The sequence below is a fragment of the Rhinoderma darwinii genome, chromosome 11 (genome assembly GCF_050947455.1).
Source record: "Rhinoderma darwinii isolate aRhiDar2 chromosome 11, aRhiDar2.hap1, whole genome shotgun sequence".
NCBI lineage: Eukaryota > Metazoa > Chordata > Amphibia > Anura > Rhinodermatidae > Rhinoderma > Rhinoderma darwinii.
In genome coordinates this window covers 34,597,916-34,663,234 of record NC_134697.1, presented here as the reverse complement: position 1 = coordinate 34,663,234, position 65,319 = coordinate 34,597,916, and the positions used below count along the sequence as shown (strand labels likewise).

The 65,319-nt window shown below is 42.0% G+C and overlaps 1 protein-coding gene across 2 annotated transcripts; it reads right to left on the bottom strand.

Moving 5' to 3' along the window:
• Positions 1-5,619: 5,619 nt before the first annotated feature.
• Positions 5,620-62,108, bottom strand: PDZD7 (PDZ domain containing 7). Of its 2 annotated transcripts, XM_075842412.1 has the most exons (17): positions 62,029-62,108; positions 59,026-59,440; positions 55,833-55,973; positions 46,302-46,476; positions 44,470-44,646; positions 42,070-42,217; positions 39,710-39,770; positions 38,217-38,714; positions 35,089-35,274; positions 26,697-26,738; positions 24,549-24,712; positions 22,535-22,626; positions 21,853-21,944; positions 12,008-12,079; positions 9,337-9,954; positions 7,822-7,922; positions 5,620-6,030 (listed from the first exon to the last, which is right to left on the bottom strand). In XM_075842412.1, exons 2-17 carry the CDS (start codon positions 59,216-59,218, stop codon positions 5,878-5,880), a joined length of 2,913 nt encoding a protein of 970 aa, XP_075698527.1. In that variant the 5' UTR covers positions 59,219-59,440; positions 62,029-62,108; the 3' UTR covers positions 5,620-5,877. The 2 variants fall into 2 exon arrangements, with proteins under 2 accessions (XP_075698527.1, XP_075698528.1); XM_075842413.1 differs by lacking the exon at positions 26,697-26,738.
• Positions 62,109-65,319: the final 3,211 nt, after the last annotated feature.

Below are 65,319 nucleotides of genomic sequence, written 5' to 3'. Positions count from 1 at the left end.
GGTTTAGGAAACGATTGCCAAAATCTATTCTTGTTGCAAAAATTTAGCAAAACAGACATGCAAGTGAGAACTGCCATGTTCTTTTCTTTTTTAAGGGGACACAGTATCTATTTGGTGTTCTTTGAACACTTTTGTCATGCACCGCCCCCTGCATGCCCCGCCCTAGGTATAACACAGAGTACACTATGTTCCTAATTATTATGCACATGGCATTTTTGTTTGTTTTTCCTAACCAGTCAGTATTTGTAAGTTTGTGGGGTTGTTTTGTTTTTTATCCTAAACAGGTCTATTACAATGTGGATGTTATTACAAGCGGAAGTACTGATAATGGCAATGGGTTTATTTAAATTTTGAAAAGAACACAAAAAATATGTTGTTCCTAATTATTATAATGCAGTTGTGGAAAACATTCAATGGGACATGATGACATTCATATCAAGCAGAAATCTGTTATTTGCTGCATGCACAGATCATTTTCAATTAAAGTGTAATTAAACGTTTGACAAACTTCTGAGATGTCTTAGTGACATGTTAGAAGTTTTGATTGGTGGGGGTCCGAGCACTGAGACTTCATGTATGTTTGGCCATTTCCGGAAATCAATGTATCTGAGTTCGGGTTCAATAGAAAGTCTATGAGCCCGTACTCTGATACATCGGCTTACCGGAAAAAGCCGAAACAGAAACTAAGCGGCTGAGTGCTCACACGAGAGCTTCTGCCGCTTCGTTTTAGTGATTGGCGGTGGTCTTGGTGCTCGGACCCCCACCAATCAAAACTTCTAACACGTCACTATGACATGTCAGAAGTTTGTCAAATGTTTAGTTACCCTTTAAATAAACACAAGTTAAATCCAAAATATTATATTTACAGATCAAGTTACATGTGATATATGAGCCCTTCTTTGAGATGACTTTAAGAACTCTTTTATCCATTGGACTTGTAAGTCCATGTAAAGTTTCTGCTTGTATTTCCTTTGTGGATGCCAGTATTGCCTCCCAGAGCTGCTGTTTTTGATGTATACTGACGGCCACTCTCATAGATCTTCCTGTTAAGGATGACCCACAGGTTCTCAATAGGATTGAGGTCAGGAGATGATGGGAGCCAAACCATGATTTTTTTTTCTCCTTTTATGCCCATAGCAACCAAGGAGTCAATGGTGTATTTTGCAACATGGGATGGTGCATTGTCTAGTGTGAATATTATTTTATTTCGGAAAGCACGATTCTTCTTTATTAATTCATGGCAGAAAAGGCTCAGTTAGGAACTCCACGTATCGTTCAGAGTTAATTTTGACTCCCTCAGGGATCCTAAAGGGACCTACCATTTTACTTCCCAATATTCCGGACCAAATCTTCACTCTGCCACCTCCTTGCTGACGTCGCAGTCTTGTTGGAACAGGGTGGCCGTTCACCAGCCATCCAGAACTCCATCCATCAGGACTATCCAGTGAAGCACGGCATTCATCGGTGAATAAAACTGTTTGAAAATTAGTCTTCATGTATTTCTGAGCCCACTGCAAGCGCTTCTCTTTGTTAGTTGTGTTTGGTGGTGGCCTAACTACAGGTTTACACACAACTGTCAGCATGTGGAGGATCCTACATCAAGAGGTACGTGACACTCCGGTGACACCAGCAGCTTCAAATACCTGTTTGCTGCTCAACAGTGGCATTTTTACTTCTGCCCTTTTAATGCAATTAATTTGTCTCACAGAAACTTATTGAGCCTTTATCAGATCGTATTCTGTTCACAGTTCAATGATCGCTCTTCAGTTTTCATGAAATATCAATAGTTTTCATGCCTTTTGCAAGACATTAAACTATTTCATGCTTGAGAAAGGTCTTACTTCCTCCCCAAATTGACTTGTAAACAAGGAGACGTGCTGCCGACATGATAGTGATTGTAGTAACGAGTCCTCGTCCCCATACATAGCTCATTGAGAAAGGAGCGCCAATCAACGTGCAGTCTTGTTGATCGACGCTCATTTACACGGCTCTCGTCGGGCCGTCTAAGAGGACCTTAACTTTCCCTTTAATCAAGGTTTACTGGCAATCTAATTAACAAACCTGTTTGAGATTGATGCCAGACAGCTAAAAAAAACATGTTTTTTGAAAAAAATAAAACCTAAATGATCATTTAACTGAAATCCTAATCGAATTTAACTTGCATAATAATTTGGAACATGGTGTATAAGTATTGCCAGAATTTGTTTTACTCTATCTTTGAAGTTTAAATAGATTTAGACAGTGCCCCCCATAGAGCCTCCTGTAGATAGTGCCCCCATAGATCCCCCTGTAGATAGTAGCCCCTGTAGATAGGTCCGTGCTGCCTGGCCCATAAATGATATGGGCAGGGTGGCGTGGGCACCGTAGCAGCTGCGGGCAGGGGGCCCTAAGAGGATGGGGTCCCTGGGTAAATGTCCAGTTTGCGGCCCTACCAATAACAGTAGTTGAACAAAATTCTATAGACATTCCTTTTTTTATAGTTCAGAGTTCAAAATACAAAATGTGCCCGGGACCAGACCGCATTAAAACATAATGAAAAGAAAGGGAAGCAAAATAAAAAGACAGAGGGTTACCTTCAATCAGTGGCGTAACTACCGCTGTAGCAGCCGTAGCGGCTGCTACGGGGCCCTGCGGCATGAGGGGGCCCGTGTCGCCCGCCGGCACGGGCTCCCACAATGGCCGGAGGCTCCGCTAGCTGCCGCTATGGCTACTACAGCGCAACGCCACTGAACATTACGGCAGAGCAGGGAGGTATCTCCCCGCTCTGCCATTAAAGGGGTTGTTCCTACAAAAGACATGTATCCCCTATCCACAGGATAGGGGATACATGTGTGATCGCTGGCAGCGATAGGGAGAACGGGGGACCGAAAATCCCCTGAAGTTCATCATCACAAACCTCGGACTTCCGGGATCTGTGTCGGCAGCTCCGTAGAAATGAATGGAGCGCCGGTCGCGCTTGTGCGCATGCGTTAACAGCACTCCTTTCATTTTTATTGAGCTGCGCAGACTCCGGAAGTCAGAGGTTAGTCATGGAGAACTTTGGGGGACTTTCGGTCCTCCGTTCTCCCTATCGCTGCCAGCGATCACACATGTATCCCCTATCCTGTGGATAGGGGATACATGTCTTTTGTAGGACACACTATAGGTCGGATTTTTTTGGGGGGTTGGGGCTGTATGGTGTTATCTACAGGGGAGTGCTGTATGGCGTTATCTACAGGGGGGCCTGTAAAAAAGGCACGATCTACAAGGGGGGTTGTGTAACACCCAGGGGAGGGGGGGCCCCAGTCAAAAGTTTGCTATGGGGCCCTGTCTTTCCTAGTTACGCCCCTGCCTCCAATCAAGGTGTCGTCTGTTTTGGAAGATTATTAGAAGTAGCAGGAAGGTAAACATCTAGAGGCAATAACCATTAATGATCACCTGTCCAGTATCGTCTCGGACACATTACCCAAAATCGAAAAAGTTTTGGCTCCATGGAAGACACAATTGGGTTTGTAACAATGGATGCATGTGGTGAGCGAAGAAATGAGAGACCATAAAATAAAGAACACCTTTTGATGCGTGTGTGTGTCTGTCTTTTTCCCCACTTGAGACTTTAGTTTTGATACACATACAATCTTGTTAGCACTTCTTCCAGTACTCTACATTGACTCAGCTTGTTTAGGCTGTGTTCACATCATCGTTGCCCTTCCATTGAGGGGTTCCGTCGGGTTAACCACTCAACGCAAAGGCATACTGAAACCTCCGCTTCTGTTTCCCTCACTTTTGATCTCAAAGCAAATCTACCTGCAGAGCACCACTATTTATCCACAATATTGGGCAAGGGTAGTGTATTATATGTGGGCTGCCTGGGTTTGTGTGCCGGGGCTGATTTTTAGTCTCAGTCCGGCCCTGTTATCATGTAACGGCTGTTTTCTATGGTGATTCCATTATCTAGCAGCCGTGAACCTCAAATAAGACCCTCAAAGTCTACCAGGAGTGATAACATTGATCTATAAAACAGCAATTGGATTTTTTTATGGCCGCTTCTTTCAGATAAGTCATCTGGAGTGTCCTGTAGATATAATATTTTATTCATACAGGTAGTAATATATTTTTTTACAGATCAGCTCTAACTATATTTAATATGCACATTACTGCGGTGCCTGCACCATTAAGTATATGGCTTCATGAAGGTGACCAGATATTATTGATTCTTTATAATGTACCCTTGGTCTAGAAATAGTGTTTAAAAGTTAGATGGTTTGTAAACCGCAGTCCTGTCCGGTTATTCTTTACCATCACTCTGGATCTATTGAGTACATGTATTTTCCAGAAGAGAATTCATGTGACTGGAGCTGCACACCCAACATCCTCTGAGCGGTTTCTATCCATGACTTGATGAATCTATTTATGGAAACTCTGGTATTCGCTCATGGAGACGTAAGTGCGTCTTGTGGAAAGTTCCCTTATTGAATTTGCAATGTGGTAGTTAATGCAAGGGAAATGTGAACATTCAGGCCGGCATTTAGCTCTGTTAGCGGACTATGTAAACCAGTCTTCGTAAATTATGAAAATTTTAGGAGACACATAAATATTCAAGGCTGTTAATAGATCTGTCACATAGTTGTATAAACTTCCTTACACTGCTTACTCTTCTAAGAGACAAGAAGTCTGGGATCTAAGCTGAGAGGCGATAATTGTAGAAATTCTCAGAAATACAAGGTCTGTGAGAGTCCTCGCTGAATCTATGCAAGTTATGTAAAGAGAATAGTGGTAACTACAGGTAAGCAGACCATGGGGTACATTAATTGCCCCCTTTTCCTTAAACCTGCACTGTGTCCCCAACTATTGGCCAGTCAACCGGTTCTTTAAAGGACCTATCTGTAGCCACCATCTGGGCCTGTACTTGACTCTCTTTCTACTGGCAATGGCTATAGGGACCCCATTCCAAAGTGAGTTATGGGACCTAATGATTATTACAAGAACAGTAAGTGGTCATCTCTGTTACATGGCTAACAATAGCGGTCTCAATTACGTTAAGTGGTCTTTTGAGGCTTTTTTGGGGAGGGAAGGGGTAGAAGGTTTATATATGGACTGTCAGCTGGGGCAATCTGGCCACTAAAGCTAACAATATTGCTACTCTACCGAGAGCCTTTAATTGCGCTCTTTGTGGTCACCAGCACCGGAGATTTCTTCCTGTATGATCTCTCTTTGGTGCCAATGTTAGGCAACCAAAAGTGAGTCTGTACACCGCTCGGTCTCAAAGCTCGCACCCCCACCGATCAAAAATTCCGACGTCACTTTGACGCGGCAAAAGTTTTTTTAAAAGTTTTTAGTTGCCCTTTAATGTTGAATATTAATAAAGGTGTAGTACATTTTCAGAGCTTATAGTGGGGAGTATGGCCCATTCTGACTTCGTTGTACGCCCTTGGGTAAAGAATGGATGGGAACTTTGACTCTCCATGCTAGGGTTGGGTTTTGTTTTTTTAATGCAAGACTGAATTTATATTTTACTGTTCATATTATTTAAATCATTTGTCATTTGGAAGATTTTTTTTTATGTGAACTTTTCAAACAGACAGAACCAATTTTGTTTTCACTTTATTAGTGGTGTAAAAACTTTTATTATTACATTCTACAAAAGTATTTACATTATTATTAAAAATAAAAAGTCAGCATGGTCTGTCTTCAGCTCTGTACGTATATATACAATGAATTATATGTAGCTTTCGGTACTGATTAAGATAGGACAGTCCAGAAGGTGCACGGGTTTAGAGGAAGACGTAGGGAAACACATTAGGCACTTGCAATGATAACAGATGGTGCTGGCTCTAGCAGTGGCCAAAATGTTTTTTTTGTTCCTTGAAGCTCAGCGACGACATAAGGGAAAACTTAATGTTATTGTTGTTCAGTTTGTTTTGGAATTTTAACAACCAGCTCCATAGGCTCCTTTTGTTTGTTGCTGTATGACTGACGAATCACATCCACTGCCCGCTGGTGTGTCACATTCTGCAGTGTCTCTCCGTCAACCGACACCAGTTCATAGCCAGCCTAGAAATTTAGTAAACTCGTGTTTCAGTGACCAATTATTTGTTATATTTCATTATTTTCATTTAGGCCTTATTCACACGAATGCGTTAAATGTCCGTGTGACGGCCATTGAAACAACGGCCGTCACACGGACCTATATAATTCAATGTGGCCGTTCACACGGACCTATATAATTCAATGTGGCCGTTCACACGGCCATTGTTTCAACGGTCCGTGTGAAAATAGGACATGTCCTATTTTTTCACGCTTCACGCATCCCTCCATAGACTCTAGTCTATGGGGGATGCGTGATATCGCGTCCGGCAGCGCAGAGCACGGATGCACCTCGGACGTGAAAAATGGCCGTCTTTTACGTCCGAGATGCGCAACGCCCTTGTGAATCTAGCCTTATTTTCAATCGTTTTTATTCTTATTCAAAAATACATAAAATCAAAAATAAATAATTCTTCTATTACTGTAATTTTGTTATCCTAGTTTCATCTGCATATGTATATATTGGTCTGCTTTGGGCCAGAGACCCCACTCAGATACTGGAATATTGTTATTTTTTGGGAGAAAAACAAAGATAGGAGTTTTCTGATATCTAGCTGTGTGTATTCTCCTTTCTACAGAAGATCTGATACAGATGTAGCAAGCTCCACTTGACAAACGGTGCACTACTCTATTTGCGTAGGGTGCCACAGCGTGCTACTCTATTTAGCGTACCATTCTAATACATTTACTATTAGAACAGCACGTTATGTGAATCGCGTACTGCGCCAGGGCACCCTATGTAAAATGTTGCGCATTGTTCATCAAGTTGGCACATGCTACATCTATATATCAATTTACTATCCATCCTTTGAATGTATTTTAGATATTTTTACGCTGCTATTTGCTTTACTGCAGTTCACTTTACAGTCACCGAGGTGGGGGATCCATTACGGACTTTGTACAGGGGCATTACTAGATCCACGAAGTACAGTCATTTATTTTGATGTGGGCTTGTGAAATCAGTTTTATCACAGTGGCACCCATTCGCTTAAAGACATTGGGGGGGCGGGGATTTTAAGAAAAGCTTTATGCCGGTATTATGGGGTTAAAAAAAACAAAATTGCAAATTTGCGACTTTTTGCGGCTTTCTTGCGCTCAAGCCACTTTGGAAAGCGGATGGGGCTTGGTTAAAGGGGTGGGGCCACTAACAGACCATCTAATTGACTATAATTATAGTAAATCTTAGTGGAAATCTAAGCCAGCTCGTAGATGCCGTGGATTTTGCTTTGTGGCCCGTGAAGGGCCCCGCATGCGACAAATAAATTAAGAGGTGTGGCTAAAATTGCTGACCGCAACAACTATTGGCGATACAGTGTATGTATTATATCCCCCTCAAGTCAAGCAATTCAAAAACTGTAAAGCAAAGTAATCAAACAGTTACTCAATATTTTCTGTAGGTAGTAATGGCTTACTATATTACCTGGATGAATGCTGGAGAAGTGACTACTGATATTCTGAGCATAAAATGTGCTCTACTTTTATATTTTAACCACTGGGAAGTAAGGAAGTGAAAACCTCTAAATGTTGCGGTCAAATTGTGATTTTTGCCACGATTTTCACAAATGGTTGTCACTTCTTCAGGTCAGAGTAAAAAGCTCACCCAGTTTATGAATTTTAATTTGGTACTAAGGTGTAATCGTAGTCCCAGATCTTAAGACCACACCAAAATAATTTAGGTTTCCTTTGTGAAGCTTACAATTAAAAAAATAAAAGTAGTGAAATGGTAATTGCCGAGTATCAAGATCATATTATTATTACCTGCAGTTCACCACTGACAAAAGCTGCTCCTCCTGGAAAGATCTTCTCTATTTTAACCATTGGTTGAATTTTCGATTCGATGCCCCCAGAAATGCTTATTCCTATAATAAATGTAAATGTATTATAATTATTTATTTAGGACTTGACAGAGGTATATTAAAATTACAATTAACCCTATTTCATACATCACACATCTGATGACTCTTTATTAACCTTTCCAAGTCTGCGATTGAAGATAAACCCAATTTCTTTAAAGCAAACATTTCCCTTAAAAATCATCAGTGTTAAAGGAAACCTGTTCTCATATGTACATTCCCTAAATCGCCGCCATAGCATTATATAAAATTGTAATAGGTTTCTAAAGATGTCACTCTCTGAAATGACCCTTGCAGCATAGAGGAAAAAATAAAGTTATGAAGTAGTGCACGCTACCTGTGAAGAGTCATGGTAGCGGACCTGGTCCTCAAGACTCATACAGTCCTGGCTTGATTGCTGCCCCACAGGCCGGGGTACATCAGCTCTGGCGCATGCGCAGATTAAGTGGAGGTCAGTGCACCCCACTTGCCTGCCTATGTACTGGATGCAGCTGGAGCTGGCTTGTAATGGTCTATCCTGACGTGTGGGTCATCAATTTAAGCCAGGACTGCATGACTCCTGAGAACCGAGACCGCCCCAAAACTCTTCATAGGTAGCGCGCACTGCCGCTACTTTATGACTTTATTTTTTCTTTGATGCTACATGGGATATTTCAGAGAGTGAAATCTATAGAATCCTATTACCACCATGTATAATACTATGGCGGCAGTTTAGGGGCTCTATATTTGATGACAGGTTCCATTCAAGGAACATCCTGCCTTATCTGCAGAAGGAGCGGAGTAGATTGATGTATAGTTTTATAGGAAAAGATTCAGTATAACTTGTCATTTTTTTATTTAAAACCTTGATCCCATTGGCTTTATGGGTCCAGTGGGTGGAGTGACTCAATGATTGACTGCCTTGTCTGTGTGAGGATGCATACAGAGATAGCGGCCAATCACTGAGTAGAACCGCCCCCCGGACTCCTAAGCCAAGCATGAGTAGAGAAAACTACGCTCCTTCTGTTCTATAACATGGATGTTCAACAAGACCGCTCTGCTTTAGGCTTCACCCTTCAATTACATCCTAATGGCAGTTGTGCTGTCAGTCAGTCGGGGGTTTCCAAACGCAAGCATGGTAGCATGTATGAAGTTGGACAGTTAGATTATCATACTCAAATTCTATTGTTCTCCTGAGACATAAATGGTGCGGTTTTTCCAGAGGGGTCTGTCGACCCCCCATTTCCGTCTGTTTGATATTGATAGGTACGTTACCTACAAGACTTGTTAATTTGGGAATTGTAAGTCAATTGTTAGTCAAAGGATTTTTCTGCAAGAAATGTAATATGTATGCCCAAATTTTGTATCTTATTTAAAGGGCAACAGGAAATAATACTCGAGACTATTGTTATGAAATCAGGGCAATAAACATGTAGCTTACCCAACGACTGCTTCATTTTGGAGACCGACACGGTCACAAGCTCATATTCCTCCTTCTTCTCATCACTGAAGCCATTTTGTGACACCAGATCAGTATTTGAAGGATTGGTCACCATCTCCAATTTCATAGGCTTCAGCTTGATGTCAAGATTTGAAGCACTCAGAGAAACACCACCAAAAATCTGAGATAAGATTGGCCTGGATTTCTTGGGTTTGTTAAGCACAGAATAAGCATTGTCTTTTTTTTCTCTAGATCTACTGCGAGTAGTTCTTGATGCCTTTGAGTTCTCACTTGAGTCTTTTTGGTCTTTTCTACTCCTCGTAGGCAAAGACTTATTATCATTGGGCAGAGATGAGGACACTTGGGATAAAGTAGAAGACTTTGTGGGTTCAGTAAGAAGCCAATTTGGTCTTGCAGGCCTAGAGGAAGACTTACTTAAAGTTATGTTTTGGGAATCATATAAATCGACTGGCACATCTTCAAGTGGGATAAAGTTTTTAGAATGTGTCCGTTTTATATTTGTAGTATGTGATATCTGTAGCCTCTCCAATTCCCCTATCAGCATTTTATCATTGCTTATGTCTTCTACTGGCTTAAGTTGGAAGGCTCCTCTGTGATCTGATTTAAAAAAGAAAAAAAAAAAAAAAGAGTAAATATTTTTCTAAAAAGAGCACTAAACCTACAGGTAGGGCTCATTCAGACATGCGTAATCCTCGTCCGTGTGCCGTGCATTGAAATAACTCACAGCACACGGACCCATTCATTTCAATGGGGCTATTCAGATATGCGTGAGTTTTATGCAGTGAGTGTCAATTGCGTGAAACTCACTGCATGTCCTATATTGGTGCGTTTTGCACACCTAGTCGCCCATTGAAGTCTATGGGTGCGTAAAAACCACGGACAGCACACGGTCGACATCCGTGTGTCACGCATCAGTTACATGGAAAAGTAGAGAAATAAATAATAAAAAAGTGCTTGCACGGACGTGAAAAACACATGCCACATGCAAAGCACACTGATGCCAATACGCAACGCACACGGACATGAAATGTTGGAAAAACGCTGCATTTCTTACATGCGCAAATCGTACACGCTCGTCTGAATGTAGCCTGAAGTTGGGTTCCCACAGTGCAGATATGCTGCAGATTTTGGTTGCGTTTTTTTTTTTTTTAGCCAAAACCAGGAACGGCCTGGTTTTGGCTAAAATAAAGGCCTTATAGGTCTCCTCTGCTGGATCCAATAATGGTTTTGGCTAAAAAAAAAAACCGCAAGCAAAGTCTGCAGCAAATCTGCACTGTGGAAAACCAACCTTAAGCTATCAGTTTATAAAGGTGAATCCTCTAGAAAGAGCTGTTAATATATAATGTTTCTGGAGGTAATCAGAACTGGAGATATTAAAGTATTGACCAAATCAGCGGACAAAGTTTATGATTCTGGGAAAACCCCTTTGATTGGATTGTTGACAAGAAGTCCAAAAGAAAATTATCACCTATCCACAGCATATGTCCCAATTTTTTGATCGCTGGGGGTCCCACCGCTGGGACCCCTACCGATCATGAGAGTAAGGAGGAGCTTTAATGGAGCGGCGAATGGCTGTACTTGGCTGTTTCCATCATTCCCATAGACTTTTAATGGAGCAGTAGCGTGTATAGTTGACCGCCGCTCCATTCAATGTCCTCCTCACTGCGGTTGACAAGCGAGGGAAAACTGGGGGTTCGGGACCCCCGTTCTCATGATCGGTGGGCGTCACACCAGTGGGGCCCCCAGCGATCAGATTTTTATCACTTATCCTGTGGATAGGTGATAATTTAGGATTCTGGGAAAACCCCTTTAAATGAACACTAATGTCTGCATTTTCCAGCCTGAACAGGCCAGTACTAGCGGGCAGTAGATTGTACATTTGCTGTGTGGTTGAATGCAGAGACTAGACTTTAGGACTTTTAGTACCTCTTTATACTGTATTCATATACAGTAGATTTAACATATCATTTACATATTATGTAAATAATTTAAAGGAACACTAAAATGTTTTGATAAAGGTAAATAGGAGATCAACTTGCCCGCAGCGTTTGTCAGAATTTGCATGTTCCTGAAACAGTCCTATAGAAATGTTGTAGAAAACATGGGTTCATTTCATGTTAATTTCCATTTTACAACTTCGGGGTGGGGCTTAGAATTGTATTGTAACATGAATCCTATTGCAGACAGAGCAGTGGGGAAGGCTCCTTCTGCAGCAGGTTGTCTTAGAGCCAGTCAAGGTTTGTGAGAACGAGGAGGGTAAAAATGGCTGATCTCATGGGATACATTAATTATATATATATTTCTCAGCTTTGAGAGAAGAAGATTAAAGGAGTTGTTCAGGATTAGAAAAAGATTACTGCTTTTTCTCCAGAAACAGTGCCACACCTGTCCACAGGTTGTGAGTGGTATTGCAGCTCCACGGTATTCACTTCAATGGAGCTGAGCTGCATTACCAAACATAACACATGGATAGGTGTTGAACTGTTTCTTGAAGAAAGCAGCCATGTCTTTTTTTTTTTTCTTCTAATCCTAGACCATCCCTGCAATGAAATGCTGAAATGTTTTTTTTTTCTGTTTATGTATTTTCTATGTTTAGTGTTCCTTTAAGAATTGCAGTCACATTCAGTGAAACATTTAACTCATTACTAACCAGGAACTGGTGTGACAAGATGTTTCTTGGGAAGTGTGCTGGACATGGCCGGCCAGAGTGCAGGAGAAGTCACTAGAATACACAACATAAAATAAATGAAAACATTGGAATTAGAGAAAAGTCTTATTTAAAGGGGTTTTCCCATACCTCCCAACATTCAAGTATCACAAAGAGGAACAATTATTTTTTATTTTAATCCACGCGTCTAATCTCACCCAATCCCCGCCCATACACACCCGATTAAGCCCACACAGCATCATACTCCCTTAGGGTATGTTCACACGGCGTCCGTAACGGCTGAAATTACGGGGCTGTTTTCAGGAGAAAACAGCCCCGTCATTTCAGCCGCAACGGCATGTGCAGGCGCTTGAACGCCGCGTCCATTACGGACGTAACTGGAGCTGGTTTTCCATGGAGTCCATGGAAAACGGCTCCATTTACGTCTGAAGAAATGACATGACACTGTATCAGGTCATGTCACGGGTCGAAAGTTGCCATTTTTTTACTGGTTGTTTGACCAATAAAAGAACATATTGATTGAAATTTGTGAGACGTGTGCTGCTGTTCAACCACGCTTTTTCTGATATCCACAGGATCTGTCATAAATGTCATATAGATGCGGGTCGCACCTATCTCTAGAGCGGGGCCCCTAAACCCTCTGTGTGTGTCGGCTGATTTCCGACCATGAAGGTGAAAACAGCGTAGCTCTCTGGAGCTATGCTGATTTCGTAAGCCCCATAGAACTGAATGGTAGTTATGGAAACAGCGTAGCTCGCATGCTTCGCTGCTTCCATAACTGCTATTCACTACTATGGGAGTTACGGAAACAGCGTAGCTCAGCGAGCTATGCTGTTTTCGTAACTCCCGATCATAAAGTCAGGAAGTGGCCGGGAGTCAGAATAGCAGACAAAGCTAGAACAGGGTTTAGGTGGCCCCGTTCCAGAGATAGATGCGGGTCCCAGAGGTGGGACCCGCATCTATCTGACATTTATGACATATCCTGTGGATATGTCATAAACGTCCCTTGTGGGAAAACTCCAAATCTTCTGGAAAAACATTGTGACATTGTGGTGCATCAGCATTTTAGAGTAATAACTCTATCTATATCCAATTATCATGACACCGACAGTAAATACTCAAAACGCAAAGTACCATCTCACTAAGAAGGTACGCTGCCCAGTGACAGCTGTGTGAAAGCCACAGTGGGAAGTCCTGAGTGTTCCAGTACCACCTCTGCCTCAATGAGAAGCATTAGTTCTGGAATGTCTTGTGGGTGTTCTTCATTCCTATCCATTCACACTGTAAGTGTGTCTGATCAGGTATTTATTAAGGACAAAAATACTGTACTAATTGGTATTGCCAGGTGCAGTGTATGGGAGTACACCCAGGAATAACCATAGTCTGGCCTAGAGAAGGAGTTTTCTTTTAGATATTTATTACTTTGGAATTGACTATTAGCTACTTTTTATTACTAGACTCTTGTCTGACCTCAGTATTATTTTCCCTGCATAATTACTACCCAAATCAACTGCATGGTGCATTTTTTTTTTCTAGTCAACTGTCTCTCTGCTTATAGTGGCCACACACCTTCGATAGCTGAAAGGCGAATGCTTGTTCGGCCGACATCTATTCTTCCCAACCCCACCATACACATGCATGCTGGTGGCTTGTCTCCCCGGAGAACAAAGGATCAGGCATGTTGAGTCTGGACACCCACATACATATTAGACGGTCGGCTGGTCTCTCCAAAATTGGCGGGTACGTTTGTTGTTCACCTAATGTGTACGAGCATCTTAAATGAAGCCTTTCACTAGGTTTGCACTCACGTAACCACCATCATGTTCTCATGCAGCTAGGGTTTATTCTTTAGATTGCATTTAGAGACTGTTTGAAAACCGAATTGTAAGGGGTCCATGAGAGTTAGGGTAAGTCCAAACGGAGCAGTACGGACACGGTCGTTACGCATTAGCCTGTTAATGGCCGCAGGTTATCGTGGGTAAAACGGCCCTTTACCTGCAAAATCGAGCGGTTATTAAACATTTGAAAACTTTTTGTTTTATTTTTTTAATAAAAATGTGTATCAGTGTGTGTATACCTGTAATCGATCACATCTATGTTATGAATTTAGATGTGATTGGTAACAGCTCAATTCTGCGTGTCAGATACACGCAGGACCCGCTGATACTGAACCCGTCAGTGCCACTGACCTGACGCATTCAGGCCTCAGCACACGATACAGCTGCTCTGTATACAGGATACTATGCAGCTGTATCTCAAAAAGTAAAGATAATTTTGAATACAAAGTAATTAGAAAGTTGCAACTGACACACACACATATATATATATATATATATATATATATACACATACATACATATATATATACACACACCTACATATGTGTATATATATATATATATATACACACATACATACATACATATGTATATATATATATATATATATATATATATATATATATATATATATATACATACACACACACACACACACACACACACACACATATTATGCGTATCTTTTTCAAAGGTGTACATAGCCTATAACACATGGCTAGTTGACAGGCGTGCCAAACATGTTGTTGGTGCAGTTGTTGGCCGCGTCACGACCGTGTAAGTGCTGCTCCGTTCGGACTTACCCCTAAAGGGAACCTATCAGTAGGTTTGGAGATACTAAACCACCACCATTTAGTTATACAGCTGGGGTACAGTAAAGCAAAATGTAATGTCCTGTGCGCCATGTGCACACGCTCGATGCCTCTGGACTCCCTACCCAGGCTCCTATCGGTAAGTTGTAATTTACTTTACTAACTATTCCCGAAACATCGACTTGTAACGTAGGCATTTTCTATAAAACTGGCCCATGTCACCACCATTGTTATGCTGAAGGCACCCAGGTGTCTACTACTCCCAACCTGGAAAATTTCCCTTCCACCTTACCTTTTACTGATTATTGCGTTTATGCAGCAATAAAGATTATTGCAGTCGGCAGCACATCCCCCTGTGTAAACACGGAGATGTGCTGCCGACATGATGGAAATGCATGCGGACGAGCGATCGTAGTAACAACCACTCTTCTCTAATACATAATCAATCATTGCTCCTTGTGAAAGGAGCGGTTAATTTTCACGGCCCATATGTAAAAGGACCTTAAGAACATATGAAAATCATGATAACTAAAAGTCTGGAATATAAGTTAAAAGGGAATTAAGATTGTAACCCGAGATCAGTACAAGGTTCTGTCTAATGATCCCCTGTTCATACCTGAAACTATAACAAGGGAGCATTCTCTACATCTACAGTAAAGACGGTTTCTACAGCAACATAGAAGGGGATTCTTTACTGTAAGAGCAGTGAGACTATGGAATTCTCTGCCAGAGCGGCCTGGATGCTTTTCTTAAATGTAAAAATACGGCAATTTATGGTTACTAGATTACTGGAGATAGGTCATTGATCCTGGAATTTTTTTCTGCTGCAATGAGTAAAATTATTTTCTGCCTCATGGAGGTTGTTTTGCCCTTCACTGGATTAACATTGCATAATAATAATTGGTTGATAATGGGTTGAACTAACTTAACTTATGTCTATGAGTGATGTCAGTGAGTTGCATATAAATTATATTTATGTCAAAATATACTGCCAGGATGGCCTTGACCTGGTATAAGAATCAGTCCTATAGAGACCACTGGCATGAGTTCTCCAGGGGTGAGAAAAAAAAAAAGACCAATAGTCGGCCTGCCCATCAAGAGTATTTTTTCTCCAAAAATGACGGCAGAATGAAGGGCCATCATGGGTATGGACAGTCTGGGGGTGACCCTTGAGGGTAATGATTTTTAATTATGGAATGTAGGTTGCATGAAACATGGTCATTGGTGTCAATGCTAAGAACCTTTACAAAAGGAAGACAAACCGCTGCTATTTCTTACTATGAACTTAGAAAGTGGCTGAGCCAAAGCAACACGTGACTGAGGGTGGGATTCCAACCAAGGTCGACTACGAACCTTGCAGTTTTGTAATTAGAAACATTGACCTCCCCACCACCTCCGCTCTCGACAGCTGGAGACTATATTGAGTGTGTGCGAAAGGAAGATCTTTCCAGGCAAGGAAAAGCGCTGGACAGGGGAAAGTTCAGAGCTTCTTATTGCTCTAAGTGGGATCCACAGCTATGAGTGAAAATATCAAAAAAAGTCCAGAAAAGGCTCAAAATTTAAAATCGGTCACCAATATGTTTTCTGTGCGTTTGAACAAATCATTTTCAAATGTTATAATATGTGGGATAAAGTGCCCCCTACTGTAAATTGAGAATATTAGCAGTCACCGAGAAGTATAGTGACCACATTAATGCAGGAGGCCACAGACTGAGGCCATATATACAGGTCACAGAACTCTGAGATGACTCCTAATATTCTTAATTATTGATAGTAGTGTTTACATTATTCCGTATAACACACCTCAGCTGCTGCAGAACCTCTTTTAGTAGAGAATGGGGAGCTTCCTGTCCATCGTTTATTGATATATCCGAAACACTCTCATTCTTTTTCTAAAGAATGTCTATAGCAGATGCATTTTTATGTTTTGCAGCAGCTGGGCCTCTGGACTGTATAAGGCTCTATTCACATTAGTGTTATGGTTTCTGTTTTGATGTCAAGAGCAGCACTGCAGACTATTATATTCTTGCTGCCATAATCACTGAAACCCTATCAGAAAGGAGAAAAATTCCAGAGCAAACAGAGCTGGATACAAACAGCAGCTGCTGAAGCGCCTCTTCTTGAAGAAAAAGGAAGCACAAAAAAAGTACTTCTTACAAACAGACTGATCACCCTGATTCCCTCTAAGCTGTGCGCTCTAGAAATTATAGAGTTAAAAGTACAGAGCCATGAGGAGTGGCCGCCGGATGTCCGAAAACCACGCCGGCATGCGATTTTACCACAAATAGGTGCAGTTTTAAAATAGATTGTTATTGGCCACACAATTTTGAAGCTAAACAGCAGTTTTACCAGCAACACTGTGCAGCCATTAACAATCAATTTAAAAACGGATAGGAACTCCATTCCTACGGGGCTCCCAGGAATGGCAGGGTAAACGTCCGGTGTGTTCGGCTGCAGTCTTGACGAATGAGACCCCCCGCAGCGGCGCCCTACCTTGGTCAGCAGAGCGTCAGTGCGGTGGGTGCCGTCCGGAACTGCAAGGCGGCAGGGGCGAGATATTCTCGCTGGATTGTGCCCAGCCGGTCAGACCACGGACTGATAGTCGGCATCCCAGCAGGCAGTACTGGGACGGCGATGCAGGAGAGACCCTCAGGTGTGAGACGCTGGAGGTTGTTCTCAGGTTCCCACAGATGGGGAGAGCAGGTGAGCGCCAAATCACGCAACACCGCCCGGATAGAGCCAATATTCTATAATAGAATAATTCTCTTTTTTAATTCAGTTACTCACTATTTCGACATGAATTACACATTAATTTGTGCCTCAGACTTTTTGATTGGCCGCTCAGACTGTTTTGACCCTATTTATTGGGCAGTGTAATGGCAGTCCCCCACCCCTGGCGAAACGCGCATCGGGTGCTAACTAGTTTTAAAGGGAATGTGTCGGTAGAATTTTTTTTTTTTTTAGTTAAACAGTTATTATATACATGATTAGACATTGTTATAATTTTTTTAATTTTTTCACAAGTCAGGAAATATTATAAATTAGATTCTAATTTATAACATTTCCCTGTGCTGGTCACTAGAGGGAGCAATTCCCAAAATTGCAGCATTGGCATGTGGTAAAGCAACCACATTGCTTTATGCTGCAAAATTTGAGAAGACACACTCGCTCTAGCGTCCTCAAACAATCCCCCCTCCTTTATCCTGACTAGTGCCAGGAGAAAGGAGGGGATTGAATGTTCAAACCTCCTACACGATGTGCCGCCATTTTTTGAGCGAATACACAGTGTAGTAGGCTTACATACAGTGGTAATCACACACTAAAACACAAACATACACAGACATAACTTACATGCCGCTGCCGCCGCCGCTGCTCCCTCCGGTCCGTCCGCTCGCTTCTGAACACATGTCCGGAAGCCGCGACCGGAAGTAGTAATCTTACTGTCCGGCCGCGGCTTCCAATCCACAAGAAAATGGCGCCGGATGTCGCTCGGCCGAAGACCTTCCATTTGGACTGTGTGGGAGCAGCGCAAGCACCGTTCCCACACAGACGGCGTACAGCATAGTGAATGGAACGGCTCCCGTTCCCATTCTCTATGGGGATGTATGTGCCGTATTCCATTGCCGTATTCCATCTCTGTATGTGTCGTTAATCAGAGATGAAAAAAAAATGGCAGCCCCCACAGTGAAATAAAAGTTAGAAGAAAAAAAAAAAGTTAAACACAAACACACAAATAAATAAAATAAATTTTAATAAAACACTAAAATCAACTTGATATAAAAAAAATTTTTTTCGCGACACCTGTCCTTTAAATATTTCAATGTGCAACACAATGGCCTCTAGCTACATAGTACATTATTAGTCTGTATGTAGCTAATTTCATTGCTACAAGCGTACAGGCTCAGTAGTCCTGTACGTGTACCAGCGAGGTCTCGCGAGACTCAGTGCAACCTCGCGTGGCTCTATCCGGGCGGTGTTGCGTGATTTGGCGATCACCTCCTTTCTCCGTCTGTGGGAACCTGAGAACAACCTCCAGCGTCCCACCACACCGGAGGGTCTCTCCTGCATCTCCGTCCCAGTACTGCCTGCTGGGACGCCGCTGCAGCCGACTATCCGTCCGTGGTCTGACCGGCCAGACACAATCCAGCGAGAATATCTCGCCCCTGCCGCGTTGCAGTTCCGGATGGGAACCACCGCACTGCCGCTCTGCTGACCAAGGCAGGGCACCGCTGCGGGGGTCTCATTCGTCAAGACTGCAGCCGAACACTCCGGACGATTGTACTGCCTCAGCTCTCCCTCGCTAGGGCGCCGCTGCAATATCTCTCTGTCCGGAGAGGTCGGGCATTAGCTCCACACATCCCCCACATTGCTGCTCTGCTTTAACCTGCGGGCACCGCTGTGGGAGATTGCATCTGGACCATTTCAGACAGCGCTGCAAGTCAATTGTACGGTAGCACAAGAACTAGGTGCTTATCTCATTGTGGTTTTAGTGTCAGTGACACACACATGTCACACTGTTTATTTGGCCTACAGGGTATGTGAGTTTGGGGGTCACTCACACATACTCATTTGCACTCATTGGAACTTTTACTACATATTGTCTATTTTAACCAAATTAATAAAAGTTATATATTACTAGACCACATACTTTCCCCTTCCACAATTATACATACTTACCTAGGTGGTGCACACACATGCGGTCTATCGTTCACATATTTTATGTGTGATTGGTTACCTTCTATTCATTACTTCTAGTATTTTTATTCCTAACGGCTATGTTCAGATAGGGCGGATACGCTGTGTAAAAGCAAACAGCGTATCCGCCCAGGTCACCGCAGGGAATTCCGGACGAAAAACTGCAACACATTGTGGTGCAGTTTTTCAGCCGAAATGTCATTCAAGTGTCAAGTTTCATACTTACCCGTAGCCACGGCGACTCGTCCCTCTGCCATCATGCAGTCCGGCCTCCTCAGATGACGTTTCATCCCATGTGACCGCTGCAGCCTGTGATTAGCTGAAGCGGTCACATGACAAGAAACGTCATCCCAGGAGGCTGGACTGGACGAAGAAGCACAGAATTCTGGATAAGAATGAGATTTTTTTCAGAGTTGCGATTTTTGCTGCAAAATCGCAGCTTTTCCGCTGCAAAAATCACAACAACTGCTGTTTGTTGCAGGTCTTAAAGGACGAGTGTAGCGAAAAAAAATTTTTTTATATCAATTTGCTTTTAGTGTTTTATTAAAAACATTTTTTATTTATTTGTGTGTTTGTGTTTTCCTTTTTTTTATTTTTTAACTTTTTCTTGTCTATGGGGGCTGCCATTTTTTTTTCCATCTCTGTATGTGTCGATTAACGACACATACAGACATAGAATACGGCACATACAGCCCCATAGTGAATGCGAACGGGACCCGTTCTATCCACTATGCTGTACGCCGTCTGTGTGGGAACAGCGCATGCGCCGCTCCCACACAGTCCAAATGGAAGGTCTTCGGCCGAGCGACGTCCGGCGCCATTTTCTTGTGGACTGGAAGCCGCGGCCTGACAGTAAGATTACTACTTCCGGTCGCGGCTTCTGGACTTGTGCACTTGGAGCGGAGGGAGCAGACGGAGCGGACGGACCGGAGGGAGCGGCGGCGGCAGGAGCAGGTAAGTTATTTCTGTGTATGTACGTGTTTTAGTGTGTGATTACTACTGTATCTAATCCTCCTGCACTGTGCATTCGCTCAAAAAATTGCCACACACAGTGTAGGAGGTTTGACCGTTCAATCCCCTCGTTTCTCCCGGCACTAGCCAGGATAAAGGAGGGGGGATTCTGTGAGCTCACTAGAGCGAGTGTGTATTCTCAAATTTTAACTAAAAAAAAAAAATTTTCTAACGACACATTACCTTTAACTCCCCATTGAATTAAATAGGGAAAACCCACAACAAAAAAAAGCAGTGATTACGCAAATACAATTGACATGCTGCAGATTAAAAAAAATGCCCCGCAGGTCAATTTCTTAGCGTTTTTTTCGCTTAGCATTAATGCAGCAGCTAAAGTGTGTGTATTACACAGCCAGACACGGACTCCACTCCAAAGCGCTGCTAACCATGATACCTACAGTAATAACCGCCACCATGACAACTAAAAGGTGCCATGCACAGTGCCAACATATTGTTTGGTCTCTTCCAATCTGTAGAAAAAGTTGCAAAGTTCATTTAAAAAGAATGTTTTTTTCTGTCTGGGAGAGCAGTGATAATGTCAAGTATCATTTCCCAAATTATCACACACTGGTAAAATAAATGGATTATTGTGACACATCCTAATGTTTCTTTATGGGAAAAAAAAAGTAATGAGCGACCTTGCAACCAAAAATCTGACCAAGTGTTGCCGTATAGCTCTAGACTAATATTTTCAAGCACTGATGCCCTCTGGTGGACACACATAGTAATACAGGTACAACAAGGGCATAGGACATGAGTAATGCATTGCATGAGATGAGATACAAGGATACGGATAGTGGCAATAAAATAATTTCCCTTAGGCCGGATTTGCACGAGCGTGTGCGTTTTGCACGTGCAAAAACCGCGGCTTTTGCGCGCGCAAAAGGCACTTGACAGCTCCGTGTGTCAGCCCCGTATGATGCGCGGCTGCGTGCTTTTCGCGCAGCCGCCATCATTATGACACTCCGTTTGGATGTTTGTAAGCAGAAAAGCACGTGGTGCTTTGCTGTTTTCATTCATCCTTTTCACAGCTGTTGCGCGAATCCTTTTCACAGCTGTTGCTTCCGTGTGGCATGGGTGATTTTCACGCACCCATTGACTTCAATGGGTGCGTGATGCGCGAAAAACGCCCAAAGAACGGACATGTCGTGACTTTTTCGCAGCGGACTCACAAAATCACGCAACTGTCTGCACTGCCCAATAGACTAATATAGGTCCGTGCGACGCGCGTGAAAATCACGCGCGTTGCACGGACGTATATCCCGTTCATCTGAATAAGCCCTTACAGAAAGTCTCCAACAGGTAACTTTTCTTATAAATAAACACATAGTAGAAATCAATTGTCCTCTATCTACCCTGTGCGCTGTCCCATATTGAATGTTATAGCGTGCACTTCAGTTACTTGTGTGGATTAGAAAATGTCTTCATTATTTAGAATAATATTTCAAAGATTTATAAAATATTAATCTACCTGATCTGCTCTTGAGGGCATCATAAGCTTCCATCTCCAGGGAGATAACCATGCTGTCGAAGCGTCCAAGATCCGTGAGTGCAATCAAACCTCTGCAGTGTATAAAATGGAATACAAGAAATGTGTCAATATACAGCACTCGCGTAGAGAACCCTAAAGGGTCAGTTGCCAAATCATAAATGACAGGTATTCTTTGCCATAGTGCTGAATCTGGATTTTATCACAGAATGTTATTACAGACGGAGGCTAGGTGAACTCTTGGAACCATTAAAGGTTTTTTTCCAGGACTAAAACATTTATGGTCTGTTCTTATGATATGCCATGATCAATATGTGATATGTGGCTGTCTGACCCATGGGACCCCCACTGTTCATCAGCGAGTGTCTCAGTCCTTTAAATATTTATACAGACACAGTGCTTGTCCTTACGTGTGGCTGTATCGGGTACTGCAGCTCCGCCCCATTCACTCATGATTGGCAGGGGTCCCAGGGATAGGACCCCCACCAATCAAACATCGAAGGCCTATCCTGCGGACAGTGACTGAGGAAAAACTTTTGTTTTTAATTCTTTGTCCCATCACGACTCCTGACCTGCTGGAGGTATCAACCTTTTATTTACAGGAGCATTGAAGGAATAGTTTTTCTTTTCATGGTTTGCACAGCAGAGAACTCGGTTATCCTACCTGATATCTCGTAAAAGAAGTAGCTTCTCGGGACGGTCTAGAATTGCCAGCAATGGTCTAACGAGATCTTCAATCCCTCCTTCCTGTATATACTATAAGAAAATTTCATGTTATGTTGATGGTTTTTATGGGGTCACATAACTAGTACAACTTCGGTTTAGCGTAAAGGGATTGTCCTAATAGGGCATATGGACATCATAAAGGAGGGTCCCATGATCAGGACCCCCCTTTATTAGCCAGAGCGGTGACCAATCACATGAAGCAAATGTTATTTTGTCAAAATTTATAAAAAAAAGAAAATAGGGTATATTTGCATGACACTTTTTTTTGCCACAAATATGAAACCACGGGCAGAAAAAAAAAAAAAGGATGTTCTCATGTAAATCTACCCTTACTCAAGTCAGTATCCCCCGATCTACGCTTTCAACTTTTAGGGACGAGCTGTTCAGGCAGTTTGTGCATGTGCTTAATGAATCCAGTAGGCTTCCTTGCCGTTGTCTTTGACTCTCCGCTGCCTGCCATGCCAATCCCACCCATGACCTAGTCCTCACTGCCGACGTTCCTAGGGCTGGGTGGGCCGGGCAAAGTAGGAGATATTCTGGAAAACAGCAGCACAGCCACAAAAAATTCTTCAGTGTGAAAGAACAACTCCCCAAAAATGGGTGGTGCACGCAGTAAAGAATCCCAGGTCCAAGGGAGACAATCAATATGCAATCGAAGAAAGGAACTGCAGCACTCAAGATAATCCAAACTAGTGTATTTGATTTATCCACCAAGCATAAAAACACTTGCAACGTTTCAACCCATGAATGGGTCTTTAACATCGTACAACACAATTACATTTTGAAACTCAAAAAATAAATAAAGTACATTTGTGTAGTTTGATATTTGATAACGTGTTTTCCCCCTTTTTCTTGTGTATTTTATTTCGATTTACTTTAGGCTTTTATATATTTGCACTGTATAATATTACTTAAAAGGTATAATGCAAGATTTTCTATTTTTTCTGATGTTTTTACTCCTAGAAATATTTAAATAATATTTAAATAAAAAAAGCACGGCGCCTACATGGTGCAGATCAATTAGGTCTGGGTGAAATGTCAGTAGTAAATTATGCTCACCCAGGTAGTGCTTGGATAGGGTAATCTAAAAAATACACAAATGCTGCTGCCAGGATTCACACCGGTAAACCATACGGTCACCGCTTGTTAGGATGTAGAAGGGTAATTGGATAAGGGAGGGTCCTGCAAGGCGCTGCTTCGTGGCTGCTTGTGAAATAATGGCAGTGATAGACGAAATGATAAATATATGTTTATTGTAAAACAATGATGGCTACGCGTTTCAGCGCTGTACTAGCGGCCTGAGAAAGACGCTAGTACAGCGTTGAAACGCGTAGCCATCATTGTTTTACAATAAACATATATTTATCATTTCGTCTATCACTGCCAATATTTCACAAGCAGGCACGCAGCAGCGCGTTGCAGGATCCTTCCTTTTCCAATTACCCTTCTACATCCTATCTCCTACATAATCTGATCGGCGCTGTAATGTAGATAACAGCAGTGGTTTTTATTTTGAAAAACGGTCATTTTTGAGCAAGTTATGAGCAATTTTAGATTTATGCTAATTAGTTTCTTAATAGACAACTGGGCGTGTTTTTAATGTTTACCAACTGGGCGTTGTACAGAGGAGTGTATGAAGCTGACCAATCAGTGACCAATCAGTGTCATACACTTCTCATTGTTCCAGCCCATTGTTACAGCGTGATTATGCAGTGAAAAAAGCTGGGCCAGAACAATGAGAAGTGTATGACGCTGATTGGTCACTGATTGGTCAGCCTCATACACTTCTCTGTACAACGCCCAGTTGGTAAAAAGTAAACACACGCCCAGTTGTCTATTAAGAAACTAATTAGCATAAATCTCATTGTTTATAACTTTGTTTTTAAAAATTAAAACCACTGCTGTTATCTACATCTTGAACCCATGTAGACGTGAAACGATCATGCACTTACCCTTCTACAATGACGCAACACTGCAGCTACTTCGTCCTCATTGAGTAGTTTTCTGGCCATGTCTTCGGTAACTGCCAATCGATCCTCCATAGACATATCTCCATTGTAGAGTGCATTCAGATCCCGCTGTGCACCAAAGAAAAATGGACGAGTTCGCTCTTTACCTAGGACAAAGTAGATGGATTTCACATTTTTTAATTCTAAAACTATAGCCAGTTGCAGAAGACTTGAAGAAAAGCAACAAACCTCATCAACACTGGCATGTAAACTGAACTTTAAAGCGAATCTGCACTTTTTATCATCATGTCAATTTAGCTTCTAAATTCTGTGCTGATTAATTCCTTAACATATCTTTATAGCGGTCGGGTCTTCCCCTGCTAAAACCTAAATTGAAAAGTTAATGTGCTGCCTGCAGCCACCACTAGAGGGCGCTCAGGAGGTAACTGCATACTATGATATTATTGAGTGCAATTTATAACAGTATCGAGTAAGCACCACAGCTCCCTCTAGTGGCGGCTTCAGGAAGCCAGCATGTTATCTTTTCAATCTCTGTCTACGCAGGGGATTTGGAGCTCTGTATCAGAAAAACAAAAGCTCTGACCACTATAAATATATATTAGCAAATTCATCAACTCAGAATTTGAAACCTATTTAGACTTTTTAAAAGCAAAATGGTGTTCCAGGGTGAACGTTCACTTTAAAGTGCATCCAATATCTGAGGCAGCCATGTTGTGAAATGATTTAGTACTCATAAAAACGCATCTTATAAATTCTTTGGGATCCACCCGCAAAACGCGTCTCCAGGATGTGTTGGTGACACTTTACAGTAAAGCCTTAGAGGAACACTTCAGGCAGAACTGATAAACTGTGTTATACCTGGTGAAGGCATAACAAAGAAAATATCTATGTTGTTCTTGGCTGTATCAGTTTGGCACAGACTTTTCCTTTAACACTTTTTTCCTCCTTAGTCACACTTCATCACAAAACATTATGGAAATATGATATAAAGTAATATTTTCCTAATCCAGCAAGTAATAGTTCAGGACAGCGGCAGGAACTTATTTTTGACACGGAACCGCCTTGATAGTCGGGAATCTCTTGGTCTGGGGCCCAGTAGGCACGGGGCCGACTCCTATGTTGAAAGAATACAAGTGCTCCCATCTGTCCCTTTGATGACTTGGAAGGGATTGCGCTAGTGGATTTCCATCCATGACTCACCATTACTAGCGGAAGAGCAGACCGTGGAGGGATATTCTGGAGAGCCACTAAGGAAGTGCTCTACGACTAGCACCCCGCTTTCATCAAATAAGCTAGTAGAAAGATTGGGGTCCATACACTGTTCTGAAAAGGGGCCACATCTGGTGGTAGTAGCATGTTCTATAATAATATCTTATTTTGGACTACACGCTAATATCTCATTCAGATAGGTGTATAATGTACCCGGTCAGTATTTCAGATGTAACAACCGAACAACTTATATTTCTACTGAATCTGATATTTCGGGGACCTTCTGTTGCTGGATTAAAATATATTTACTATATACATTTATAGAACAGGTTTCCAATTTGAGGAAGGTATAAGAATACATTAAAGCATGCTAGTAACTGCCCCAACACTTACAAAGATGCATCACCATAAAGAAAGATAATTTTCGTTGAATGAATAGATTGAAATATTTGTTTATTGATTAGTACTTTTTGGAATAATGCTCTAATTTTTGGCAGGAAAAACATTACGACTGACTTACTTTTTGGGGATTTTGCCACAAGGGGGCACTATGTTTTTATAACGTTACATTTTTACATGAAATGTGTTGGCTAACAGAGCATAGTCTATTAATAATAATAATAATAATAATAATAATAAAATAATACACTTTTGATACTCAGTACCAAATAATATTAATACTTAGTAAGAAGTAAAAATGAGAGATGAGCAATTGTTGATTCGTTACTTTGCTGACCCATAGAATACAGTGGAAGAATTGATAAGTTTGCCAAAAAGCTAATTCTTACATTTTAGTAAACACATGAAAATAATGAATATTCTTCTCCAGTTTTAGAACGTAGATAATAAATAAGGTATATGCATCTTTATACGATTGTTGCATGTACATCACAAATGACACACATTACATTACTGATTTACCCTTCTTCAGGCTTCTGATCATAAATTTCTGAACAATATTAACTAGAAAAATAGAAACAATATTACATATTGTAGAAAAAACACTAACTGGAATCCATTAGTAACAATGACAATTTATATACGGAATTCATATATTTAGAAAATAGAATTTACCCAGTATATACAGAGATTGCATGAAAGCGCCACCTCTCATGAAGACATCCACTTTTAAATCGAAGCCGACCTAGTGAGCAACTGATCTCTGCGGGCCGAGCTTCAAAAATCCTGGGTCAGCTGGCTATACTTTCAAATGAATGACCAACCATGTAATACATGAACATTTGATAATATAGGTAGTCCCGAGCAACTCAATCCAGTTAATATTGGTGATGAATGACCCATCTATAGCTGGAACTATTCAACTAATGCCATAGTATAGCCCTGGACTTATCCGAAAGTGGTTTTCCTGGATATGACATTGATGGACTAAGCTTCGACTATGCTTAATGTGTGATCTGTGGGAATCTGACCCCTAGCAGAACGACGAGGCCAACAAAGCCATACAACACAATAAAAGTATCCCTCAGATATAAAAAATATATCAATACGAATTAAAAAAAGGAAAAAAAATTACAATTGACATTCACTACACATGTTACACACACATGGGAAACACACAAGGACATACAAAGCATGCACCCTCAACACTCAATGGACACAAACCCCACACATCAGACATGCTGAGCTGAGGGTAAGCTGCAATACCAGACACAGCCACATGGCTGCGAGCAATGTTATATTGATTACTGCAGTGAAGGGGTTGTGGCACTCTAGGGGGGTGTTGGAGCCCAAGCAATCACATATTGATGGCCTAATCCTACATCAATGTTAAATCTTTAAAAACCCCTTTAAAGGGTAACTAAACTTTCCGAAAACTTCTGACATGTCAAAGTGACATGTCAGAAGTTTTGATCGGTGGCGGTCCGAGCACAAAGACCCCCACCGATCGCTAAAACGAAGGCCCAGAAGCACTCAGGTGAGCGTTGAGCCACTTGCTTTCTGATCGGCTTTCTGAGAAAAGCCGATCAGGAACGACGCGGCTCAGCGTTCACCCAAACGCTTCTGCCGCTTAGTTTTAGCAATCGGTGGGGGGTCTCAATGCTCAGACCCCCACGATCAAAACTTCTGACATATCACTATGACGTTTTTGAAAAGTTTAGTTACCCTTTAAGTCATATATTAAAGGTTTGTTTTTTTCCAAATCAAATGTTATTAAAATAAAAATCATTTACATATGAAGCAATAGGTGCATTTTTTTCTGCAGCTCAGGTTCACTAAAGGTAATCCAATTTGGGGGCCATTCAAATATAGGGTCAGATTACAAGAGGGATAAATTGGATTGGTCACTAAATCCTTCTTAACAGTGACAGGCTTTCCACTGAGTAAGGTGTCACTGTGACAATAATGTTACATAGTTACATAGTACATAGTTACATAGTTAGTACGGCTGAAAAAAGACACATGTCCATCAAGTTCAACCAAGGGATGGGAAAAGGGAGGGAAAAATGTCTACACATAGGAGCTAATATTTTTTTGTTCTAGGAAATTATCTAACCCTTTTTTAAAGCCATCTACTGTCCCTGCTGTGACCAGCTCCTGCGGTAGGCTATTCCATAAATTCACAGTTCTCACTGTAAAGAAGCCTTGTCGCCTCTGCAGCTTGAACCTTTTTTTCTCCAGACGGAGGGAGTGCCCCCTTGTTTTTTGAGGGGGTTTTACAAGGAACAGGATTTCACCATATTTTTTGTATGTGCCATTAATATATTTATATAAGTTAATCATGTCCCCCCTTAGTCGTCTTTTTTCAAGGCTAAATAGGTTTAATTCTTTCAATCTTTCCTCATAACTTAAATTCTCCATGCCCCTTATTAGCTTCGTTGCTCTTCTTTGTATTTTTTCCAACTCCAGGGCATCCTTTCTATGAACTGGAGCCCAGAACTGAACTGCATATTCTAGATGAGGCCTCACTAATGCTTTGTAAAGTGGCATTATTACATCCCTGTCCCGCGAGTCCATGCCTCTTTTAATACACGACAATATCCTGCTGGCCTTTGAAGCAGCTGATTGACACTGCATGCTGTTATTGAGTTTATGATTTACAAGTACACCCAGATCCTTCTCAACAAGTGAATCCGCCAGTGTAGCGCCCCCTAGGACATATGATGCATGCAGGTTGTTGGTACCAAGATGCATAACTTTACATTTATCTACATTAAACTTCATTTGCCAAGTGGACGCCCAAACACTTAGTTTGTTTAAATCTGCCTGTAATTCATGAACATCTTCCATAGTCTGAACTATATTACATAGCTTGGTGTCATCCGCAAAAATAGAAATAGTGCTATTAATCCCTTCCTCTATATCATTAATAAATAAGTTGAATAATAGTGGTCCCAGCACTGAACCCTGGGGTACACCACTTATTACCGGGGACCATTCAGAGTAGGAATCATTGACCACAACTCTCTGGATACGGTCCTTGAGCCAATTCTCAATCCAATTACAAACTATATTTTCTAAACCTATAGTCCTTAATTTACCCATTAGGCGTCTATGGGGGACAGTGTCAAATGCCTTTGCAAAGTCCAAAAACACTAAATCCACAGCGGCCCCTCTGTCTAGACTTCTGCTCACCTCTTCATAAAAACAGATTAGGTTAGTTTGACAACTTCTGTCCTTAGTAAAACCGTGCTGGCTGTCACTTATAATGCTATTTATTGTCACATAATCCTGTATATAGTCCCTCAATAGCCCCTCAAACATTTTCCCCACGATGGATGTTAAGCTTACTGGTCTATAATTACCCGGGGAAGACCTAGAGCCCTTTTTGAAAATAGGCACCACATTTGCCCTGCGCCAGTCCCTTGGCACTATACCAGTCACTAGAGATTCTCTGAATATTATGAAAAGGGGGACAGAAATAACTGAACTAAGCTCTTTAAGAATTCTAGGGTGTAACCCATCTGGTCCCGGAGCCTTGTGCACATTTATTTTATTTAATTTAGCTTGGACCATCTCTACATTCATCCAATTCAGTATATCAACTGATATATTAACAGCACTGGCACCGGCTACATCAGCTGCTCTTTCTTCTGTTGTATATACAGAGCTAAAGAACCCATTTAGTAACTCTGCCTTCTCTTGATCCCCTGTGATCAACTCCCCATTACCATTATCTAGGGGTCCTACATGTTCAGACCTTGGCTTTTTTGCATTTATATGCTTGAAGAATTTTTTAGGATTTGTTTTACTATCCTTGGCCACCTGCCTTTCATTTTGTATTTTTGCTAATTTTATTACATTTTTACAGATTTTATTAAGCGCTTTATATTTTACAAAGGCTACAGCTGTACCCTCAGATTTGTATTTTTTAAATGCCCTTTTTTTGTCGAGTATTGCCCCTTTCACAGAAGGTGTAAGCCATGTGGGGTTTAATTTGAGTCGTTTATACTTATTACCTGTAGGAATAAATTTTGCACTATAATAACTCAAAGAAGATTTGAAAATCTCCCATTTATCATTTGTTCCATTATTTGACATTAGTTCTTCCCAGTCTATATCCTGAATTGCCGCCCTCATCCTGGGGAAATTGGCTTTCTTAAAATTAAATGTTTTTGCCCTCCCAGCCTGCGTTTGTTTTTTACAGTATAGGTAAAATGTAACTATATTGTGATCACTGTTACCGAGGTTTTCACGAACATTGACATTCCCAACAAGATCTGCATTATTAGAAATGACCAGATCCAACAGAGCTTCACCTCTAGTCGGGTCTTCCACAAACTGGCCCATAAAATTTTCCTGCAACAGGTTGAGGAAATGTCTCCCCTTCGCAGTTGAAGCCGAACCATGACACCAATTAATATCCCGGAAATTAAAATCTCCCATTATCACTACAGTACCTGCCTGTGCAGCCTGCTCCATCTGTTTATATATCTGACCTTCCATCTCCTCAGTTATATTGGGGGGTCTATAGATTACACCAAAAGTAATTTTTTCAGTGTTTACCTCCCTTTCTAGTTCCACCCACAAGGTTTCAACCTCCTCACAGTCTTCACCCACTATTGTCTCTTTCACACTCGCCTTCATATCACTTCTCACATACAGACATACACCACCACCTTTCCTATTTGTCCTGTCTTTACGAAAAAGTGTAAAACCCTGTAGATTTACAGCCCAGTCATGTGAAGAGTCCAGCCATGTTTCAGCAACAACAAATGTGCTGTATATCAAGACTACTGATGGGTAACAACGTCTGGGGGCCAAACTATACCAACAAATATATACCTTAGACAGGCAAACTATTTATATTCACTATGTAACATTTAATAAATTTGCCATTTATTCGATGATGGACTTCATCCAATGCAGGAGAACAATAGTTAAAGGGGTTGTTTGGTTTAGAAAACCCATTTCAAAATTCTATTAGAAAAATTCTGAATTAATATATGGGTGACACCATACGGAATCCTAATATACTAGCCATATATTGGGCAGAGCAGAGAGTGTTACAAAAAGTGCCCATCGGCGCTCAATGGCCGCGGACGAAAAACGCAGTGAAATATCAGCGTGCAGGCAGAGCAAAATCTGCCTCAAAATTCCAAACGGAATTTGAGGCAGATTTTCTGCCTGAAAAAAACTCTGTGTGAACCCAGCCTAAGGCTATGTTCACACGGAGTATTTTGGGGGAGGAATATCTGCCTCAAAGTTCCAAACGGAATTTTGAGGCAGATATTCCTCCCCCAAAATACTCCGTGTGAACAGCAATTATCGCGCCGTTTTTCGCCCGCGGCCATTGAGCGCCGCGGGCATAAAACACGCTTTCTCCTGCCTCCCATTGAAGTCAATGGGAGGTCGGAGGCGGAAGCGCCCGAAGATAGGGCATGTCGCTTCTTTTTCCCGCGAGGCAGTTTTACTGCTCGCGGGAAAAAGACGCCGACGCCTCCCATTGAAATCAATGGGAGGCGTTCTCGGGCCGTTTCTGCCGAGTTTTGCGACGCGGTTTCCGCGTCAAAAAACTCGGCAAAAGACCCCGTGTGAACATAGCCTAACAGTCACATTAAAATTGGAAAAACCATCCCAAATTGTTACTTTTTTTATTGTAGACATTTAATTTACGTCTCATGTAAATACTTTATAGCTCACGCAGAATTCGTGTCCCTTTAGTGCATATTAACCCCTTAATGATGTCACTAATTTTGACCTTATAGACCAGCGAAATTGTTTTCTCCTCTGCATTTGGTTGGGCATATTTTTTTATTAATTAATAATAATTAATATGTGGACTATATTTTTGGAGGACAAGTTGTAGATTTTTTTAGGAACGTATGTAGCATTCAAAGTAATTTATGAAGAAATTGCATAATACAAAAAAAACAACCACGTTTTTGACAGTCATTCACTGATCATCATATACATGCTTTCTATTCAATGGGTTATTATGGATATGGGGATAATATTTATATCATAGAACACGTGAACAAGAGGAATCGAGCAGCAGGAAGACCGAAAACAAGGAGACATGGACAGGGGAGAAAAAATGAAGAAATTAGTAGGAGGGCGAACCAGCACAAACGAAAATCTCTAAAAAAAAAAGTCTGGTCAGAAGGCCTAAAATACGTGCAGTGTTAAGGGGTTAAATTGGATCTGTGAACACAATATGATGCATTAGGTAAGGGCAGCGTATTACAGGGGCAGGTTTATTCTTCTATCAGCCAAACAGCACAAAATATTGTGCTGTTTAGATTATAGGAACGATCAAAGAAAACACCGGACTTATTGGTATGAGAACGGGGTATTCATGAGGAGAACGCTTCCCACATTAATATTCTGGACTCATAACTATTAGTCCGGCGTATTCTTTGGTAACTTCTATAATCCAAACAGCACAATATTTTTGTGCCATTTTGACAAATAGGAGAATGGACTTGACCCCAAATCAAGCTGCCCTTATCGTACTCAGCATATTTAGGTGTACACCTTTAAAAGGCAATATTTTTTATTTTTTTTTTTATAAAAATGTGTATCAGTGTGTTTGGTGCAACCTTATAAGTACGTTTTTATTAAAAATTATTTTTACTTTTTGAGATACAGCTGCTCTGTATTTTCTATACAGAGTAGCTGTATCAAGCGCTAGTCACTGAATCAGTCAGTACAGGATTTAGCGCTAGATACAGCTGCTCTGTATAGAGAATACAGAGCAGCTGTATCTCAAAATGTAAAAATAATTTTTAATAAAAAGTATTTATAAAGTTGTACCAAACACACTGACTGACCTTTTTATTTAGGAATAAATAAATTAATTGCCTTTCAAAGGTTTACATAGCATTTAAAGAGAGAAATCACGGTGGTGCTATGCCTCATTCACACGATAGGGTCCGAGTGTCGGCCGATAAAATCGTCCGTTTTGGGCCGTTTTTCTCGGCCGGTTTGCATCCGTTTTGCATCCATTCTGGGCCGTGTTGCCGTTTTTAACGGCCGATTTTGACCCGTTTTGCATCCGTTTTTTTCCCTGTCCATTTTAAAATCGGATGAATTTCATTTAAATTTGTTGCCACACACAGCCCTCTGTAGATAATGCCACACAGCACCCTGTAGGTAATGCCACCCAGCCCCCTGTTGGTAATGCCACCCAGCCCCCTGTTGGTAATGCCACCCAGCCCCCTGCAGGTAATGCCACCCAGCCCCCTGCAGGTAATGCCACCCAGCCCCCTGTTGGCAATGCCACCCTGCCCCCTGTAGGTAATGCCACCCTGCCCCCTGTAGGTAATGCCACCCTGCCCCCTGTAGGCAATGTCACCCAGTCCCCTGTAGGTAATGCCACACAGCCCCCTGTTGGTAATTCCACCCAGCCCCCTGTTGGCAATGCCACCCTGCCCCCTGTAGGTAATGCCACCCTGCCCCCTGTAGGTAATGTCACCCAGCCCCCTGTAGGTAATGCCACCCTGCCCCCTTTAGGTAATGTCACACAGCCCCCTGTAGGTTGCACCCATCCCCCCCCCCTTCCAGGAGAAGTCACTGACTTCAATGTCCATATATGGACAGTTTAGTCACTGACTTCTCCTGGAGAGGAATCCCTGGCCACAGGGTCGGGGATTCCGCTTCTGAAGTGAGTGACGTCACTGTGTCCATATATGGACTGTGTAGTCACTCACTTCTCCTGTAGTGGAATCCCCGGCCAAGGTGTCGGGGATTCCGCTTCAGAAGTGAGTGACGTCGCTGTGTACATATATGGATAGCGTAGTCACCCACTTCTCCTGTAGCGGAATCCCCGGCCAAGGTGTCGGGGATTCCGCTTCAGAAGTGAGTGACGTCGCTGTGTCCATATATGGACAGCGTAGTCACTCACTTCTCCTGTAGCGGAATCCCCAATCACCGGCCGGATTCCGACTCCTACAGGGAGCAAAAAAAGACCCTCCTCCTCCTCACATGCACTCTGCACTGTGAGGAGGAGGAGAGTGAGCGCAAGAGACGGAAGACACGGCCGTCACTTGGGACAAATTCCGGTGATGGCCGTGTATTACCCGGCCCCATAGACTTCTATGGGAAACGGGCGGCCGGGTAAACGGCCGAAAATAGGGCATGTCCCATTTTTTGACGACCAGGTTTCCTGGGCTGTCAAAAAAATTAGGTCGTGGGAATAGCCCCATTAGGGGTCTATTGTTCCTACTGCAGCTGCGTGACGGCTATTTTATGAACGGCCGTTACCCGGCCGGGAAACCCTGTCGTGTGAATAAGGGCTAACTTGACTTTTTCAATGACTTTTGGTGATATCACGCTGCAGCAAGTTATCAGAGTCAAGATAAATTTGGCTACATATGTAAATAGCTTTAAAGGCTACAGTATGTACACCTTTGACGTTTTTAAAAAAAAAAAAAAAAAAATGCAACTTCCTAAAGATATTATATTAAAAATTATTTTTACTTTTTGAGATACAGCTGCTTTGTATACAGAGCAGCTGTATCTAGCTCTGAATCCTGTATCTAACAAGTGAGCGGGACTGACGGATTCAGTGTCAGCGGGTATACAGTATACAAAGCAGCTGTATCTCAAAAAGTAAAAATAATTTTTAATAAAATGCATTTAGGAAGTTGCACCAAACACACGGATGCACAATTGTATTAAAAAAACAAAAAACAAAAGAACTGTGTCAAAGGCGTACATAGCCTTTAATAGAATTTATATTCATAGCTGATAATTTTGCTTATTTATAAAGGCAATTATCACATTAAATGCTGAAAGTCATTTAGATCAAAATGATAATTTCTTTGTGTCAATGGTCCCTTATATTACATAATAATCATATTTCAGGGACATAGAATGGGGAACAACTTCATGAAGAAGCAGCCAGTAATACCTTTATCTGAATCACCGTGTGAGGGGGACTTGCTTCTTCTCTTAGAATCTGGAGTTTCTTTACTGCTGGTTCCATTTTGCTTTCCATGACTGCCTTTAAAAAATAAATTCATGAACGTCTTGGACCGTTGTAGGCTTGAACTTTCAGGAGTGGAGCGCTTCTCTTTCTTCTTCTTTTTTCTGGCCTCTACAAGAAAAAAAAAAAAAGAAAACCACAACTTTATTCTTACCGATAGATCCTTTTTGCCAAGGACCTTTACCTTGTCACTCTACAATGCTAAAGTCAGCCATACACATTGGACAGCTGTTGCCAAACTAAGGGCGGACATATCGCCTGTGTTATCAACTGCAGGTGGGCCACAGTGGAAAGTGGCCCCCTCTGACCACAGGGGGTGATTGGTTGATAGCTGATGATGCACGATCTGTATGTCTGAGCAGTCTACAGTTACAGGGGGAGTAGCAAGGGGAAGAAGTTTTGCAGCCTTTAGGGATATTATTATTAACCCGTTTACTAACCAACCTCGACCACCAGAAATGTTACTTATTGAGGAGTCATTTATTTTAAATAGTAGAAGATGTAATTCCGGGTATGTTGATGGACGTTTGTTCGGCAGAGTCATGGTTGGCTTTCCTTGATCTGGGGCAAAGATGCTATAAACTGCTCTAGAGCTTTATTGAAATAGACTGGCCAAGGCAGAGTAGCTTGTTGGCAGCAACATTGGCACCATGCACCCGGGGCACATGTCCCGCCAGCACTCCTCTAGCTACTCCCCTGGTTATCTCTCCATTAGCATGAATGCCAAGACCAGCTTAACTCCTTGATGTACAAAGAATCAAGCATGTTAAAATCCAACATTCCTGGTCCTACCCCCCCCCCCCCAATGGTAGAACTCCGGTTGACTTTTGGGCTAATTTCAGTTATATGCAGTGCTATATACGTATGTAGACCTACTGTCCATCTGTAGTATATATTTTTTTTAAATGTATACGCCAAACTTATTTGCTTATGCGATGTAAACACAGCCAGTATATTCTGGGAAGCAAGGGGCAAGTGCAGAATTTTTGAGATATTCTAAAATAAGAAAGACATTATACCAAATCAGAGGAAAACATTATATTTTCATTAGTACCTTTTCTCCCGGACCTATCCTATCACATGAAATGTAAGATTTTGTATTGGACACCTATAAAAAAAAGTAAAATTCATACAATTTTGGTGCGCTCGCAACAGCTATGATGTTGAATTATTCGAAATGCCAAACTATTGTCCATAGGCACATTTCTTCATCTGTAATGTGCCTTGCTGCAGCGGATCAGTTACTACCCTTCCACCTTCATACTGACACCACCGATGGAGATGCCACAATGCTGCTGAAGATTAACATGTACACTGTGTAAAGCAGGGGTGGGGAACATCCGGCCCGCGGGATCATTTGGTCCGGCCCGGCCTTACTCAGACTGCGCTGCCGCCGCGTCATTCGCTGCTTGGCTCCGTCAGCGGCGGGTTGAGTGAGGTCGGTGTGTGCCAGCCCAAGAATGGATCAGTCCGGTCACCTGACCTGAGTCAGTGACGTGAGGTCATGTGACCGGACTGGTCCACTCCCGTCACAGCACGCCCCGACCTCACTCTGACCACCGCTTCCGCGTCATTCCCTCCTTGGCTCTGTCCGTGCCCCCTACTTGAAGTGAGGTCCAAGTGACTTAACGTTTTTTTTTTTTCATCAAGGCCATTTATGATATATCCACAGGGTATATCCAAAGAAGTAGTAGGACAACAGCACACGTCTTCAAATCATCAAAGTGGTTTTATTGTCAAGACATCCACTGGATGTCTTGACAATAAAACCACTTTGATGATTTGAAGACGTGTGCTGTTGTCCTACTACTTCTTTGGATATACATCGTGCTGGAGTGGGTTTGCCTGGCTTGACAGCGTGCACCGCACCATACTCGGGACTAGTGCTGCTTCAAAAATCTCCTTTTTTCTGATATCCACAGGGTATGTCATAAATGTCAGATAGATGCGGGTCCCGCCTCTGGGACCCGCACTTATATCTAGAATGGGGCCCCCTAAACACTGTTCTACCTCTTGGTGTTGTGCTGAAGTGTGCGATTTCTGACCATGAAGAAGAAAACTACGTGTCTCGCTGAGCTACGCCGTTTCCGTAAGTCCCATAGAACTGAATAATAGTTACGGAAACAGAGTAACTCGCATGCTACGCTGCTTCCGTAACGGACATTCAATACTATGAGAGTTACGGAAACAGCGCAGCTCAGGGAGCTACGCTGTTTTCTTCTTCATGTTCTTCTTCATGTTCAGAAATCAGCAGGAACACAGAGGCAGAAACTGGGTTTAGGGGACCCCGTTCTAGAGATAGGTGCAGGTCCCAGAGATGGGACCCGCATCTATCTGACATTTAGGAGATACCCCCTTTAAGTAAGTCGGAACAACTTACTGCTGCAAGTAATTTTCAAAACTTACCAAAGAGACGACTGCGCTCCAGACTGAACGACGCAGTAGCAACATCATCAATACCGGCTAACATCACACGCCTCACCAAAGAGAAGCAGTTCCAGCCATCACATTTTAATTAAATGTTTGACCATATATAGCAGGCTCATATTTAAGTTAATAATTTTGTATGGCCCGCGAATGATGTTATAAATATCCAAATGGCCCTTGGCAGAAAAAAAGTTCCTCACCCCTGGTGTAAAGTATTGTATCTCCAAACTGGAAGCATTCTTTAAATGACAAGTCAGGGTCACCTCACAGTTTGGGCATTTGGGCATTGCCCAATGTGCAGAGCAGTGGAAGAATCAACTTTTGACAATTAAGTCTCAGAAGAACTCCAGGGATGACATGGTAGATTCCAGTTGTAGAGAAGATTTTTTTTTTTTTTTACATTAATTCTTAGAAATAAATAAAAAAGGCATATAAGACCTTAGATGGGTGATAAGAGGCCCATGACCCTTCTTGCCTTGGGTGCGTAGGCTACTCGGCCCAACAACGGACAAGTCATAGTCAAGAGTAAACTTATTTTTGGATTTTCCATATAAAGAATGAAAATATACACAGCAATAATAAAACTGATATGTAAAAAACAAACTAACAAAAAAAGAAAAACTCACCCCACAGAGTAATATAACTTTGAGATCTTTTGATGGGCTTTCGAGGTTTGCTAAGTGCTAATAACAAGGATGTTTTTGGAGATTCAGAGCTGGGAAAATCTCCAGATGTTTTCGTCTGTTTCTTCTTAAATTGAGATTCGAGAAAACTCTCTGATCTTATGGCAGTGTCTTTAAGACGAACAGTGGGATGCACAGTCCTCTTGGTTTCACTTATGCCCATCCCCATCTTGTGAGATCCTTCAGAATCCAGGATCCCTGATGAAGACATGTGAGGATCTATTTGATTGGCATTCTCTGACCGCTCCAAGAAATTGGTCTCAAGTGAAGCTTCAGTTAAAATGCCAACATCGATCATTCCTGGCTCATACAAGGCTGGGCTGGAGATGAGTGCTTGATGATATCCATTCATGGAACCTGGAGGAGGTCCAGAGGAATAGGACGAAATGGAAGAGCTGGTTTCTGATGCTTGAGATAGTTGCTGCAATTGGCCATTGGTTACTGGTAAGAACGAAAATAAATATATGGAAATTTTTTTTTTATATCAATATAAATAAATCTATCTATCTATTAGAGGTCCTTAATGGGGTATTCCCAATGTAGACATTTATGGCATATCCACAGGATATGCCATAAATGTCTAATAGATGCTGGTCCCAGCTTTCCAATAGTCCCCGTCTGAAATATGCAGAAGAAACAGAGGTCAGATGACCCCATTCTCCATATAAATGCAGGACCAGCATTTATAAGACATTTATGGTATATCCTGTCGATATGCCATAATAACTCTTTAAGTAAAACCTTTTAGTTGGGAGTAACCTTTAAGTTAACCCTGTGCAGCAGGAAGTTTCATTAAGTTGTCTCATATGTTAAAAGGCATTTAAAGGGGTTTCCCACATTGGACAGTCCCTTGAAAGAACGGTCCCACAACGATAAGCTGATTACAGAAGGTAACCCGGCAGCAAGTGTTCCATTTCTCTGCAGCGCCACCACATGAGAAATGAAATATTACACACTTCCCATTGAAATCACAGGGCTTCCGCCTAATACAGGGACAGGCTTGGTCCTCCAAGACCTTTATTGCAGCTCTCTGCTCTGGCTAGTCACTAAGGTTCCTGAACGGGTGACCCTAATCCATTAACTCAGAATTCCCTAATAAGGTTTTTGAAAATGAGTTTTCTAAACCAAACAGCCCCTTTAAGTAAATCGCCCAACCTTTGAACAAGAACTTTTTAAAAGTTAAATAAAATTCCTTTTTACTCCTGCTGCACAGATTCCTCTACAAATCCAACAGAATATCCATTTTTTATACTTTTTCATTCTACAAAAAAAATCTAAAATAGACATTATAGTGTTAAAAGTGGTTGAATATTCAGCAGTACTTTTCTAAAATGTCAGGAAACCCTGTATGTGAGCAGTATACATTCTCTAATGTTGTTTCTTACCCCAGGATTCCCTTCAAATATTACAAACCTGTTTTACAATTCAGTACTTACATCGATTAAACCAACAATACTCGGCAATCATCTCTTTGTATGCAGGGTACATCCCTGTCTCCTGTAAGATACAGGTGAACACAATGAATTGAAAAGATAATAAAATACACATAGACCTGCAAATATGAGATGAGCTGCAGAAAGTAAAACCTGATCGGGCTGTATAATGAATAATACATGGCTCTTCACAGATGAAACCGTATACACAGAACCTTAAGTAAGTGACCCTGCAGTGCCTTGAGATGCAGCCTGCGTGATGCTTGATTATACCCTTCCCTTTATTGCGGAGGTAATTAGTGGTAAGTCACTTACCCGGAAACAGCCGCGGGTTTTCACTAGAGACTCCCAGACATGTCACTCAAGTTTTTCATTTTTCTCTTGTTGATGTTGCTTAGAGACATATTATGCTCATAAGAACATGTATGACGTGGATTCATCCAGAACTGATCTTTCGAACACATCAAGCAATCATGTCATAAAATATTAGCTAGATAGGGGTAGGTGAAACAGCCAGCTAAAGCCCAGAATAAGAAGGTCACTCACCCTGGTAGTAGTGAAGGGGAGGACCACGAGCATGGTTCCTCTGTAGTGACATTTATAGGACGTATGGAAGCTAAGACTTAACTCATAAGCTACTGTACCGTAGCTTCTACCGATTTTAATGGAGAGGAAAGACAGATGTCCAACAAAACCAGAGGCTATGTCCTGTTCTCAATGTGGGGTCTCATCTGCAAGTTAACATCACTAAAGATGACTGAAACAATATATGTGTGTCGAACGCTTAGTATCAGGGTCAGGACAAGCTCTCGGTACAGGTTTAGAACCCCCCCTTAGTCTCCAAAGTTATGACGAGGACTTCCCGAATGGACAATCAGTAAATTAACTGCCCCCCGTTCTCTGCCCCTGTCTCCCTAATCTCTAGTGTTTTTATTTTGAATACATATTCCTCTATTCCTTCCCGATTCTTCTCCTCCAAACAGTTGTTAATGCAGAATGGACTTGTCACACTACTAGATATATAGTGTATGTGTATACAGACCAATGCACTAAATGGAGGCATTCATGGAATTCCACTCCGCCAATTACAGCATTATCAGTCACTCGGACATAGCGCCTAATTGGTTGTACAAAGACATTTAAAGGGTGACCATCATTTCATTTTTTTTTCAATAATGTATAGGACAGGCGATTTCAGGAAATATTGCGATATACTTTATTAACCAATTCAGCCTCCTTTCATTGTAAACTGTTCCTAAACTGCTGCCCCTCTCCTCAGCTACTGGGCGTTGCTAGGGAACATCCGTATTCAGCACCGTACACAAAGAATACGGCTACTCTGTGTGGGGAACACTTCATGCCGCCTGCTCCTCAAACCCGATGCACACAATGTCTCAGTATTTCTACAACAAAATGTTTCATCATGTTCCTAATAACCAGCCACACTGATCTTATCTCGCTTCCAGATACTCTAAAGGGCGGGGGATGCACACCTCCGACTGGATTTCCTCGATTGTCCCTTACTCATCAAAGTGTCTGGCAGGTAGAGCAGGGAGATAAGATCAGTGTGGCTGGGTATTAGAACGGACTGAAACATTCTGTTGTAGAACTACCCAATGGACTGAGACATTGTGTGCATCAGGTTTGAGGAGCAGGCGGCATGAAGTGTTCCCCACACAGAGTAGCTGTATTCAGTGTGTACGGTGCTGAATACAGATTTTTCCTAGCAACGGCCAGTAGCTGAGGAGAGGGGCAGCAGTTTAGGAACAGTTTTACAATAAAAGGAGGCTGAATTGGTTAGTAAAGTATATTGCAATATTTCCTGATCGCTATATACTGTATTATTTAAAAAAATGTATGAAATAGTTACCCTTTAAAGGCAGAGTTTTTTTTTAATCCATAAATTGTACCCCCTTCATTGGCTCCCGCACTCTTCTCTTATCCCTAGCCCTGGATGTACTTAGTATTTGTTTATGTGCATTACTAATACACAAACATATTAAGGCAAACAGGTCAACATTGGGAGAAAACAGGAAATATTTATGTGCAATATTATTTATATTTTGCAACATGGTAAATTGTAGAACGTGTTTCTTCATGTTGATCCTTGTTCAAATGAAGCTCGTGATCTAATCTCATTATTATATGCAAAGTGACGATGGCTATGACAAGTCAGGAGATCTACAGTTATATTTTCTAGAGAGAGAGCACGTAGCTTTGTAAACAAATGTAAAACTGGAAAGAACATACAAAGTCCTGCAAATGCAATATAAAGGAAAACCATGACGTTACAACTTGTTGGTATCATCCAATAAAACTGGTGGAATCCGTTACAAATTTTAAATAAAATATTAAGGATTAACCTTGATTGTGAGCATGATGTGAGTTAACCCCTTTAGCACTTCGACCGCTTTACTATGGCTTATGTCTTCAAAGTTAACTCCATTGGCTGCAAGAACTTGATCTCCAACTTTTATTCCTCTTTCTTCTGCTATTCCCCCTGGGTCGATTCTCAAAGAACAAGATACAATATATATTTAAAAAAAAAAAAAGAAAAAATAATCATTTCTAACTTATGGAATTTCAGACTACGGAATATTCCATTACTTTAGAACATATAACATTATAATGCTGAACAGAAAGGTGACAATATTATCCACTAAGCAGCCTCTCAGAAAAGCATTAAAGAAGACCTGTCAGGTCTCCTGACATATCTGTTTTAGTAAGTACTTGTATTCCTCAGTTAAAGTAACAATTCTGGAGCATCTTTTTATTTAGAACTCTGTGTTGTGACATTCCTCTGTTATTCCTCATATAAATAATGTGTGACTAAATTGACAACTGGATGTTACCATTACCCTTGTCAAAGGGGTGCGTCCCTACACAGTCTGACACTGTCCAATCAGTGCTGACAGCATCAGTGTGTGTAAGGACACACCCTATTGACGAGGGGGAACGGAAACACCCAGATGTCAATTTATTCATACATTATTTCCAGGAGGAATAACAGAGGTAAGGCAAAATACAGAGTTATTATAAAAGGTGCTCCAAAATAGTCTTTTTAAAAGGGGGGAAATACAAGTGTTTACTAAAATAGACATTTTAATTAGGCTGCTTTCACACAAGCGTATTTTTTAGCAGTATTCTGTTTTTTTCCCTGTCCGTAATACAGAGCTAATGTTAATCTAAGAAGCCATTTACATGGGCGTATAAAAACCGTGCATTTTATAAAAACACGCCATTAAAGTCTAGGGAGATGGATTAAAATACTGTTCAACTGTATGTGATCCGTATTGCATTTGTTTTTTATAGTGGCAGTCACGTGTAGTTCAATTTCCTGCATAGAAAACAGTCCATCAGCATTACTGATCAGTAATACTGATGAAATACTGAGGATTTACTGATGACAAACGGATGCAATTTCATCTGTAATACGTCCATGTTACGTTTTGTATTACCAAGACACTTATGTGAAAGGCTAAAAAATCAATGACTACAACACTCCCATACCTATATGTATTCGACACAACAAACCTATTAGGATATAGGGAAAAACTAAAATACGTAGGTACTAAACAATTTTTATTAGTCATTGACTAACATTTACTCTGACTCCAAATATAGAGCAAACACACAATGTGGACAAGGCCTTAAATATCCTAGACCTAAAAGTATCAATAAAGTTTAACTTGCAGTACTACAATCTAGTTGTAGATCATGCAATGCGTCCTATTACATGATAAATAAACATCCCTAGTTACATATGCCAGTCATGTGCAGGAGGTTGTACAGAGGCACACTGAATCCCTGCGGCACCATGCTACTTTAGTGCTTCTTATGGTGCCATATTACCGGGCTATTCTCCCGCTTGAAGCAGAGGTTCTAGGGTAGAATAGCTTTATGTGGTATAGAATTAGAATGTAATCCTAAGTACTGCTTTTTGGTCTAGTATATTTAAAGCCTTGTTCACATTGCGTATTTGTCCCACAGAGTCTGAGTCAATGCAACAATACACATCAGCCTAAATTTTACGCCCTTTTTTCAAATACACAACATTACTATTAGGGTATCTTCACACGAGGTCATTACATCCGTAATTGATGGATGTATTTCGGCCGCAAGTACCGGACCGAACACAGTGCAGGGAGACGGGCTCCTAGCATCGTAGTTATGTACGATGCTATGAGTCCCTGCCTTGCTGCCGGACAACTGTCTCGTACTGAAAACATGATTACAGTACAGGACAGTTGTCCGGCAGCGAGGCAGGGACTCCTAGCATCGTACATAACTATGATGCTAGGAGCCCGGCTCCCTGCACTGTGTTCAGTCCGGTACTTGCGGCCGAAATACATCCGTCAATTACGGACGTAATGACCTCGTGTGAACATACCCTTGGGCTTGTGGTTTGCCAAAAGCCAATGGAGCATGAAAAATACACTGGTCAAAAACTGGCATAGACTGCATGATAGATTTGGTTTTGCTTTGCATTTGTAGCTAAAATCGGTCAGAAAATACTCCTGAAAAAATACAGAGCTGTAAAAATAAATAAATAAATAAAATAAGACACAAGGTGGGCACTTAGTACCTGAATGACTTTAGTAAATAGGTCTTACAAACATTACGACTCAGTGAATTAAAAAAGGGTTTTGCTTATGGATGGTGCAAACAAATGCAAAAAAAAAACCAAACAAAAACAAAACAGATGTAACAAGCCAATCTACGAACTATTACGTGAAAGAATATTTTGTGCCATCTCGACTTACTTGGAAACAAAGATCCCAAGTCCAAATTCTTTCCCCCCTCTGATGTTAAACCCCCAGCAGCTGTCATCAGAGGACGTGTAGAGATGAACAATCCTTCTCATCCCATCTTCAGAGCTGCTGTCGGACGGTGTCGAACTTCCCCTCTCGACTATCAGTCTCTTATTTAGTACATCTACCCTGAGATAATAGGGACATTTATTAACAAATGTAAAGGCAATAATAAAACAAGCACCACATAGTAGATTATTTTATAAATACCATAGCCATGAAGTGCAAGGACTGTTTCCTACATTGAACATTAAAGGCTATGTACACCTTTAAATGAATTTTTTTTTTTTTTTTTATTAAATAAATGTGTTTTAAATCAATTTTCTAGTTGATTTTTCTAAAAAAAATTTTTTTTTTACTGTATGCGATACAGCTTCTATCTATCCTGCATACATAGAGGCTGTATCATTCTCTCCCAGCCGATTCCGTTGGTTCAGATGAACTGGCGGCTCGGCTGAGAGTGGGTCCTGCATTTCTCTGACACACAGGATCCACCTAATATCAATGATGGTTGTGGTATTTTTATTATATCTTTCCAAAGATGTTAATAGTTTTGGAAAGTTTTAAGACATCCTACGATTTCAGCCCTACTCCATACACTTTGATTCCAATACTAATACCAATCTACAATACTAATACAGTTTACAATTGATGTAATAATATTCATATTTTCATTTAAATCCACTTTTAGTGTGTCCTCCCTCAACCCCATGTCCTGTAGCATCTGAAAGGTGGCATCCTTTGCCTACTGATTCATGAACACAATCCTAGAACTACAGAATTGCTAGAACAACTGTGGCACATATAAAGGCAGGACACACACACAAGCCACCATTTCAATACAGGCGCAGTGCCATGTTTACGTACAGCAGTAAACAGCTGTGTTTTTTTATGTGGAGTTTGCATAAAGAAAGCCTGTAACATGCTCACTGGGTGATGTTCATGGGGGTTATGCTGTGCAATATATACATCGAATATGGCACAGTCCTGAATGCAATACGGTTCTATACTGCACACCATATTTCAGGCCAAAATGCACATTGTATGAGGCCTAAGGGATTAGAGGAGAACCAGAAGAGCCAATGCAGATTGAGCATACCGCATACTCTTTTCATTGAGTTTAATGGATAACAGTATGCAGTAAACTCCTGAGCTCACTCTAGTGGCGTCTACAGGCAGCCAGAATGTTATCTTTTAAATTTAAGACTATGCAGGGGATTTAGTTCAAGTTCAGAAATACAAAGCCCTGACGGTTAGAAAGATACATTAAAAAATGAATAAGCACAGAATGTTTTACTCATTTAGATAGAATACTAAAAAAATAGTATTGAAGAGCGGACGTTTACTTTAAAGATCGTTTTCCTTTATGCATTAAATTTCACCACAGCCACGTGTTTGTATATTTAGTCTTCAACTTGTCTACGGCCAGTAACATACTGAGGGTAATTCAAAAAGTTGTGGAGTTATCACAATCTTAAAATGGACATGGGTTCCATGGGTTACTTATTGCACTTCTGCACACCCGGCTTCATAGGGTTAAATAAGCCTGTTTACAGTCTAAAGACATCACAGACTGAGAATATCGTCTTTGAGTTGCATTTTTTTCTGGTCAGAGTTCATGCTCACACGAGCCCTTGTACTGTGTTGATACCAGATACTGTGATACTCTAATGAACTTGACACGCTCTCTTCGGTCCATAGAGGTGATACATTGTGATTTTTGGTTACCTAGAATGGCTGACAATGACTGGGAGGATGTGAGTGAAGAGTACGGCTCTGCTTACCATGTGGTCTTTTCTCTGGAGAACTTAATCCCTGGCACTTTTCCCATCCGTCTCACCATCATACGTAGACGGTTGTTCCCGGTCAGAACTTTGACAGCGCTTCCCATGGTTATACTTTCTAAACTGATACCATTCACCTCTGCAATCTTATCGCCAACACAGAGTCCAGATAGATCTGCAGGTATAGATTAAAAACATGTTATACCCTATTGTTATACCCTATGTACTGCTAGGACACACTCCTTGCTCTTTATGTTCATTAACCTACATAGGGAGAGATTTGTTTTTTTTGGAAATATAAAGTTCTGCACATGTTCGGTCTTCATAAAAACATAATTTAAAGAAACCAATACATGCTGCTTTCTGTAAAGTTATTTCTCAACTACCCTTCCCGGAGATTTATTCTCGAGGAGCAGGGTTGGACTGTGCCTTGGGAGAAAGTTGTGAATCAGCGGCGAAGGCGGGGCCGGGGGGAGCGGCAGCTCATGAATACGCCGGACTCCTTCCACCTAGTGCTGGTATCTCACTGCAACAAATAATCTGTAAATTCTACAAAACTACAACATTTTCACACGTAATTGACACACCGCTGACATCAGTGCATTGTATCCAGTTAACTGCAAGACGGGAAAGATGGCATCACTTCCCAGTATTAAACATTTAAAGGAGTCTGAGGGTGTGTTCACACGCTTAATAAAAAACGTCTGAAAATACGGAGCTGTTTTCAGGGGAAAATAGCTCCTGATTTTCAGCCGTTTTTTAATCACCAAGCGTTTTTGGCTGCATTTTTTACGGCCGATTTTGGAGCGTTTTTTTCATGGAATCAATGAAAAATGGCTCAAGAAGGGACATGCACTTTTTACAGGGCGTCTTTTTACACGCCGTTATTTGAAAAAGAGGCGTAAAATAACGCCCCGTCGGAACAGAAAGTCATATTTCCCATTGACCTCAATGGGCAGATATTTGTAGGCATTCTGCTTCCGACTTCTCAGCCATCTTTCGGGCCGTTTACGGCCCGAAAAGCAGCTGAAAATAGCCCGTGTGAACATACCCTAAAGCTTAATCATTGTACAATAAAAAGTCTCTAAACATTCTATACTATACTTTGGAGAACATTAATGCCTTTTTCACACAGTGCAGATTTTGCATGCATTTTTTAAGCCAAAACCAAGAACGGAACCAAAACAGAAGAAATGTATAAAGGAAAGCCTTAAGGTGTCTCCTCCCCTGGATGGATATCTGGTTTTGGCTTAAAGGGTAACTAAACGTTCAGCAAACTTCTGACACGTCATAGTGACATGTCAGAAGTTTGGATTGGTGGGGGTCCGAGCACTGAAACTCCCACCAATCGCTAAAACGAAGCGGCAGTAGCTCAGCTGTTTCATATCTGTTCGGCTTTTTCCAGAAAGCCGATGTATCGGAGTACAGGCTCAGACTTTTTATTGAAGTGTGAGGGGCTTACCAGGAGAGGGCGAGACGACCAGTAGATTTCAGTTTGTGGCCCACAAACAGCCCAAGATGCGACAAATTTATTAAGAGGCGTGCGCTTATTAATAAATTTGTCACATCTTACTCCAGCAGGTTTTTGTCTAAGACTGGCATTTGTGTTTAATTTCCTCACAATTTTCAAGATCTCTGCTTAATGTCAGTGAATTACAGGAAATAAAAATAATAAACTTTATTAATATATTTATGTTAAAATAATTCTATCTTTTTCAATGTAAGTCAAAAATAATTAGCAGTGCAGAAGACCCCTTGTCCTGCACTTAAAGAACTAAATTTGTCTTGTATATGTTTAATTGTAAGTTGCTACTATCATACAATATCAAATTGGGGACCCCAAGAGGAAGCCGGAATGCCGGCGAAACGCGCGTCGGGTGTCCAGACATACTAACTAATTCAATGTTGAAGGTCCTAGCTTAATCGAATGCTACCTACAAATATCAATCAATAGTCGGCAACGACTTAAAAGCAAAAGCGCTGCTCCTTATAGGAGAGTGGTGCGAGTATCATGAAAGACGCTGCAGGGTAAAATCCCTGACAGCACTAACTAAGCCAGCTGACGTATAGAGGCCAGCTAATTTAACATTGTGCTGCTATTCACTGCCTCTCCGTGAACACGGTGATAATAAACAGAGAGCAGATAACTAATAGAGCACATTAGCAAGTGCATTTCTAATTAATTTTATAGCACTCACTAAGTTCACCTACGTAAAGGCTACCTAGCTAGATCACTGCATTGCTGCTATTCCCTAATACGAGGATCGTAGGTGCATGTCACTTGCAAAAGTGGAACACAAAACCTTTCATTCATTCTAACATTATAAAGTGCCGTCATTTAGAGTCTTGCTATTCACAGCTTCTCACAAACGCAGGGTGGGAACTGACATTGAGCAATTAAGAATCAGAGCACTCCCTGTAGTGCTCATTCACACAGGTAACCGCATCACTGCTATTTCTGGTAGAAATGACCAGCGTGGCATAACAAACAAATGTGAACTGTTATATTAACATAACAATTGTAAAATAGACACTTTATAAAATCCAGCACGATACTCCAACAGTAAGGGTATGTGCACACACACTAATTACGTCCGTAATTGACGGACGTATTTCGGCCGCAAGTCCCGGACCGAACACAGTGCAGGGAGCCGGGCTCCTAGCATCATACTTATGTACGATGCTAGGAGTCCCTGCCTCTCCGTGGAACTACTGTCCCGTACTGAAAACATGATTACAGTACGGGACAGTTGTCCTGCAGCGAGCCAGGGACTCCTAGCATCGTATATAACTATGATGATAGGAGCCCGGCTCCCTGCACTCTGTTCGGTCCGGGACTTGCGGCCGAAATACGTCCGTCAATTACGGACGTAATTAGTGTGTGTGCACATACCCTAATTCAATCTTGAGAATATCAACTAGCAGCAAGTGCTGATTTTTTTTGTAAATACGAGCATTTAAATAACCTTACATTTCTATGAACTAGCTAGCCAACATTGACACAAACAGTGCATAGCATAGAACCAAGGAATTGATACAATGTCTATTTACTAACAGGAACATTGCAACTATCAGTGTACACAGAACAGCAGATACAATGTTCAGAGACTGACAGCCAGTGCTGAAACACGTAGTGCACATAACATACCAGTGTAGTCAGATCTTTACTCACTCTAGTAAGCAATAAAGTCCAATTTGATATTGTATGATAGTAGCAACTTACAATTAAACATATACAAGACAAATTTTGTTCTTTAAGTGCAGGACAAGGGGTCTTCTGCACTGCTAATTATTTTTGAACTACATTGAAAAAGATAGAATTATTTTAACATAAATATATTAATAAAGTTTATTATTTTTATTTCCTACTAGAACCACAGTTCTTTTCCTCTCTTCCTTTTTCCCAAATAATTTAATAAGCAATTATTGGTGGTATACACCTTTGTGGTTCCCTCTAACTCACTTTGTATATAATAAATAAGTGAGGGTATCAGCAAAATCCCTGTTTTTTACAATGTCAGTGAATTACAACATGTGGTCAAAACTTGGTCTGGACACTTTTTTAGCCTGTGAATTTAAAGGAACAGTGTCATCACAATTTTTTTTTTCATATGTTAAAGATGTTAGTGCTTTATTAAAAACGTTTATATTTATTTGTGTGTTTGTGTTTTACTTTTTCTTATTTTTACACTTTTTCTTCCCTATGGGGGCTGCCATTTTTTGTTCCATTTCTGTATGTGTCGATTAACGACACATACAGACATGGAATACGGCAGCCACAGTCCCATAGGGACTGCGAACGGCTCCCGTCCCATCCACTTCTGTGTACGCCGTCTGTGTGGGAACTGCGCATGCGCCGCTCCCACACAGTCCAATTTGAAATTGGCGCCGTCCGGCGCCATTTTCCTGTGGACCGGAAGTCGCGCCCGGACAGTAAGATTACTACTTCCGGTCGCGGCTTCCGGACTTGTGCACTTGGACCAGCGGCAGCAGACGGAGCGGACGGGCCGGAGGGAGCCGCGGCGGCAGGAGCAGGTAAGAGATTTCAATGTATGTTCGTGTACGTTTACTACTGTATGTAAACCTACTACACTGTGTGTTAGCTCAAAAAATGGCGACACACAGTGTAGGAGGATAGACCGTTCAAACCCCTCGTTTATCCCGGCACTAGCTAGGATAAAGGAGTGGGGGGGATGCTGAGAGCTCACTAGAGCGAGGGCTTTTTACCCAATTTTGCAATGCTGCAATTTTGGGAATAGCTCCATCTAGTGACCAGCAATGGGAAATATTATAAATTAGAATCTAATTTATAATATTTCCCGACTCGTGAAAAAAATAAAAAAAATTTGAACAATGTTTAATCACGTACACACTTAGGCCTCATTTACACGAGCGTGTGCGTTTTGCGCGCGCAAATAACGCTGCGTTTTGCGCGCGCAAAAGGCACTTGGCAGCTCCGTGTGTCATCCGTGTATGATGCGCGGCTGCGTGATTTCCGCGCAGCCGCCATCATAGAGATGAGGCTAGTCGACGCCCGTCACTGTCCAAGGTGCTGAAAGAGCTAACTGATCGGCAGTAACTCTTTCAGCACCCTCGACAGTGAATGCCGAACACAATATACACCAACCTGTGAATAAAAAAAGACTTTCATACTTACCAAGAACTTCCTGCTTCCCCCAGTCCGGGCTCCCGGCCGTTGCCTTGGTGACGCGTCCCTCTCTTGTCATCCGGCCCCACCTCCCAGGATGACGCCGCAGTCCATGAGACCGCTGCAGCCTGTGATTGGCTGCAGCCTGTGCTTGGCCTGTGATTGGCTGCAGCTGTCACTTGGACTTAACTGTCATCCCGGGAGGTCGGACCGGAGTTATCGGTAAGTCCGAACGTCTTTTTTTTTTTACAGGTTCATGGATATTCGGAGCGGAAGTCACTGTCCATGGTGCTGAACCAGTTTAACGCTTTCAGCACCGTGGACAGTGACTGTCTCCTGACGTCGCGTACCCGAACATTTTTTACCGGTTTCGGTCAAAACGAGTTTGGCCGAACCCGGTGAAGTTCGGTGCGCTCATCTCGAATTTGACACTCCGTTTGGATGTTTGTAAACAGAAAAGCACGTGGTGCTTTTCTGTTTACATTCAGGAGTTTGACAGCTCTTGCGCGAATCACGCAGTTCGCACGGAAGTGCTTCCGTGCGGCATGCGTGGTTTTCACGCACCCATTGACTTCAATGGGTGCGTGAGTGCGCGAAAAACGCACGATTATAGAACATGTCGTGAGTTTTTTTCTACGCACACGCGCTGAGCGCAATTCACGCATCGTCTAAACAGCCCCATAGACTATTATAGGTGCGTACGACACGCGTGAAAAGCACGCGCGTCGCACGCGCGTATAATACGCTCGTGTAAATGAGGCCTAAATGTTTAATTAAAAAAAAAAAAAACATGTTTTTCTGGCAACACATTCCCTTTAAGTCATGAAGGTTTTCCATTCACGGACACTAAGCAGAGATTTTAAAAATAGTGAGCATTTATAACACAGAGTATACAACTAAGGCCGGATTCACACCAGCGTGTTCGGTCCATGATATACGGTCAGTATGTCAGAAGTATTTCCTGGACTGAACACAGTGCAGGGAGCCGGGTTCTAGCATCATAGTTATCTACGACGTTAGGTTTCACTGCCTCTCCGTGAAACTACTGTCCCGTACTGAAAACATGATTACAGTACGGGACAGTTGTCCTGCAGCGAGGCAGGGACTCCGAGCATTGTACATAACTATGATGCTAGAACCCGGCTCCCTGCACTGTGTTCGGTCTGGGACTTGCGGCCGACATACAGACCGTATATCACGGACCGAACACGCTCATGTGTGGGAGGCCTAAGGCTAGATTAACACAGGCGTTGCGCATCTCGGACGTGAAAAATGCCTGTTTTTTACGTCCGAGGTGCATCTGTGCTCTGCGCTGCGGGACGCGATATCGGACGTTTTTACATGTTCGTGTGAATAAGGCCAAAGTTTCACATTTGGTCCCAATGATGCCAGACTAAATAAGTAAGTGCGTTTATATTTTGCATGATTCTGGTTAATCTTCTTTGCAGTGTAAAATATTTTTTCCGTCTAGTGTAGCGTTAAAGATTCATTCTTTGTGCTGCCGCCTGATGTGAACCGGTCTGTTATAGAAGTTACAGACAGCAGTTTCGCTCCTCTTTGTTTACTTTAATTGTTTTTATGATTTTTATTTTCCTAATGATTATGTATTGATGTGCATTTAAATCTATTTATCTGTACGGTTCGGCTACAGCTACATGGAATATACTGGTATATAAGTAGTGTTCACATCTGCAGAAAAATATCACAGACACCAAATGTTACATTGTAATTAAAAGGGATAACAACCCCTTTCCATATACCCTACATCATAAAGAGGGGTCTTCTGCTTGGTAAAAACGACTCCTGATCCGGTGGGCCGGTCCTGTTTATGCATTCATTTGAATGGCTGGGACGAGCCACTGCAGGAAAAATGTATGGCCAGACACGGGTCCCTCCAGTCATAACAGCTGAACGCCGGAGATCAGAGACCGTGGCTATGATTTTAAAAAGGGGTTGCCTTCCTTGAATATTAAAAAATGAATTGGGACTATTTTTCCCAAGCATATTGCAATACGAAGAGGGGATCTGACTTGCTGGTCTGGGCCACACTGACCCATAACCCATCTCTGCCATTTTCTGGGGTTGGCACAAGGAAAAAACATAGCAGGAAACCCCAAAAGGAAATCTAGACGCACCCTGGAGTGCTGCAGAAATATTGTCGTGTGAAGTAACGCCTGCAGTCATTTGCCTGTTATCCCATCTCCTATTAGAAGGCACACTTTGCTGAAATCTGACCCGACCGTCAAATCAGGACACAGCTTAGGACCCTTTTACAGGGGGCGATTTTTTTGCCTGGTAAATGAGAGCCGGTGTACAATACAGCATGCGATCGGCGCGCGTTGGCTCCATTCAAATGAATGAATGACCAGAATGTATGCCGATGAACGATCGTTGAAATTATTGCTCATCCCCATACATTTGCATCTTGTAGGCAGCAAATGTGCTCATATCAAGCAACCATTTTTCTGGATAAATAATTGATCCGATTAGCTGACAATCCAGCGTTTCCTCATTTGTTGGCTGATCGCTGCTCTGTTTACACAGGACAAGGATCGGGAACGAGCGGTCGCCAGATCATTGGCCTTTGTAAAAGGGTCTTTAGACTTTGTCCACATCACATTTGGCCACCCAAAAAAAAGTTTACGAACATGTAATGTGCTGTTCAAATAGGTGATAAATATCTGCCAAAGGAAGGTCATTTCACATATATCTGATAGGTTTACATCTGGGTATCATTTCTTTGTTTTAGGCTCTAAATAGTCTTCAAACAAATAGACATTGTCCAGAGTTAAGCCCTGTTCACATCACGTTTTCTGGTTTACGTTTAGCGTGTTTACGACTGGAAAGTTCCCAACATACACACTAAACGTGTCCATAGGATGGAGGTTCATTGTCAGGCGCAGGCTCAAAGAACGTTCTTTTTGCATCTGTCTGGTCGGTATACGTCAGTATATTACAAAAAGAAAAAGTATACATTAAATGATATGTTTAACATATTTGATAGCCTATGGGTAACCGATACCAAGTTATGGCATCAATCACAGGCATCCGCTATAGCTATTATAGCCTAAGGGTGACGTATGCGTTAAACGAATGCCTAACAGTGGCCTCCATCACCCATAGACTATACATCATGAACTCTCATGACCACTTTGCATGACGTATCCGTTAGACAGATTTTATTATAGATAACCAAGAGGTTGAATTAGGCTTGATTCACACGGCCGTTTTTCACGTCCAAGGTGCATCCGTGCTCTGCGCTGCGGGACGTGATATCACACATCCCCCATAGATTAGAGTCTATGGAGGGATGCATGAAGTGTCAAAAAATAGGACATGTCCTACTTTCTCACGGACCCTTCATGCGGTCCGTTGAAATTATATGGGTCCATGTGACGGCCACAATGAATTAAATAGGTCCGTGTGATGGCCGTTGTTTCAACGGCTGTCACACGGACGTTTAACAGATTCGTGTGAATAAGGCCTAAGGAAGAGAAGAGCGTCTAACTAGATGTGCCAAATTTATCATGCACCACTTTGAAAAATTTGGCGCATCTTGTGACCGCCTGGTCTAAGTTTACACCGTCTAAGAGAGTATTAGTAAATCTGTGCCAATGCATAAAAATGCATATTGCTCTTACAAATGACAAAATCTGGCAAAAGCTCAAGTTGCATTGACAGGTATCAGACACTAGAAATATCTACACACAGCATATACAGCATATACAGCATATATAGCATATTCATTGTGGTAGCATTTCAACGCCAATGACAATATCAAGCAATAACAAAAAACACCCATCTTCAAGACTCTTGATTTGCTGCAGATTTTGCATGCTTTATTTTTAGCCAAAACCAGAATGGATCCAGGAGAGGAGACCTATAACGTCTTCCTTTATATATTTCTTATGTTTAGGTTAAAAAAAAAACTCACGCAAAATCTGCAACAAATTTACACTGCAATAATATTACTATTAGGTTGGGTTCACACGAGCACATTAACGTCCGTAATGGACGGACGTATTTCGGCCGGAAGTGCCGGACCGAACTCACTGCAGGGAGCCGGGCTCCTAGCATCATACTTATGTACGACGCTAGGAGTTCCTGCCTCTCCGTAGAACTACTGTCCTGTACTGAAAACATGATTACAGTACGGGACAGTTGTCCTGCAGCGAGGCAGGGACTCCTAGCGTCGTACATAACTATGATGCTAGGAGCCCGGCTCCCTGCAGTGAGTTCGGTCCGGGACTTGCGGCCGAAATACGTGCGTCCATTACGGACGTTAATGTGCTCGTGTGAACCCAGCCTTAGGCTGAGTTCACACAGGGTGGATACGCTGCGTAAAAGCATGTAGCGTATCCGCTCTGTGCGCCGCAGGGAATTCCAGTAGAAAAACCGCACCAAACTGTGGTGCAGTTTTTCTCCTGGAAAGTCCTCTGCTGAAAACGGCAAAACATAGCCAGGCTGCTAGCAGGCCGGCCCCCTGGGATGATGTTTTATCCCGGATATGCCACGGAGCTGCGAATATGCCGCAAAAGTCGCTGGCTTTTCTATTGCGGGTTTTGCATCCCCATTTAATTCAATAGGGAAAACCCGCAACAGAAAAATCAACAAAAACGCAGAATAAATGGATCTGTTTTGGAATTAAATTATTAACGTATACGTTGCGTTTTTTTCCGCAGCGTGGGCATGAGATTTTCTGAATCGCATCCACTTTGCTGCTACTATAAATGCTGCAGATTTTCCGCATACAATTCCGTTGCGGAAATTCTGCAGCGTTTACGCTACGTTGGAACCCGGCCTTAGGGTGCGGTCACACGTAGCAGATTTTGTTGCACCCACAGACACACAAGTTATATACGTAGTATATACATGAATCTTACCAGCACTGCTTCCTTCTTCCACTTTACTGACAAAGATCCCCAGCCCATGTTCTGAGCCGCCCCGAACGCTGAAGCCCAATCTTCCATCAGGAGTTTTATCTACTGTGATGGCGAGGATTGAATCACTTTCATCACTGTTGGCTGCAAAGAGATCGAGCTATTAGATGCTTTTTGTGAGATTTTTGCATAAGGCTACACAGCAGGCAAGAAATTTTGGGCAAAACGTAAAAATAAAAAGTGAGTTAGCTATCTGCCGACAACTATTCTTCTCGACATCACCATAACCATGCACGCTCGAGTGTACATGTTTTTTTTTAAGGGTAAAATCACACACAGAGTTTTTGATGCAGTTTTTTGGTGCAATATTTTTTAACCAAAGCCAGAAGTGGATCTAAAGGAAAGAAAAGGTGTATAGAAAAGACTGATGCATCTCCGTTCTTTGGTGTCCACTCTTGTGTGTGTCTCAAAAAACGGAGCCAAATACTGCATCACAACTCTGTGTGTGGTCATGGCCTAAGGGTATGTTCACACGCAGAGTCAAAAACGTCTCAAAATACGGAGTTGTTTTCAAGAGAAAACAGCTCCTGATTTTGAGAATTTTTTTGTGCCACTTGCGATTTTCGCTGTGTTTTTTACGGCGTAAAAAAACGCCTTGAAAAACATTCCGTCGATTTTTCGGGCGTTTACGGCCCGAAAAACGGCCGAAAATAGGCCGTGTGAACATACCCCAAGGGCTTATTCAGACAAACGGGATATACGTCCATGCAACGCACGTGATTTTCACGCGCCTCGCACGGACCTATATTAGTCTATGGGGTAGTGCAGACTGTCAGTGATTTTTACGCAGCGTTAGTCCGCTGCGAATAACTCACGACATGTCCGTTCTTTGTGCGTAGTCAATGGGTGCGTGAAAGTCACGCGCACCACACGGAAGCATTTCCGTGGGACGAGTGTGATTCGCGCAACAGCAGTAAAACTATGCTTTTCTGTTTACAAATATCCAAACGGAGTGTCATAATGATGGCGGCTGCGCGAAAATCACGCTGCCGCACATCATACGGGGCTGACACACGGAGCTGTTAAGTAACTTTTGCACGTGCAAAACTACGCTCGTGTGAATCCGGCCTAACTGTGAAGAAGGGGAATGAGCCACTGCCATACACCTGGCTGAAACCACAGATTTTTATCTAAGGCTGGGTTCACACTACCTATTTTCAGACGTAATGGAGGCGTTTTACGCCTCAAATTACGTCTGAAAAAACGGCTCCAATACGTCGGCAAACATTTGCCCATTACTTTCAATGGGCTTTACGATGTACTGTGCCGACGACCTGTCATTTTACGCGTCGCTGTCAAACGACGGCACGTAAAAATACAGCTTCGTCAAAAGAAGTGCAGGACAGTTCTTGGGACGTAATTGGAGCCGTTTTTCATTGACTCTATTGAAAACAGCTTCAAAAACGCCTCAAAAAACGTCTGAAAAGAAGCCTCAAAAGAAGCTCCAAATTTCATTTTCAGCTTTAGGCTGGGTTCACACGACCTATTTTCAGACGTAAACGAGGCGTATTATGCCTCGTTTTACGTCTGAAAATACGGCTACAATACGTCGGCAAACATCTGCCCATTCATTTGAATGGGTTTGACGACGTACTGTGCCGACGCCCTTTCATTTGCGCGTCGTCGTTTGACATATGTCAAACGACGACGCGTAAATTGACTGCATCGGCAAAGAAGTGCAGGACACTTATATACATTATATGCAGGGCACTTCTTTGCAATGTAATTTGAGCCGTTCTTCATTGAAGTCAATGAAGAGCAGCTCAAGATTACGGGCGTCAAAGACGCCTCGCATAATGCGAGGAGGAGCTTTTACGTCTGAAACGAGGCAGCTGTTTTCTCCTGAAAACAGTCTGTCTTTTCAGACGTAAAAGCCACTTCTCATGTGCACATACCCTTAGGGTATGTGCACATCTAGTGACTAAAAACTTCTGAAAATACGGAGCTGTTTTCAAGGGAAAACAGCCCCCGATTTTCAGACGTCTTTTGAGCAACTCGCGTTTTTTGCTGCGTTTTTTACGTCCGTTTTTGGAGCTGTTTTCATTGGAGTCTATGAGAAAACGGCTCCAAAAACGTTCAAAGAAGTGTCCTGCACTTCTTTTGACGAGGCAGTCATTTTACGCGTCGTCGTTTGACAGCTGTCAAACGACGACGTGTAAATTACGTATTGGAGCCATATTTTCAGGCGTAAATCGAGGCATAATACGCCTCGTTTACGCCTGTAAAATGGTCGTGTAAACCCAGCCTTAAAAACGCCTGAAAATCAGAGGCTGTTTTCTCTGAAATCAGCTCCGTATTGTCAGACGTAATTGCAGTTATCGTGTGCAGATACCCTAATATGTATGACCAGCTTAACCACCATAGGTTGCAAGTGTGCAATAGCTGGACAGATGGTAGACAATTACATCCAATCAACAACCATATTGAAGTGGTATCTAGTGCCGCCTATATCGAAAATAAAAGGAAAAACTAGAGCTGTAAGAATATCCAGGACACCAAAAACACTAAGGCCCCATGCACATGACCGTAGTGGTGTGCACGGCCATGATTTCCGGCTCGGACGGCCGCGGAGTGTCACCCGCAAAACGCGGGCCATGCACATGGCCGCGTGCACTATTTTCTATGAGCCTGGACCACAAAACGCGGTTGTAATACGACATGTCCGATCTTTTTGCTGTCCAGGCTCCTGGGCAATGCACGGACCGTGGAAACCACAGTCATGTGCATGGGCCCATTGAAATGAATCACCCTCAGATTTTTTTAAACACGCGCGCGTAAAAAAACCACCTTCGTATGCACTACAATGTGCTTTTCTATTGATGTCAATGAAAAGCTTAAAGCATGAGTTTTTGACGCTTTTTTTGGGCACGTAAAATGCGTCAAAAACGCGTCGAACACACACTGTGTGAACAAGTTCTTCCCCTGCAGCAGACGAAATAGAGTTTTACGTGGCGCTCATTCAAATGAATGGGTGAACATTCATGGCTGGGCCAAATCCGCTAAATATATTGTCTTTGTATTCCTCTCCGTGATAAAAAGTCACTACGTTTATGCAAAATTTATTGTCCTACAAAATATTAATATTATAACTAAACACACAGGACTAGGACTTCAGAGAATTGTATCCAGGACTTACCTTCTAAGGGAGAATTTATCAATATCACCCTTCCCATCGGAGAGGTGGTTCGCAGCCCTTTAGGGTGACCATTTCCCGGTCTGTTCAGCTTTCGAAATAAGCGCCGAGCTCTAATTGAGGAGTCTCTCCTGGAACTGCTGGGAAAGTCATCATTGGTCATCTCACTTTCATCCACTTCAATAGCATGTGCCATGGCGGCGGGACGTGAGGGCCAGTCATAGGGATCCTAGTGTCTGATAGATGCTGAGAGTGAAGAAATTTCTGTGTGCTTGTAAATAAGAAATGCCCTCATGTCATCTCCCACCAGAATAGATATATGCTGAACATATTGAGAAGAAGCATGTCTTCAGGCCATCAATGGAAATTCTGTGTTTGCCATTGTAATGTACCATTCAACAAATGACCATGACCTAAACTGGAGGAACGGAAAAACATTTTTGTTAGACATTTCTTAAAGTGGATCAATATGATGCTCTAGGTAAGGGGCGATATATTAAAGGGACAGGTCAGTTCTCTATGAAGCCAAAACGGCATTAAAAAAATTGCCTTTTGACTAATAGAAGGGCTCGGTGTATTCATGGGTATCGCCTCCATTCAGCCCCCATTCCTCCTTTTGGTTGTGATTGACGGGCCGCTGTGTATGCAGATCGTTATGAGTCCGGTGTATTCATGAGAGGCGCGTTCCCTCCACCTCTCACCACATCCTCCACCCCTCTAGGCGGTGACTGACAGCTGGCTGCTGTGTAGCTGCTTACAAAGCAGCGCGTCAGTCATGAATGAGAGAGGCGGTGAAGGCGAGGCCAGGTGGAGGAAGCGCTCCCCTCATGAATACACCGGACTCATAACTTTGAGTCCGCTGTTTTCTTTCAACCCTCCTATTTGCCGAAAGGCACAATATTTTTTTGGGCAGTTTTGGCCAATAGGAGACTGGACCTGTGAGTAGCACTGTAAGAAGTTTATGGGGGCACTTTTAGGCTGGGGCACTTCACAGGCATTGTTTCTGAAGGCTCTCTGACTGGGACACTCTCTGGCAAGCACTTTTGTAGAGGGGCCATTTCTGGTGGGTATTGAGCAAGGATGCCCTCTCAAACTGGTACTTATAAGGGGGGGGGGCATGTTTGACTTGCAACTTTCATATATTTGATACATATATTTTTTTATCCAATCTCTGCAGGTAAGAATTGGATGCAAGGTGGCATGAAGTGTAGCTCAGAAAGGATAGCCAGGTCATGCTGGTGTACATGCGGCACTCCTGGATGATCTACCTGGCTACGTGAATAATTAAAAGGAGATTCTGGCTTCCTGTGCACTACGAGTAAGGAGAGCTGAGGAGCAGATGACTACTAGGTTGCAAAATTTAGATTATGACTAAATTTTATTATTATTTAATCTGAAACTTCTGTATTATAGATGAACAAATAATTGTAATAAAAAAAGATACAAATATAAAAACCCCAAAATATTTTACTACAAGTCTTCTCCATCCATAAAATATTTACAATGTATAATAATGATACAAATAATGATGATAATAATAATATAAATATATCAGCATGTTGCGTGTTTTGCTGTGTATATTACATTCATGTCTCAATACAACTGAATTTGTTGTAGTAGCAGCTTTGTGTGCTGCAAACCCCCATCTCTGCAGGATGACAGGGCTGGATCATATGACAGGTTGCTGTTACACTTCATAGCACTGTATAACAAATACAAAGGATGGAAGCTATTTAACCTATTCCTCTCCATTTAGCCCATATGTGAATATACTCCTCCACTGACCTTCCCATAGGATGATGTTTCCTCAAACTCCTGAGAGAGACGCAACAGAATTACCACGAGAAGATCCCAGCATATTAGGGTTAGACACCCAATGCAAACTAAGTATTGCGCAATATAGAAGTCCATGAAATGTTTTCTTATGTTACGAATAGACAAATTCAACTCTATAGAACTTATCCAATACTGTTAGGAACTCTGGCAACCAGTTATATGATTTACCCCCCGTCGAAATGCAACAAAGGCTTCTCATAATGAATCAAGTATATATTCATGCTTAGAAGGCTATTATATTAAAAGAAAAAAATATTTTCTATATTAGAAACTGAATATGGAAGAAGGGCGTAGGGCTGAGTTGAAGTATCTGAACTGCTTGTTCGGGAGTGGTGCTGGGCAGGGAAAAATTCAGCAATCGGGGAGTGTCCCAGTAGTTGGACCCCCATAGATCAGCAAGTGACGATATGTCATAACTTGCTTAGATGGGAAAACAAAAAATAAAAATAAACTCCGTTAGTTATGACAGTCAAAAAATGATGCAGTCCTAAAATGTTCAATAAGCTCTGCTACATCTGTAATAAGAAATGACAATTCATACATTACCCAAGCAAGGTTTATAACTGTTGTGTGTGTCTGTCTTAAAATGTTTTAGTATGTTTTGTTACTTGATCTTACACCTGTGTTTCCACATGATAAAAAGAGAAGCTAAAGTTGGGTAATGGGAGGCAGAATTGCTAATTCAGGACGTATTCACACACATTGCCTTGGGCTACAAGTCTCCATGCCTAAATAGTGTGTGGCATCTGTAGATGAATTTAGGTAAGAACTGGGATGACCCAGAACTTGCTTTGCTTTGGTGAATAGACACAGTGTAGCATCTAAGATCAGACAACACTTCAGGGCTTGTTTACAATGCTGGGTATTATTTTGCATAGTATCAATACAATAAACAGTTTCGACTCTGAAAAAGGGAAACACGCTCAGAGTAGTAGTCTTTGGAGTATTATTACTACTACATGTAGGGTGCAAACAGTTTCATTACATACAAATGCATATACCGAGAGGTTCAGGAATAATATACAGTTTTTAGATCTGATGCCAGGCTCACCAAACTAGACAAACTTGTAGCAAAGGACTTGCAACTTTTAAAGCTCAAGAACCTACAGTATTTTTGGTGCAAATACTCCGTGAGAAGGACAAAGTTTCACATGCAGAACATTCACTTACTTTTTACATTTGTTCTTGCAGATGGATAATCTGATGCTGTGCTGCTTCCCCTGAATGCTGTTACATCACAAGCCTGCAGTGTACATGTGCAACATGACAGGTTCACTGCAACGCCCTCTAGTGGCTGTTCTCAAGCAATAGGAGGAGCAATACTGTATGTGCCAGACTTTCTACAAGCAAGGAGACATGTATAGAGATGAAGAAGGTGATTCCCTGGGGGTTTAAAGTCTAGATTTGGATATTTTATCATTCAAGCGTTCATTATAAATCGCTGTCCATCCTTGTGTGCATGTATTTTAAATACACAAATATATCATACATGGAAATAAACATGCTCTAAACGTTGTGGAGTTTTAATAAAAAGCGTAGCAATCAAGTGCAAAAGTTTAAAAGGGTTGTGCAGGATTAGAAAAACATTGTTGCTTTTTTTTCCAAAAACAGCGCCAAATCTGCCAATGGGTTGTGTCTGGTATTGCAGCTCTGCTTTATTGAAGTCACTTTGCTTTCATACTTTGCAGTAATAGCATTAGTCTATATATTTAAAGGGGTTTTTTTTCTAACTGAAAAATTTATGGCATATCCACTCGATATGCCATCAGCTCTGGGGCCTGCACCTATCTGAAGAATGGGGATAACTCGACCCCCGCGCAGAGCGGTGAGGCAGCCACATCTAGAGGGAGAATGAATAGATAGATGGCCGCGCATGTGCGTGGCTCTCTCCATTCATTCCAATGAGTGTTACGAAAACAGCCAAGCCTGCTCATGCGCGACCACCTCACCAGCCTGGACAGTGGTCAGGGGACCCCTGTTCTACAAATGTGTGCAAGTTCCATAGCTGAGACCCGCATTTATCAGACATTTATGGCATATCCTGTGGATATTCCATAAATATTTCGGTAGGTTCTATTCCTCTAAGTACTACATGATTGACCTAAAATGATGTCCCCTTTTCTACATAATGTCCAGTTCAGATGTGTTGGATTTGTTGCACATTTTTGGTGCAGATTCCACACCGAAAATTACAATACAATACATGTGAATGGGGTTTTCAAAATCCAATGCGGATTCCAGGGCCTGCTGTATATTTTTAAATCCGCTGTATGTCTTTTATGTTCTGGAGTTGCAATAGAAAGGGTGAATTCTGACGCAAATCTGTCTGTTGAAAAATCTGAAGGCTATGCACATTTTTTTTGCGGATTTGCTGGTTTGCAGCAAAATCTGTGGTGGAATATTTCTGAACATCATTCTCCTACTGTCCAAATGTAGAACCTTTACCAGTACCTAATCTAATCTTTTTCTGTTACTTGAAGGCGTTGTGTCATCTCGACGATTCCTTCTATACAAAAGGACCTGTTGATAACGCTGGGGGAAGATGCGGGTGAACTCTGCAGGAGAAATTTGGTATTACATGGCTCGGATTTAAAGGGTAACTAAACTTTCTAAAAACTTCTGACATGTCATAGTGACATGTCAGAGGTTTTGATTGGTGGTGGTCTGAGCACTGAGACCTCCACCGATAGCTGAAATGAAGCTATGGAAGCGCTGTGTTGAGCGCTGAGCCACTTTGTTTATGATCGGCTATTCTCGGAAAGCCGAGCAGTTCTTGTACGGGCCCATAGACTTTCTATTGAGCCTGTGCACAAATTGCTCGGCTTTCAGAGAAAAGCCAATCAGAAACTCAGCGGCTCAGCGCTCACATGAGTGCTAAAACGAAGCAGAAGAAGCGATCAGTGGGGATCTCAGTGTTCGGACCCCCACCAATCAAAACCTTTGACCTCACTAGGACATGTCAGAAGTTTTTTGAAAGTTTAGTTCCCCTTTAAATGAATAGGAAGCTATTTTATGCATGGTCCTACAGAGTGGGAAGTGCACTAATAGAGGAAGGTCCCAAGCAGTTGACCTCCCTGTATGATGCCCACATGCCTTAATAGGATATATGGACAGGGGTTGTACTAATGGGAAAACCCGTTTAGCTGATCAATAAGTAATAGTAAATAGCAATTTGATAAATGTATACTTGTATTGCTGCAAGCCAGATATAACCTTCAGCTATTTCAGACTAAATTTGTCATTTTACATTGTAACATTACGATAAACTGTACCATTTACAAAGTTAGCTCTAGTGTTGCAACCTACTCAGCTCTGCTACATCAGTAATTACCACAAACAAATAAGCCATTTTGTAGTGTACAAATTGGAGTGTTACCACCAGAAGCCTGAGGGCCCGCTACGCATCCCTATGTTTTGCACTATTTTGTCTCTGGATAAGTACAAATCGAGATGCACTGTTACATCTTGGTATACCAGAAATAGCCCCTCTTATCCGATCAGTTGGGCCAGGTTGGCCATACACGTTAGATAGCTGACAGCCAAACGATCGCTCGGCCAACAGCCATTCCTAGCGACTCCTCCATACACATGCTCGCTCAGCTCAGCTCAGCATGCATGTGTTTTAATAGGGCGAAGGATGAATGGCGTTGAAATTCAACACGCCTGACCCTTCTTTGAAACCGGTTGACCAGCTTATGTATATGGCAGCGTCCCGATTCTCCCTAGACAGCAAATGTCGGGATAGAGTTGGGACACTGTCGTACACATTAGGTGGCCAGCCAGTCCCGCTCAAATCAGCGGGTTTGGCCGACATACATCTAATGGGGAATGGCCAGCTTAGGTATGAATGAGGAAAACAATTAGGCCTCATTTACACGAGCGTATTATACGCGCGTGCGACGCGCGTGCTTTTCACGCGTGTCGTACGCACCTATAATAGTCTATGGGGCTGTTTAGACGATGCGTGAATTTTGCGCTGCGTGAGTGCGTTGCGTAAAACTCACGACATGTTCTATATTCTTGCGTTTTTCACGAAACACGCACCCATTGACTTCAATGGGTGCGTGAAAACAACGCATGCCACACTGACGGTCCTGCGTTGCATGCGCGAAAATCACGCAAGAGCTGTCAAACTCCTGAATGTAAACAGAAAAGCACCACGTGCTTTTCTGGTTACAAACATCCAAACGGAGTGTCAAATTCGAGATGAGCGCACCGAACTTCACCGGGTTCGGCCAAACTCGTTTTGACCGAAACCGGTAAAAAATGTTCGGGTACGCGACGTCAGGAGACAGTCACTGTCCACGGTGCTGAAAGCGTTAAACTGGTTCAGCACCATGGACAGTGACTTCCGCTCCGAAAATCCATGAACCTGTAAAAAAAAAAAGACGTTCTGACTTACCGATAACTCCGGTCCGACCTCCCGGGATGACAGTTCAGTCCAAATGACAGCTGCAGCCA

Bases quoted from the DNA above. Each gene is read 5' to 3' on its own strand.
- PDZD7 (XM_075842412.1), bottom strand. From the start codon at position 59,218: ATGGCACATGCTATTGAAGTGGATGAAAGTGAGATGACCAATGATGAC. The intron at 55,974-59,025 runs GTAAGTCCTGGA...ATCTCTTTGCAG, and splicing joins GATAAATTCTCCCTTAGAAG to CCAACAGTGATGAAAGTGAT. The intron at 44,647-46,301 runs GTAAGCAGAGCC...CTATTATCTCAG, and splicing joins TCCAGAGAAAAGACCACATG to GGTAGATGTACTAAATAAGA.